At 34.2% G+C, this 72089-nt stretch overlaps 1 protein-coding gene across 1 annotated transcript; it reads right to left on the bottom strand.

The window, feature by feature from the left end:
- Positions 1 to 16669: 16669 nt before the first annotated feature.
- LOC139871910 (protein unc-13 homolog) lies at positions 16670 to 26778 on the bottom strand. The gene is made up of 26 exons (XM_071859666.1): positions 26655 to 26778; positions 26384 to 26559; positions 26030 to 26094; positions 24831 to 25167; positions 24159 to 24225; positions 23883 to 24036; positions 23379 to 23546; positions 23119 to 23229; positions 22724 to 22933; positions 22241 to 22342; positions 21857 to 22087; positions 21509 to 21583; positions 21231 to 21302; positions 20878 to 21063; positions 20645 to 20800; positions 20459 to 20551; positions 20016 to 20087; positions 19721 to 19838; positions 19283 to 19461; positions 18636 to 18717; positions 18300 to 18392; positions 18108 to 18214; positions 17950 to 18027; positions 17764 to 17859; positions 17188 to 17283; positions 16670 to 17000 (listed from the first exon to the last, which is right to left on the bottom strand). Exons 1-26 carry the CDS (start codon positions 26660 to 26662, stop codon positions 16839 to 16841), a joined length of 3294 nt encoding a protein of 1097 aa, XP_071715767.1. The 5' UTR covers positions 26663 to 26778; the 3' UTR covers positions 16670 to 16838.
- Positions 26779 to 72089: the final 45311 nt, after the last annotated feature.

Raw genomic sequence — 72089 nt, 5'->3', positions numbered from 1 at the left:
ATATCAAGAAAATATTTCTTGATGATTCGGTCTTTTCCAGAGTATTCTGGTAATTTAACAAATCAATATTTTACCATTACCATTTCCTTCTTAGAACAATTACTATGTTCATTCTGAAATCTATACCTACAAATTCCGGACCATTACAAGAGATGTTAAATCGCAAGAAGAAGAAACGAAAGGACAAAGCTCCGGAACAGAAATTGGAGTATAGATCGCAACAAATAGAAGGGAGCATTAACTATGGATGACAATGATTATAGAAGACAGAAGCAGGGACATAGAAGTATAAGGGAAGATATAAAACCCAACAACCACCCATAAATTATAAACCGTAGATGTCAATGCAAATAGCAATATAAAGACACGGGAGGACTAGAAAAACTATAAACCCAAGAGTATAGTAGAAGTAAATAGATTCTTCCGGTGGCAGATTTAAAAGAAGAATGACAGATATGAAAGTTAAGAGGATATCAAGGATCAGGATGGGATGGAGCATATTAATGAATACTTTAAAGTATGAATTGAGGAAGAAAGAATAGTAGGTGTGAGTTGTAAGGAAACGAAGGGGGTGGATTTATAGACAGAGCAATCAAAGCAGATTATCGCGTATAACCAAAGAGGATCCTAATCTCCTTAATTACCGATGAACCAAATCTTATTATGGAGATCTTCTTCTAAATTCCTTAAATTTCGGAAATCAATCTTGACTACGCCACCTGTTAGGTCAAACCTGCATTTATTCATTTTCACTCTTAGGTGATAGCTTCATTCGTGCTCTTCACAAAAACAAATCGTTTTATCTATATCACTCAATTATGATAAAACTCTAATATCGATTCATATTCGTCATGAAAACATTTTATTAGTGAGCCATGATGACCTCGATCAAATTTCGGGACGAAATTTCTTTTAACGGGTAGGTAATGTGATGACCCGGAAATTTCCGATCAAATTTAAACTTTAATCTTTATATATATCCGACACGATAAGCAAAATCTGTAATGTTGAGTCTCGAAAGTTTTGAAACTATATTCATGTAATCAAATACCCTTTGACCATGCTTGACGATTCACGAACAATTATGTGTAAATAAATATATATACATATACATATATGTGATTTTAAATTAAGAAATATTAATTGAACGGATTAGTTGATATGAAAATAAGCTATGAGATCTATTTAGTGAACTTGAAAATGATATCAAGGTATTGAATGAATAATACGTTACAGAAACGTACTTGTTCGATGTAAGTTTATCAACGAGATTAAAAGATAATATCAAATGATTGAATTATCAGATACATTGAATTATGATTACGAGTCTCTGTTATGAGGTCCACTTTGAATTAGGAAACCCTTACTTTTAACGGTATTCGGAATAAATGGTAAAGTGATTTACAAGTAAGAACAAAGTATCACTTATTGGGAGTTAGACAAAAGTTAGTGGAGAATCGAATTTCATAATACTCGATTTATCATATAGAAGGAATAATTGGGATAAGATTCGTTGACTAGATAAACCCATTTGATATGTTATATTAAGATATATTATTTAGAAAGTTAAAGAAATTAAACTAAACATTTACGCATAAAAGAATGAAATCAAATTAAGTTTTAAAGCATAAACGTTATAGGATTTTTCGATTTTGTAAAGGATCCTAAATTATATAATTAGTTTTGAAAGGATAACTAGTATGTTATTAGATAAATATTTCAAAAATATGTATAAGATTATAAATTTTAATTTAAATTAGTCATAAAACGTTTTGATATTAAACTAATATTAATAAATAGGCTTTGATAAATAACAAGATTATGAATTATAAAAGTAAATGACCAAAACACTCAAAAGATTAAGTTACACTTTGAGTGGGTTAATTTTTCATTTATTTAAGTCTATATTTTGATAAAGGTACGAGTCATAAAATGTCCTAATTTAAAATAAAATACTTTGACAAACAACGAGCCACTGATTTATAGAAGTAAATGACCACAACGCTCAATTTTATAAGTTATATTTTTATAAAGGAAATTTATTAATGAGTAAGTCTAATTTTTGTAAAAGGTACACGTCGCGTAACGTAAAAGGCTAGTTTTTCTAAACGTACGAAAGTGCGGTCGAAAAACTGAAAGTGGTACATGAGTCGTGAGACCACGACCGTGTCATTTTTGTAAAAATTATATTTTTACCATGAGCGTAAATATAATATAATATTTAATTAATTCTAAAGATTAAATATATTATATATTAAATAATATAAATAATTACAATGTGTGTCAATTACGTTACAAAGTGTTTTACAAAGTGTCGGTAAGGGAAAGTCAAGCATGGTGAGCTGGTCATAATGTTCGCATAACCGGGGTTGGTGACAACTGTTTATAAAGCTAGCTCGTTCATTCTGTGTCTGATTCATTCATATAACTCTCGATCTTTCTCTAACTCTCTCTATATAAATTTATATTAATATTATTATTATTAATAAGATCATTATTATTATTAGTCTTAATATTAATATTAGTAGTATTAGTGTTAGTATTATTGTATTATACATAAAATACTACGACGGAGTGTTGCTCGAGTGATCCAAAATGAGTTTTCAAAACTAAGTTTCGAGTGGGATAAAGCTAAGGAAATTATGGGTTATAGCTATGGAGGTTATGGGTATGGTTCGGGGATATAGATCGTGAGGTCAACCTAGTGTTTATCGTCTCCGTTGCGTCTACGTACCTTTCCTGCAATATTGAACCTCAATATTGATACGTTCGTGAATCCAAGGCCAACCTTACACCTGTTCAATGATGTTATATGTATTTTTACTACAAAATACAGTATGGTGAGTTTCATTAATCCCTTTTTAAATTCTTTTGCAATATATATTTTTGGGACTGAGAATACATGCGCTGCTTTTATAAATGCTTTACGAAATAGACACAAGTAATCGAAACTACATTCTATGGTTGGATTATCTAATCGAATATGCCCTTTTTATTAAGTCTGGTAATCTAAGAATTAGGGAACAGACACCCTAATTGACGCGAACTCTAAAGATAGATCTATCTGGCCCAACAAGCCCCATCCAAAGTACCGGATGCTTTAGTACTTCGAAATTATATCATGTCCGAAGGAGGATCCCGGAATGATGGGGATATTCTTATATACAAATTGTGAATGTCGGTTACCAGGTGTTCAATCCATATGAATGATATTTTTGTCTCTATGCATGGGACGTATGTTTATGAGAAATGGAAATATGAAATCTTGTGGTCTATTAAAATTATGAAATGATTATTTATGTTAAACTAATGAACTCACCAACCTTTTGGTTGACACTTGAAAGCATGTTTATTCTCAGGTTTGAAAGAGATCTTCCGCTGTGCATTAGCTCATTTTAAAGATATTACTTGGAGTCATTCATGACATATTTCAAAAGACGTTGCATTCGAGTCGTTGAAGTTCATTAAAGATTATTATTAAGTAAATGACAGATTAGGTCATTTATAGTTTGGATATTATGAAATGGTATGCATACATGTCAACTTTCGATGAAATGAAAGATTGTCTTTTAAAAATGAATGCAATGTTTGTAAAATGTATCATTTAGAGGTCAAGTACCTCACGATGAAATCATATGTTATTGTATTCGTCCCTATGGATTGGGTCGGGTCGTCTCATGTGGTATCAGAGCGGTGGTCTTAGCGAACCAGATCTTGCATTAGTGTGTCTTACTGTTAGTTGTTAAGATGCATTAGTGAGTCTGGACTTCGACCGTGTCTGCATGTCAAAAGTTTTGCTTATCATTTTGTGTCGGAAATCATCTACTTATCATCCTTAGGAAATTATCTGCTTATCATCTTAAGTCTAGACGCGTTTTCCTGCATTTATTGCATAACAACGTATAGACGAAATTCACATCTTAGCATATCTGCTAATTAATATCTTAGCGTATTTATTATTGTGAAATTTGACTGGCATTTTTCAAAGATTCTCCGAAATCTATGGGATTTTGGTATTATATATACATATGTAAATTATGTATTGAGGAATACCAAATCTAAATTCTACAATCTATTTTATACCAAAATTCTTTCTCTGATCATACGAGATGGATTCCGCATCTAGTTCGAACTCCTCAGATTTCGACAGCTATGTCGATATGGATTTCCATTCGAGTTCCGAAAATAGTGTGACCGGAATGGATCAACCAATCAGTCATCATCTATTCTGGATGAAATGGGGATGGGTTCGTAGCCTCCTCAATTATTGGAGACAAGAAGAAGGTGATCGTTTCCTTCCACCAAATTGCCCTATTGGCGATGAACCTGAAGCACTTACCGGCGAACCTGTTCGTGAAACCATTTTCTCTCTCATTTCCAAAGTATCTCGTCACGATTATATATTACATAAAATTCTAAATTTTATTTACCCGCTTGTCCCAACCGACAATCATCCCGGTATACTAGCAGAAGTTAACGAACTTCGTGCTCGCGTGACAGCTTTAGAGCTTATGGTGCAAGGATTACAAACACCATCAGCAGCACCAGCAGCATAATCAGTACCACCAGTAGCATCAACATCACAAACCCCGATACCCTAAACATCAGCAGCATCACACGCCTCAACATCATAATCTGTATCTCGGATATCAACATCACACGCACCATAGATACCAAGGAGTACTAACAACAACAAACGATGAAGTATTGATTCATAACTTCATCGGAAGAACATTCTACGGCGATTATGTAATCTCTAAAGTCTTAGAGATTATCTATTTCCACCCTAACCCTAAATCAGATGAGTGAACCAAAATGATTCAAGGAAGAATCAAAACCTTAACAAGGATGGTGCGCGATTTACAAATTAGACTTGTTATACAAGCATCGCTAGCAGTTACCGGAAGTATCATCAGCAGCAACAGTACCGTTAGCATCACCGGTATAGTCAGTAACGTCAGCATCGTCAGAATCAACAACACTTATGACATCACATATTCCGTCAGTTCAAGAATTACTGTGGAAACCATTACGAATTAATAACGAGGATATTGTATCAACGAGTCATGAAGTATTACCTCAGTTCCTCCGAAGAATTTATATGTATATCCTATAGATACATATATAAAAAAAAAAAAAAATTTTACCATAAGAAATCTTTTCGTACTAAGCTATTATGTATGGAACTTAACTATCCGGTTAATTCATATTACTAATATGCTATGATGTACATTCTTCGTTAACAATTTAATCATTGCTAACCACAATCTCTGCTTCAGCTCAATGAATTTTATTTCATAATAAATCAAGTGTATCATTCAATAACATGTTTGATTTTACACTTTCATCTTCGATGCACTCGAAACTTCCTAGAAAACATCAATCGTACATTGCAAAGTTCGCAAGAATTATCCCAGCGTCAACATCATTCACTGAGGAATATCAATAAAAAATAAATATTAAAGTATTGATTACATTAGTGAAATACTCCGCAAAGATTATGTAATCTCTAATGTTTTAGAGAAAAATTCATTTCTAATTCAATCTGAAAATCAAATGAGCTTAGTATGATATTAACTCATTGAATCTGTACTACATCTGAAGAAAATATACCCACATATATTTTCATAAAGATTGTAATGAGAATTCTTGTTCAAAATATTATTTGTGAAAATTTTTTTAACGGGTAGGTAATACCCGAGAGATATATAAAATCACAATTAATCATCAACTAAACCAATATACATTCTTCTATAGAAATCAAAACAACCATACTCATTCGAATCTAATTACATATTCTGATTTTGGGAATTTCAGAATTCAACTCGAGATACAACCAAAATCATCACTCTTAGATCTTTACATTTTTCAAAGCTATACTTTGACTTCAAAAATGTGATAGCACATCACTTTTAATCGTAACACACAAGATGGATATGAAAAATCATTCGGGATTTAGGACGATTTCATCATTTGGATATTGACTATGACAATCTGCAATTAAAACCCTTCGAAATTCTAGAAGACACTTCAAATAATAAACAATTGAGATGATGATCCAACCACACGTTACCCGAAGTTTTGTACCTGAAAAACTCTCGAAACCAAAGTTATAATCTAACATGTACATGCGTCGAATTCTTTATCATTTATTAGCAAAAACAACATTTCGATTTCTTTTCAAAGTAGCCAATTTTGTCACAGCTCCAGCAAGTCAACTACGATTTTTCAGTCGGACCAGTCTTATTATAACCCCGATAGATACGTTGCCCTTTCGTCATTATTACTGGGGAACCTTTCATATTCCACCATATTACCACCAGCGTTTAATCATCTAAAACATGATTCTTCTGAACCCACCTCGGATTGATAACTAGAGATTCAGATATTATAGCATTAAATGCAGAGGAAACATAAAAATGGTAGATGGTTTAAACGGTCAAAAGTTTGATGATAAAAGATAGTGAGTTGGTAAAGCTCAGAAAAAGAAAGGATTTGGTACTGAAAAACGGATTGAGCAAAGTATGAAGGAAGCCATGGACAAATCACAGAGACTGAATCTGCCTTCAAAGGATCCAAATGATTCAGTGCCTGCTGAACTCGTTAGCATACGCCTTACTTCTTATTCTAAACCTTCACAGACAGATATTCTTCATCATCATCATATCTTAAATATTATAAGATATCTTCGTATCTTCCATTATACATATTCTCCATATCTTTGGAGATATTTTCACAACTATTCTTATCAAGTATCATTTATCTCTCCGTAATATCTACAACATAAAAGAAACTGTGTTAGTTTCTAAATTCTTAAAAATTTGAATATGAATGTTTTTGAAGTAGTGTTGGGAACTGGTGCATGGGTTAGTATAATATAATGACACTTGATCAACGTCATTATATTACAGTAATTCATGCTGAGTTTCTAATGGACGTGATGATTCACAGGACATACCGTCATCATGTGTCATTTACACGACTCTTACATTCTATCTAACCTCTAAATATATCAAGAAAATATTTCTTGATGATTCGGTCTTTTCCAGAGTATTCTGGTAATTTAACAAATCAATATTTTACCATTACCATTTCCTTCTTAGAACAATTACTATGTTCATTCTGAAATCTATACCTACAAATTCCGGACCATTACAAGAGATGTTAAATCGCAAGAAGAAGAAACGAAAGGACAAAGCTCCGGAACAGAAATTGGAGTATAGATCGCAACAAATAGAAGGGAGCATTAACTATGGATGACAATGATTATAGAAGACAGAAGCAGGGACATAGAAGTATAAGGGAAGATATAAAACCCAACAACCACCCATAAATTATAAACCGTAGATGTCAATGCAAATAGCAATATAAAGACACGGGAGGACTAGAAAAACTATAAACCCAAGAGTATAGTAGAAGTAAATAGATTCTTCCGGTGGCAGATTTAAAAGAAGAATGACAGATATGAAAGTTAAGAGGATATCAAGGATCAGGATGGGATGGAGCATATTAATGAATACTTTAAAGTATGAATTGGGGAAGAAAGAATAGTAGGTGTGAGTTGTAAGGAAACGAAGGGGGTGGATTTATAGACAGAGCAATCAAAGCAGATTATCGCGTATAACCAAAGAGGATCCTAATCTCCTTAATTACCGATGAACCAAATCTTATTATGGAGATCTTCTTCTAAATTCCTTAAATTTCGGAAATCAATCTTGACTACGCCACCTGTTAGGTCAAACCTGCATTTATTCATTTTCACTCTTAGGTGATAGCTTCATTCGTGCTCTTCACAAAAACAAATCGTTTTATCTATATCACTCAATTATGATAAAACTCTAATATCGATTCATATTCGTCATGAAAACATTTTATTAGTGAGCCATGATGACCTCGATCAAATTTCGGGACGAAATTTCTTTTAACAGGTAGGTAATGTGATGACCCGGAAATTTCCGATCAAATTTAAACTTTAATCTTTATATATATCCGACACGATAAGCAAAATCTGTAATGTTGAGTCTCGAAAGTTTTGAAACTATATTCATGTAATCAAATACCCTTTGACCATGCTTGACGATTCACGAACAATTATGTGTAAATAAATATATATACATATACATATATGTGATTTTAAATTAAGAAATATTAATTGAACGGATTAGTTGATATGAAAATAAGCTATGAGATCTATTTAGTGAACTTGAAAATGATATCAAGGTATTGAATGAATAATACGTTACAGAAACGTACTTGTTCGATGTAAGTTTATCAACGAGATTAAAAGATAATATCAAATGATTGAATTATCAGATACATTGAATTATGATTACGAGTCTCTGTTATGAGGTCCACTTTGAATTAGGAAACCCTTACTTTTAACGGTATTCGGAATAAATGGTAAAGTGATTTACAAGTAAGAACAAAGTATCACTTATTGGGAGTTAGACAAAAGTTAGTGGAGAATCGAATTTCATAATACTCGATTTATCATATAGAAGGAATAATTGGGATAAGATTCGTTGACTAGATAAACCCATTTGATATGTTATATTAAGATATATTATTTAGAAAGTTAAAGAAATTAAACTAAACATTTACGCATAAAAGAATGAAATCAAATTAAGTTTTAAAGCATAAACGTTATAGGATTTTTCGATTTTGTAAAGGATCCTAAATTATATAATTAGTTTTGAAAGGATAACTAGTATGTTATTAGATAAATATTTCAAAAATATGTATAAGATTATAAATTTTAATTTAAATTAGTCATAAAACGTTTTGATATTAAACTAATATTAATAAATAGGCTTTGATAAATAACAAGATTATGAATTATAAAAGTAAATGACCAAAACACTCAAAAGATTAAGTTACACTTTGAGTGGGTTAATTTTTCATTTATTTAAGTCTATATTTTGATAAAGGTACGAGTCATAAAATGTCCTAATTTAAAATAAAATACTTTGACAAACAACGAGCCACTGATTTATAGAAGTAAATGACCACAACGCTCAATTTTATAAGTTATATTTTTATAAAGGAAATTTATTAATGAGTAAGTCTAATTTTTGTAAAAGGTACACGTCGCGTAACGTAAAAGGCTAGTTTTTCTAAACGTACGAAAGTGCGGTCGAAAAACTGAAAGTGGTACATGAGTCGTGAGACCACGACCGTGTCATTTTTGTAAAAATTATATTTTTACCATGAGCGTAAATATAATATAATATTTAATTAATTCTAAAGATTAAATATATTATATATTAAATAATATAAATAATTACAATGTGTGTCAATTACGTTACAAAGTGTTTTACAAAGTGTCGGTAAGGGAAAGTCAAGCATGGTGAGCTGGTCATAATGTTCGCATAACCGGGGTTGGTGACAACTGTTTATAAAGCTAGCTCGTTCATTCTGTGTCTGATTCATTCATATAACTCTCGATCTTTCTCTAACTCTCTCTATATAAATTTATATTAATATTATTATTATTAATAAGATCATTATTATTATTAGTCTTAATATTAATATTAGTAGTATTAGTGTTAGTATTATTGTATTATACATAAAATACTACGACGGAGTGTTGCTCGAGTGATCCAAAATGAGTTTTCAAAACTAAGTTTCGAGTGGGATAAAGCTAAGGAAATTATGGGTTATAGCTATGGAGGTTATGGGTATGGTTCGGGGATATAGATCGTGAGGTCAACCTAGTGTTTATCGTCTCCGTTGCGTCTACGTACCTTTCCTGCAATATTGAACCTCAATATTGATACGTTCGTGAATCCAAGGCCAACCTTACACCTGTTCAATGATGTTATATGTATTTTTACTACAAAATACAGTATGGTGAGTTTCATTAATCTCTTTTTAAATTCTTTTGCAATATATATTTTTGGGACTGAGAATACATGCGCTGCTTTTATAAATGCTTTACGAAATAGACACAAGTAATCGAAACTACATTCTATGGTTGGATTATCTAATCGAATATGCCCTTTTTATTAAGTCTGGTAATCTAAGAATTAGGGAACAGACACCCTAATTGACGCGAACTCTAAAGATAGATCTATCGGGCCCAACAAGCCCCATCCAAAGTACCGGATGCTTTAGTACTTCGAAATTATATCATGTCCGAAGGAGGATCCCAGAATGATGGGGATATTCTTATATACAAATTGTGAATGTCGGTTACCAGGTGTTCAATCCATATGAATGATATTTTTGTCTCTATGCATGGGACGTATGTTTATGAGAAATGGAAATATGAAATCTTGTGGTCTATTAAAATTATGAAATGATTATTTATGTTAAACTAATGAACTCACCAACCTTTTGGTTGACACTTGAAAGCATGTTTATTCTCAGGTTTGAAAGAGATCTTCCGCTGTGCATTAGCTCATTTTAAAGATATTACTTGGAGTCATTCATGACATATTTCAAAAGACGTTGCATTCGAGTCGTTGAAGTTCATTAAAGATTATTATTAAGTAAATGACAGATTAGGTCATTTATAGTTTGGATATTATGAAATGGTATGCATACATGTCAACTTTCGATGAAATGAAAGACTGTCTTTTAAAAATGAATGCAATGTTTGTAAAATGTATCATTTAGAGGTCAAGTACCTCGCGATGAAATCATATGTTATTGTATTCGTCCCTATGGATTGGGTCGGGTCGTCTCATTGCGAGTCACGCAAGGACGCAAGGTTGACCTTGCGACGGGCGCAAGAATGCAAGGTATACCTTGCGAGTGGACGCAGGGACGCAAGTTTGACTTTGTGTCCATTGTGAAGACCCAAGGTTAATCTTGCGCGGGGCGCAAGGACGCAAGATAGTGTTTGCGAATAGCAGCAAGGGCGCAAGAAATGTCTTGCGCCTATTACAGTTTACTCAAAATGGACTAACCTTATCACATTCAGCCCATGATGGATAAAGGTCATCACTACCATCCCCAAGACCAATCAAATACATATAATCTGGGGGATTGGATTTAATGATCCCCTCTGCTTCAGGATTAGATGTATCCCCCTTCTCCTCCTCCTGAGTGTCATCATCATAAAAGGACTTGAATTTCTCTATTTGATTGAGGAAACCCAATGGCATAATCGTCCATCGAGAACTACATGTATAATCTGCAATCGGAAACTGAGGACTCGAGGACATCTGGCTAGCTCGGGGCAGAAACCTCTGCCGAAATCTCAACAGGAAGGTAGCCCATCCATCAATATGCTATAATCAGATCAAGTTGATTATGAATGTTATAAAGCAAAAACAAAACATGCCATAAGTTTATAATTATTAACAAACTTACTATGTTTTCCAAATAACCAGAAAATGCAATTCCCAGTAAACGTTTCCAAAACTCGACATCAAGGAAGAGGAAAGTTTCATTTTGGAAAATGAACATGCAACGCGTATCTTGCTTATTCAGGATCAGTGATTTCAAATCTTTTGCTGGCCCCACATGCTTCCTTTGATCTCTCCATGCATTTGGTGGTGGTGGTTGCAAAGTTCCTTGATCGTTTATAAATTTATCAACCATGGACCAAATTTCCTCCTCACCAACCCAATCCTTTTCCTTCCTTTTTCTCTTCCTTTCCTTTTTCTGAAAAAAAAAATTAGTAATAAAGACGCAAAGACGCAAGAATTGTCTTGCGTCCGTGTAATGCAGACGCAAATACACAAGGTAGGTCTTGCGTCCATCAGTGAAGTATACGCAACTACGCAAGGAAACTGTGTAATGCAGACGCAAATACGCAAGGTAGGTCTTGCGTCCAACATTGAAGTATACGTAAAGACGCAAGGAGATCCTTGCGTCATACACTCACCTCATTCTGGTCTGGTTGTTTTTCTGCTTCACTAACCAATGGCAAATCACCAGTTTCCTCAATTTCCTCAGACACCAGAGCCACATTCTCATCTTGTTTATCAAAAGCTTTCTCAGTAGGCTTTTCAGTATCCATTGGCAACACATTCTCAGCTTCTTTAGTCACTTGATGAGAAACTTTCAGCCTTTTTACTCTCGATGCTACTTCGTCAGACAACTGTATAATATCTAAAAGTCAACAAACAAACGCAAGGACGCAAGAATAGTCTTGCGTCTGTGTAATGCAGACGCAAACACGCAAGATATATCTTGCGTAACACAAAACGCAAAACGCAAGGACGCAAGAATAGTCTTGCGTCTGTGTAATGCAGACGCAAACACGCAAGATATATCTTGCGTAACCCAAAACGCAAAACGCAAGGTCATTTAAACATGACACGCAAGGACGCAAATAAAACCTTGCGCTTGGTGAATGTTAAAGACATACCTTCTCCAATGGTTTTCTGTAGCCCGGTGTTGTGAAAGGGGAGTTTAAAACATGAGTGGGCCTTCTTTCTCTTTTCCCACGTCTAACAACCCTCGGAGATGTATCATTGTCAGAGAAAGATCGAGGATCCACACATGCATCCTCGTTATCAACATACTATAATTAACAAAACGCAAAAAATAAGTCGAGAAGCAAGACGCAAGGTCGCAAAAATATCCTTGCGTCTGAGATAGCGTTAGGCGCAAGGACGCAAGGAAAACCTTGCGCCAATATTTCAAGCAAGACGCAAGGTCGCAAAATAACCTTGTGCCTATTTACCTGATGGTGTTCCTGGTGTTCCTGTTCTATTAAACGTTTTTCATGATCATCAAGCTTCTTTTTACAATCAGCCAACTCCTTTTCTTGATCATCCACCCGCTTAGTCAACACATTAACCATACGCAATAATTCCTGCAAATTGTTGGCTTTTGTGTTGGATGAGGGTCCGAGGTCTGCTCTGACTCCTCCTGCAATAATTCCTTCAAACTTCCACCCAACTCCTCATCAACTAGATAATCATTTTGCGTATTTTCCTCGTCTTCAACAACCTCTCCTTGAAAGTAAGAGGAACTCTGGATCCACCATTGACAAGCTCTCTCTATCTCAGATGGCTGCAGAGAACGAAAAGGTCTTTTTTTCTTCGGACAATCATCCTGAAATGAACTTATATTAGTAAATATAAAAGAACGCAAGCACGCAAAAATAATTTTGCGTCTACACGCAAGCACGCAAAGTTTATTTTGCGTCCGGACGCAAGAACGGAAGTGTAAACTTGCGATACACGCAAGGACGCAAGAATGATTCTTGCGCCTGAAACAAATTAAACCTAGGGACCACACGCAAGGAAGCAAGCACATTCTTGCTTCCGACGCAAGGACGCAAGGTGTATCTTGCGATACACAAAACTGATCAGATCAAACATAAACTGCTGTATATACACTATATAAAAAGCTCTTGGTTTCATTAACTAACCATTATATGTAAAAGCTTTAGGTAGTCAGACACTGTAAAGGTTTCAGCAGATGAACGCTTCCAAAATAAAGCTCTTGGTACTCCATCCTTGTCAGTTTTGGTTGCAAAACTCTTAATGGTACGACGGTATGCCTCGAGAATCCAAATCTTAAATGCCCACATAAAACCAGCCAAAGTGTACGCCTTTCCACCCCCACTCTCTAATTGGCTTTCTCGAACCTCAAAACCTTCGCTAACCGTTGAGTAAGTAGCATCCCAAATACGAGACCCCCATGGGTACGCGTTCACCTTATTGAAATCTTCAACCAACCATAGAAACTGTTTACTAACAACATGTTGCCCCTGCTTCCCCATAAACGCTATCTCTACGATCAAAATTATAGCTAGTCGAACGATATCATCGTCACTAACCTTGGGAACCTTTACATCACCTTGTTTTTTGATAAGGATGTTTTGTATATCACTAATCAAAATGTTGCTGGCATCGGCACGCTCTGAAAAACAACGCCGTCTAATGGGTGCGGTCTTAGATTCATAATTTCGAGGGATGTAATGTGCCATGTCCGTCCGGCTACCAAACAAAAATCCGGTGACTAAACAAAATTCACGCCAACCAAATCTAATCATAAAATTAGGAGAAAAATGAAACCATATATCTTGTTGCTCTTCCGGGTACTTACTAGCATCCAATTTTGATGAACGCTCACATTTCCGTTGGAGCATGGCATGTACTAGTCCAGGATCATTACCCGTGTATGAAAGATCTAACCAGGGACCAAAGTATGTACTTCTAAATAGTTTTTCTTGTTGTACACTCAACATTTTCTTGACCTGAGGAATCACGGTCAACATATTCTTCATGGTCAATTTACCTTGCACATAGCCCTATAAAAGTCAGAAGAACATCAGAAGAAAATCACACAGACGCAAGGACGCAAGGATTAACTTGCGTATGGGTTTTTTGAGACGCAAGGACGCAAGGTTTACCTTGCGTAACCTATACACGAGCCGCAAGGACGCAAGGTCTACCTTGCGTGCATATGCAAAGTTAAACTTATTCCATACGCAAAGACGCAAATATCACCTTGCGTACAATGTGAGGCATACGCAAAGACGCAAGGATTGTCTTGCGTCTATATATCAACAGAGTTACACAACTTAAATCTAGCAAAAATACCTGGGTATCGTAAGCAATATCAATAATATACAAACAAAAACACAAAATACAAACACATTTCGTTGACACATTTTATCGAACAGTTGGCGTGCTAAAACTTTGTTTTAGCACATAAATCTAAGAACTCTAAAGTAGATCGATGAATAATATAACATAGATCTAAGAAATCTAACCTGTTCTTGAGACATAGTGAGCGATGATGGTGATTCGATGATGTTGGTGGCGTAGAAGCTCGCTTGTACTCGGGAAGATCGAAGATGGAAGGATGAAGATGGTCTAGTAAGGATGAAGATGTGAGGAGGATGACGTGAGGATGATGATGATGATGATGATGATGATGATGATGATGATGATTTTGCGAGTGATTTGCGAGTGTTTGGGAGAACGTAAACAAGCTTGATGACGATCTTGCGAGTGACGAGCGATAGGGCACCAGAGAGCAGTTTGCGTATGATTGTGGTTGTAAGGGAACAGTGAACGCAAAAGTTTCATTTAACTAGTTCTTTTAAGGAAACACGTAAGGTCGCAAGGTCGCAAAGACGCAAGGTCGCAAGGACGCAAGGAGTCTTGCGCCTTGCGAGGGCAAATTGTCAACTTTTTTTTTAAGGGCTTTCAGTCAACATGCTTAAAAAAAGGGGCATTTTGGTGATAATCCCCCAATGTTCGTTGAAAATATGCATATATGAAGTTTCGACCCCTAAATTTTACATTCAAGTTCCGCCACTGCCTCTGAGCTCGAATCCACAACATCTTAGTTAGAGGGTTACCTCAATGCCGCTAGACCAATGATTATTTGATCCTTTTATATATTTGGTAGCTTTACCTCAATGAACCACGACCCTAAAACCAACCCAAATTTAATACTTGAAACGGAACACATAACCTATGCCCCATAAAGAAAAAGAAAATGAAAAGGATAAACCTTGGCCAAATCAAGCGAAAGGCCTAAAGGAGTTCGGGTGTTGTGGATCATTCACGAAGAAGTAATTATGGCCGAACATTGGGTTAATGCTACACAAAATGAGATAATTATTGTTCACAATCAAAACAATCTTTCTGGAAACACGTTCAAGATAGTTTCAACCATTTGGTCGATAAAAAAACATGGCTCCAATCAAATAAGTTGTAAGTGGAGTAAATGGAAAATGAAGTAAAGACATTTCGCACGATGATTCAAAAAAATGGGTGAAACAATCAATCGGATGTCGACATTATGGTAGTTGCGGGACAAAGATACAAAGACCAAACACGCCGGAAATTTGCACGCAAAGTTGTCCCACATATTGTTAAAAATGTTTCAAAATTCTTCGCTCTCGAAGATGTTATGGGTTATATCCGCAGATGCCCCCAAACCGAGGAGCCGATTGATTTAGACGACAATGAACGACTGAATGTTAATACAAATCCAAACTTAGAGTATTTATTTGTGGATGACCCGATCCGTCGTCCACCCGGTAGGGCTCTAACTCGGAAGAGCAAACGAAGTTCGGGTTCGTCTGAAGCTTACTTCCTCACGGTGTTCGGGCCGAGGAAGTTTGATTTTTAATCAAACAGCCACAACTCAAATGGAAACTTTGAAAAGCATCATGGACACGATACGTAATAAAACAATGTTTAGGGCGTTCGAGATACTTCAATCCAAACAGTCAATGTCGAGACCTTCAAACTATTATCCAACTTTCCAGAAGAAAGTAAGAGTTACTTGAGCCTTTATTACTACCCAAAACCACACCCTAACTTTCCAAATAACCCCCAGCTAAACTACCACAAAATTCAAACGAAAGACAAGAGAAGTACGAGAGAAACGCAGATGAATACGAGAGAAACACGGATGAATACAATAGAAACACGAATTAATACGAAAACCAGAATCGACTAATAAGAACCTGAAGTACATTTTAATTGTTAATAGCTTAATAAAAGTAATGGTCGTTAAAAAAAATTCAGTTAATTGGGTTTCCTCCTAATGCGTGTGTGGGTGACAAATGAGAGCATGCCGTTTAAAAAAAAAAAAAAAAAAAAAAAAAAAAAGCATAGCTAAAGATTTAAAATGCCATAGGACTAGTGATTAGGTCACACAAACTTAATAATATGAACATATTTATAAATTATAATCCACTCACTCACATGATCGAATTCATCCAAAATCTACAACTAGGAAATCATATTAACTGAAATTTTGAACAAATTAATAAATATTTTACAACATGGAAAGTAACATTGGTTCAAAGTCAACTTACAATTTCTCCAGCAGCTATTTGTTTTCCTCTAACCAAAACTCATACAAAACAACATATGCAAATGATGAAGCCCCCCAAATGTATTATAAATCTAGGCAGCAGATTTAGGGATTTTGTATTGTTTCTTGAGGAATTGAGAAGCCTCAGAATCACACCTGTGACACAATATTCTTAAAAGTGTTTTGCTATCAGCACCCAACTTACTTTTGTCTGAAACACTTGCGGATTTTAAGTCGTCAATGAGCTCCCTTGTCTGCATTCGGTTAAGCACAAGTGAATAACGTAAGAGGTAAAGAAATACTCTGTAAACTAAATGAAAAATTGATTATGGTAGCATTTTGTTAATACCAGATATATACAAGTATTAAATAGCGACTGACAATAAGTCGAATAAGTAAAACCCCGTCTAAGGTGTATTCAAACGTTGTTGAAGAACTAACCTCATAGCCCTGAAGCTTTATCACCTGTCGAACACGCGCTACTTGATTCTCAACAACTCCACGAGGAAGTCCATCACCACCAGATATAAAGAATTCCTAACACAAGTAGGTTAAAAGAATGTCAATATGAGAACTATAAACATTATATAAAAATGAACAATAAACCTATAAAACTAGAGATAATATAACTATTAGGATACAAACACTAAAATTAATTCCAAATAAATAAATAAACTATAAACTATTTGAATTAAAGAAAAAGACCTAAACTAAAAGAACTCATAATGACTCCAACTCTAATTCCTCCTTATTGGCCAAGTAATCATCAAGTTCATTGTGGGTCAAGCTTCCTATTATTTGGCCAATAGTGTTCAACATTATAATTATAATGATATGTAATCGTAAAGAACAACACACTTATGCATCAATCTCATCCTTAATGCTGCCTAAGGGCTGTCATTACCAGGCCCCTTTTATTTCAATTAATTTTAATTATTATTAAATTATAATTAATTATCTTTTGCAAAAGAATCTCATAATTATGGATCATAAGAGATGATAACTTTATGTTAATACCTTTAGAACCTCCAAATCTTCTTCCATTAACTTAGCATCAGATGGAATGAACAACCGTGACGGACCTCCATCTAACAGCACTCTAATTAGACCATCCTGCAAAACCATTAACAATTTTAAGTAAAAAAATAAACAAAAAAGCAAGAATGCATGAAACATTTGAATAAGTGGATTTAAGAGCCAGACCAGTGATGCTTGAAGTAGGCTTGTAACGATTCGATCTCTAAGAGGCTCCACAATGATATCACATAGTTGATTTAATTCCTGATGCAGTTTATCAGAATGCAACACATATTAAATAATATTTTCCTAGCATCATTAAAAGCAAATCATAAAGAACATACCACATCGAGTAGCTCAACGAGTGTTTCCAGTCTGGATTCAGATACACTGGGTCGATATAGGTTTTCAATAAACGGTTCCCTTAAATCCCAGAATATTATCTTAGTTCCTGTAGAATATAAAGAAATTTTAAATCAGATCTTTAATTTTTAATATATTCTCACAGAATGGAGAAGTTATAAAACATGTCTCACCCGTGAACTCACAAATCCGGTCAATGGCTGCATTGATGTCTTTCCTGCTCCCATCGAAGTTTTCTTTTTTCAAGTTATCGTCAGCAGATCTTTCTGCAGAACATGATCATAAATATGAAAATATCATTTACAACTGATAAACATCAGTGTCAAAATCTTATCCAGCATACAACACGATATAATTTTAACATGTCAATATTCTAACGTGAAAGTATATTTGATTAATACACACATCGTAACGTTAAGCCGTCAAAACTGAGTAAATTGAGGTTAATCATATAATCATTAAATATTGATATCTAGATTCCAGAATAATTTAACCATCCAAATACGTACTGTTTGATTTTCCATTCCTCATCTTCCTTGACCAACGTTCCCAAATGCTGTCTTCCAGCTTGTTAAGATGACTAATGCCATACTATAAAGCAAAGCGGTAAAGATAAAGTTAGTTACTTGCTAAAGCATCTGCCATTGTTGCAAAAGTGCAATCCTTTCAATATATTATTAGTCACAAAATAAACAAATTTTTATTTAGTCATTAAATACTTATAGCAATAGCAATAACAACTGGATCTTCATTGGCCTTCTATTCCACTAAAGCAATATATATAAATGCGCACATTTGAAAAAATCTAAGGAAACTCAATGTTGCAGAACTCGGAAATACTCGGCGAGTACTCGTTATTATAATTCGGGAGTAGTCGGCGAGTATTCGGTCAAACTTGGTCAACTCGATCAAACTCGGCCAAAACTCGGGGTTACTCGAAAAATTGGCCAAAACTCGAGATTACTAGGAATATCAGTCATTCAGTCAAAATCGGTCAAAGTCAAACTAGGTCAACATCCGAGTACTCCCAGAGTTAGGCCGTGTACAATCGAGTAAAAATATCCGCCCTCCTTGGGTAGCCATAACAAGGAAAACCTTATCCATTTATCGAAGAAGTTTAAGTTTAGTATAGCAGAGCAATTGAAGTTCAACTCACATAAAGAGTGTTTAACTGCACACATAGTGTTGCTGTTGTCAATACGTTGATGTCTCTTGATTTTCTCATATCCGGCAGTCTCGGATCATTCAATTCTTTCTTAACAAAAGCTTTAATTCCACTTTCTCTCCTGTATCTTGTCAAAATTGGCACCGGAGGAATAATATCTTCTTTGCTAGCTGCATGGATTATTCAAGTTTAATTATATGATTAAAAGAATCATCAAAACCTGACAGCTACATAATAATAAATTAAAATGGGAAAAATGTAATAATATTCCAGAACTAAGCTGGCCATATATACGGATAAATTTGTATATACAAACTGTTTATTTCATCAATTAGCAGCATCTATTTTTTTTCTAACAGTTGGCTACAAAACCATGAAAACAAACTAGGTTGGGTAAATCATCACAAGAATGTAGAGAAATTTACGTACCTAAGTTGTCAACAACATGTTTTGCATATACTTGAAATGCATTGTCAACTCCTCGAAACAGGCTATTCATTTCTCCGGACCTCATTGGAATCTTTAGACCGAAAAATTGATCGATAGTCTGAAAGAGAGCAGAAAAAAAAGTCTGTTATAAATGTATTGTATTAAAGTTTTTGAATGAAACGATCCTAGAAGTAGACTTGAGATACACAATAAATGGCAGAACTATTTCAGAGAAAACTAGTTCTTTCATGAAAAAAAAAATTTGTGAGCTACGAAATATAATTTAATTGGGAACCTCTTCCACGATACGATAAACTTCAACGATCGAACTCCCATGTCGTTGCTGCATTGAGACAGGTTCCCATCGCTGAAATATTAAGGAATCGTTAACAAACTAACCAAATATAATTGTAGTTTGATAGACGTATATGACATAAAATAATTCAATGCAAAGACAACTGGATCAAATTTCACGATTATAATTCTCTCTTCCAACACATTCTAAGGCTACTTTATTCAGTCAGACTAATACGGATCCTGTATCAATCCTTCTTTGGGTCTAAAAGAATCGTATTGCAAATTTTGAATATTAAAATAAAATTACAATCAATCAACACCTAATTTTTTAGTTTATCCAAAACCACTAAAATTCCTTATCATACTCAAAGCAACAGAAACCAAAAAATAACCCTAATGTAGAGTAAGGAAAAAAAAAAGAGCAATCATTAAATAGGTTACCTCCTGTTGAATGGCACGTTCGACCCAACCCATAATTCTGCTTAGTTGTGAATTGACCCAACGCAACACCAGTGTTCCGGATATTGTTTCAATCTGGTTCAAGAAAAAGAACATTTAAAGTAAAACAAAAGCGAATCTATTAAATAAATAAAAAAAGAAAATAAAATAAAAAAAAGGCAACTGTACCTTGTAAGGAACAAGCTTTTTCATGGAGGCCTCTGTTTCGCCACCTCCACCTGAAGATTCAATAACGTCCATAACATACTCTTCAAAACTATCAGCAGCTGGGAATACCATAACTACATCCTCTGTAAGTTGCTCAACACCATTAAGAAACGGTTTCTGCAAATTTAACAGATTCATAACAGATTTAACTGACAAGACTGTGAGACGATTCACTAAGCAGTTGATGAGCTTACCAATTTGTTTCCATAAAGCTTGTGAAGAAGAGATGCAGAAACTACAACAACTTGCGGATGCCATTGAGATAATACCGGCATGAATACGGTTGCATCCTTCTTCAAAAGTTTCTTAGTCTCTTCTCCTAATAGTGCCACTGGATGTTCATCTGTAGCGTTGGACATTGTCTCAACATCCTGCAATATCTGTGAAAAAAGAAAAAGAAAGAAAAAAAAGGATTTAGGTCATTATAAAATTTAATAAGACATTTTATTGATGGCAGGCTCTATATGATTACATGTAAAAAAAACAGTTCAAATCATTGATATCTTTAACTGAGAGTAAGCAGCCCGTTCAAATGAAAACGACTTACTCTTACAAACGCACTTTTAATGGATGATGATACATAGGACTCGATCTTGTCTCCATCTGTCACAGATACATGCTGCATTGGCAAAAAATTCGATAACTGACAATCAGCTTTTTGTAGCTATAAGCAGGATTACTGTGTCTTTATATGGACTCAAAATCATGAGCAACTTACTGCACATGATACATACATATATATATATATATATATATATATATATATATATATATATATAGAGAGAGAGAGAGAGAGAGAGTTCAGACAATTGGACTGTTACATACCGATCCATGTTCTTCCTGAAGAAGCCTCCTTGCAACCATCGAAATTGATACTACATTCTCCATCATTGCCAATGTCTGTAAGTATGGGAGAAAAATCAGAATCAACATCAAAGATTCAAAGATAAATATTAAATAAAAAAGTAAATAGGAAAAGTATAAAAGTAGAGCATTCCTATTCCTATTCCTATGCCTACGGATATCAAATCAAAGTAGAAATTATATAAAGAAGGAATTGTACCAACAATGAACACATGACACATCTAAACCGAAATCTAATTGGTGGTATCAATTATACAGCATGTATTCAAAAACTATATTAAAAAGCTTTACACATCATTGGTTACGAACCTCAGAGAAGTGCAAATGATAATCTGCAAGTTGCTTATCAGCCCACTTCTGAATAGGCATTAAATATGACTGTATAAAAGTAAGCTCTTCAGATCCATCTTCATTTTCAACTTTGCAATACAAGCTTTTTAAGTGCATTCTCTCTTGTGGGCCGCGTTCTTCCTTCATGGGTACTTTATTTAACTGTTCAATTGCATGGCGTAAAAGTGCATGCTCTCTAGTCATGACAAACTGCAAAACAACAGCTTAGTTTATGGCAAGTCCTTAATCAAATCCTAAATATATGAATTTTAGGACATCATATATTATATTATTATCTAAATATAAAAACAAAACATGCCCTCCAACAAGCAAATGTTCTTACAATTAAAAATCTCTTAATACCTGACGAAATAGCACCCAGGCATAGACGGTGTGATGAATGGTCTCTGTTATTCCTAAAATACGCCACGTTGACTTTAGAAGTTCAAGTATTTCTTCCACTTCCTACATACAAAGCCAACGTTGAAGTTACATATATGAAAGAGAATAGCTCCTTACTAAGGATTATCATTGTAAACAATAAATTATTTAAAACAAAATGTTAGAAGAGTTAATAACTGTAACCCTTTCATATAGAAGGTTTCTAAAGATCTTACGTTTCATATTATATTATTAAATTAAGGATTTTTCTAACGACAGTCCTTAGGGCTTAGGGCTGTCCTTAAGGTGCATAAAAGACTTGTACATAGCGGTTGCCTTTGACTTTAAAATGGCGATTATTAAATTTTACAAGCTTTTTAGGCACCTTAACAACAACCAGACCGTTCGTTAGAAAATTATTTAGATTAAATACACCAATTATCTTTTACAATTCAATATACTAACCTCTGTTAGTTTTCCTTCGTCTAGAACATCAAAAATGCTGAGGAGTAGTTTCTCATAAAGTCTGACGTTCAAATGATACCCATCTGCCCAATGACATACTTCGCCCGTTAAGTCACCACGAGCTGGTCTCTCTGCAAGTGGGATCGCAATCTCTCTCAAAGATCTTAAACATTCTATGCGTTGAAGTTCACCCACAGATGGTGCAAATGACTGCAATAAAAAAAAAATTACAAAAACGGTGAACAGCATAGAATAGTTTGCTGCCATATAAACCCTAACTTTGACCTAAACTATGTTGCTAAGATTTATGTTGCATTTAAGACTAATTGTTACAAGAAAATCAACAGTATAGATAGGTTAAAAAGGTCTAAATAGTCAAACAGTAGAATGCTAACCTCGGATTCTTCAATTCTTGCCAAAAGAACCCTCATTTCACTTGCTTTTCGTCCAGATTCTCCAAATCCCACAACGGGGTGATTAACAAGTCCTTCCTCCAACATATTCAACTGAACTAACACAACATCAGAAACATCTTACATAAATAATAAATACAGACATACATTTATTTATATATCCACCCATGAACAGTATAACGCAATTAAACATAATGGGGTATAACGGAAAGAGAAAATAAAGAAAGAGAAATGGAACTGACTTGTCTCTTTTGCCACCTTATATAAGCTTTCTTGTCTGAAAATTCGGTTCGAGAAACACAAGATAACAACTCAAGAGGAATCAATAGAGCATCCATTCTTTTCCCAACTTTTCCTGCCATCGCATTAAGTAGCCCTTGTCTTGTTCTAATGTCCATTGCCTCAGATATCTGTAGTTATGGCAAACATTATAACACAACTGTAGTCTGCTATTTAATTTAGTAAAAAAATCCAACCGCATTTGGTTTAATAATTACGTATATTATACTAATTACTAAGTATGTATACTCCAAAATAGCCTAGTTATAAGGTTTTTGCTAATGACCTTTACATTATCTACGTCAACCTTCTACGAATAGCCCTTGCTTATATTTTGAAACATAGCATAGTCCATCTCAACAAAATAAAAAAATGGCAATAGATCTGTAAGTTTACTACAAAGCAATTATCTTTTGACTTATAAGTTATACCACTCATGATAAAAACAGAACATGTCTGATATTTACCTCCATCTGTATGCGCATTGTCTCCAATAGACCAGTCAAACCAGTTGATTGTTGAGACTGGGCTGTAACATGTTCACTCTTACTCCGCCCAAGCTTCTTCAATAATCTAGATTTCTTTTCTTTCTTTTTTTCCTTTGATGGCACTATGAGGCCCCTGTTGATACAATTATTATGTATGAGTTATAACATAGTTTGATAGAAATGAATTATGAGAAAACCAATCGTAAAGGAGACAGAGAGAGAGGGATTAAGTTCAAGTCATAACAAGAAAAATACCCTGAAGCACCAGCAGCAGCTAAGAGAATTTCGTAAGCTGTTTCACGAAGATCATCGTCAGTTATACCTGGCCACATGATCAAAAGTTAATGTTTTTCTAGTCAGTAACTTCAGACCATAGATTAAATCTCTTGATGTAACTTAAATCATCCCCAGAAGTTCATCTATTAACAACATTATGAAAAAAATCTATCAAGTGTGATGGTAATTTATCTTCCTAAAAACTCAGAAAATAAGTTTTTAAGATCTCTAACTGCCCTTAGTGTTTCCGAAAGAGATTATAAATGTTGTCCTACTTTTTTATAAACAGTAACACAATTTTCAAATCAAACTTATAGGAAGAAAAAAAAAGGGACCAATAGAAACCACCATTTAATGAAAAGTATTTGCCAATTTGGCTCGCTGCCAATAGAGTAGTTTCCTAGTTCTCCTTAACACTAACAGGCAACAATCACCAATAGAACGTTGAAATGGGACAGCTGTAAGCATATAGGCTAGTAGACAGACATACTCATACAAAGCTTAATCTGTTTGGACCTTTACTAAACAGTTTATAGAGTAATCTTTGGAACTCGGCACATTTAATTTCCTACAACCTCCTTCAGAACCAAATTAAACATATTCTGTCCCAACAAATGTATATAAAAAAGTTTATTGCGTTAAGTTATTTACCTGTTGCAAATGAAGGCAAACCCACAATAAGATCAGTAGTGTCATTCAACGATCTCCTCGAATACCTATGACTATTAAGTTCCTCTAAATCATCATCATCCTCAAAATCATCGATATCATCAACAGTTAAATTCCGATCTTTCACTGAGTTAACAGAGTGCATATTAGATGTCATATCCGGTTCATCCTCTTCTTCCGCCTCATACGGCATTGATGTTATGTCTGGTGTAATGCGTGATGGTACCTCAAAAGGAACCACAGGTGGGGCCCGCCTTGGAGGTGAACCTGATGATTCAGGATTTGTAGCCAAAAAGAACTCACCTTCAGACCCTGCATTCTTCATTACGCAAGAAGAAAAAACATAAATAAATGAATGAAAAACCAAAAATGAAGATGTTACGATGTTCAAGGATTCCTGCTAATAAGTACACCAACACTACATTACTTCCATTCCAATATATTTCACCAATTACAAACTTAAAATGTCCTTAATAAAGGTAAAAGGGTTTTCCCTGTTCGGGCTACCGGGAGGGCGAGTAATCCGACCCCATACCCCATACTCTGATATACGTTGATTACTCCCTCGCTGATTACTCCCTGGCTGTTTCCAACCCTTCCCTGGCCACCACAAAATATTCGTCCTAGACGGGATTCGAACCTGAGAACTCTTGCAAGAACTCAAGGCCCAACCATAGAGCTATTGAGAAGTTAGGAGGTATTAAACTAGAATGTAAGTAGAACAAACATCTCTGCTACCATTACGCATATCCATCGAAAGATTACGCACAATGACATTGATCGATACATATATGTTATTACATAAAAAAAAACATGTAACCGTGGAAATTTCACTTACAAGAAGTTTTAAATACGCACTTAATAGAAATAGATACAGTTCGATATTTGTCAATTTGCCAGAAAGAGACATATCGATACCATTCATTATGTGCACATGAATTACTCAATTACCACATTTCCATTATTACTCCTCCCAACACTACACAATCGTCACATACTTGTAAACTTATCTACTTAAGTCTTAACAATCATCATTAGGAAAACTATCTACATGAAACGAGTGACGTGTCACTCGATTTCATCCATTAAAAAGACAAATGTAGAAACTTCATATCAATTTCATGTCAAGTAGAAGTCAATCTAAAGCTCAAAAGTAGTAGGGACATAAACATTCATCTTACCATATTTGGTAATCCGGTACTATCATGATAATCTCTAATAGCTTCTGAAAGCTCAAGCATATCACCTGCATTGCATCACAATTTACATTACAATTCAACAACATAAACAAATAACCATCTCCCTTCTATATAATAATCTATTCTACATAACAATAAAAAATAATAATAATTATATAAATATTAAAACTTTTTACTAATCCACATAAGTTCAAAGAGCTGCACATTTCATTTACCTCAATAATTATTTTTCAAAATTGAAGGTCAAAATTCAGCTCATATTTTTCAAATATGAAACAAAATAACTATATATAACCAATCAAAATTGAAATGAAATGAAATGGAGAAAGTAAAAACCTTTTTTAACTGAATTAAGAACAAAATCAACACTAACTTGATCTAGATCAACATCATCCAGTGAAACAGCACCAGGTGGCATTACAACTTTCTTAATTAAAGTACCAGATAACAAGTAATTCAATAGTATCCTTCTATCTCTTCTATATCTCTGTAATAACTCCACTTCATTTTCCCTGTTTCACAAATACACATTCATTCATTCATATGAATATAATTAATTAATAATTAAGTAATTAAGTGTAAAAATTGAAAGGAGATGTGGACATACTCATCCATGGTGGACTCCGAATTAGATTTGGTGAAGATGAATCGAAATGTATGAAGACTTTTTTAAGATCTCGGTGTTCGATTTCTTGTGTCAAGTGTTAGATTGGACCGACTGTGTGTGTGTGGGCGCTTTTTTATTTATTTATTTATTTTTTTAATTTTGTTTCAGGGTATTTTTCGGTGAACACCGAATAAATCAAGTCGCCGCCCTTTTTAATTTTAATTATTATATTAATTATATTAATATTAATATTATTATTAAATTATTATTAATTATTATTATTATTATTATTATTATTATATTATTATTATTATTATTATATTATTAATTATTAATATATATACTAATTCACGTAAAACTAATTCACGTAAATGACGAACCAATACGGATCCGTCAAGTACCCCTTTTTCACTGCTACACTGTAGCAGCACTGTAGCAGGTACTGTAGCACTGTAGCAATTTTTTTTTCTTTTTTTTTTTGCAAATACATTTTTTTTTTTTGCAAATACATAAAAATCTAATTCCAATTTACTAATACAATCATATCGTAATGGAAGCCTAAAAAAATATAGGTAAAAAGGGTTATATTTTTATTTTTCATCACCGTTTTCAATGTATTGTATATTATTTGATTTTTTATCTTTTAAAAAACCTACTAAAATTATATGGACCATAAGGTTTTGCCGAATAAATAATTTGTTTATAAGCCTCAAAACTTAATTTGTTTTGATTCGTTTTGTTGTTAAATTGAGCATTGCAACCCAGACTGTAACATATATCCAGTTGTTTACGTATTTTTCATTTATATAGTAGAATATTACCATAACAGTTGTCGGTCATTGCGTAAATAGTCTAGAAAGAGTGGACAACATTTTGATGACTTTCAGGCCGAAAACTGTCTACTGATATAGTAGCGTTAAAATGACACTTGAAAGGACCCGTTCATATACATTATAAATGATTCACAATAGTTGATTACATCGCGAGGTATTTGACCTCTATATGATACGTTTTACAAACATTGCATTCGTTTTTAAAAGACAAACTTTCTTTACATCAAAAATTGATGGCATGCATACCATTTCATATTACATCCAACTATAATTGACTTAATATTAATCTTGATGAACTCAACGACTCGAATGCAACGTCTTTCAAAGTATTTCATGAATGACTCCATGTAATATCCTTAAAATGAGCTAATGCACAGCGGAAGATTTCTTTAATACCTGAGAATAAACATGCTTTAAAGTGTCAACCAAAAGGTTGGTGAGTTCATTAGTTTATCATAATCAATCATTTCCGTAATAGTAATAGACCACAAGATTTCAGTTTCCATAAATATCCGTACACTCGCAAGTGTTTAAAAGTATTCTATAAGTTGTAGGCACCCGGTAACAAGCCTTAACGTTCATGTTTTACCCTCTGAAGTACACCAGATCAGGTGTGTTTAAAATAACCTCGAAGTACTAAAGCATCCCATAGTCAGGATGGGGTTTGTCAGGCCCAATAGATCTATCTTTAGGATTCGCGCCTACCGTACATAGACAAGTAGTTTAATGTTACCAAGCTAAGGGTATATTTCTGGTTTAAACCCACATAGAATTAGTTTTAGTACTTGTGCCTATTTCGTAAAACATTTATAAAACAGCGCATGTATTCTCAGCCCAAAAAAATATATATAAAGGGAGTAATGAAACTCACAATACTGTATTTCGTAGCAATTATGTATATGACGGCACTGAACAAGTGCAGGGTTTGTCTCGGATTCACGAACGTATCAATATTGTGATTCAATATTGCAGGAAAGTACGTAGACGCAACGAAAATGATAAACGTTAGGTTGACCTCACGAGCAATACCATCGATCAATACCCATAACCTCCATAGCTATAACCCATAATTTCCTTAGCTCTATCCCGTTTGAAAACTTATTTTGAAATCGTCTGAGTATAACTCCGTCGTAGTATTTTATGTATACTAATAATATCTTGAAATAATACAAAAAAAATATATATATATATATATATATATATATATATATATATATATATATATATGTAATTCGATTGAGAGAGTTTAGAGAAATATATTTTCAAGTTTCTATGAAATAATGAAACCTATTGAATTCTATTTATAATAGATTTTTGAATTATTAAAGTGAATTATTAAAGTATGAATTATTAAAGTGAATTATTAAAGTATGAATTATTAAAGTGAATTATTAAAGTATGAATTATTAAAGTGAATTATTAAAGTTAAAGTAAAGTAAAGTAAAAGTAAAGTAAAGGTAAAGTTAAAGTATAGTAAAAGTGTAAAAACTATGTATGTATAATACGCGTATAAATATATATAATATTAATTTAAATCGTTATATATATTTAATGAAATAAAATATAAATATCGTTATATTTATTATACTGGTTAAGTAATGAGTTGCCAAAAGTGATTCTAGATATTTATAAAAGTTATATACATTTTAATAATAAAGTTCTTTTTAACTGAAAACGTCTTTTTACGTTTGAAAATAGATTAATAGAATATTATGGAAACCAATTCTCCACTAACTTTTGTCTAACTTTCGTAAATGACACTTTTTATTTTTATTTATAAATAGCTTTACAAATTATTCTGAATATCGTTAAGAGGAATAGATTTTCTCAAATCATAGTGGACCTCTCAACAGAGACTTGTAATCATAATTCAATGTTTCTGATAATTCAATCATTTAATATATTTCTTTTTAATTTCGTCGAAAATCATATTGAAACAAATACGTTCGTGTAAAGTATTATACGTTTAATACTTTATTAATATTCTCAAGTTATAATATATATATACATATACATATCTATTTATATATAACGGTTCGTGACTCGTCGGAATTTGGTCGAGGTTATACTGAATGTATGAACACAGTTTAAAATTCTTGAGATTTAACTTAACAAACTTTTCTTATCGTGTCGGAATAATATAAAGATTAAAGTTTAAATTTGGTCGGAAATTTCCGGGTCGTCACAGTACCTACCCGTTAAAGAAATTTCGTCCCCGAAATTTGATAGAGGTCGTCATGACTAACAATGAGAATGTTATTATAACGATTATAGAGTTTTATCATGTTCAAGAAGAATAGATAAAATAATTCGATTACTCGAAGCGTGTGAGTGAAGTTATCGTAAATAAATGAAATAAGATAATAGTGATTCGTCGTATCTTTTGACGTCATCACGATTGTTCTCCGAAAAGAAAATCTTTGTAATCTATATTGGATTTGATTATTCGGCGATTAAGGAAATTATGATCCTCTTCGAATTAATGCGATAATCCATTTTGATTTCTCTGTCGGATATTTCACTATAAATCCACCTCATTTGTTTTCTTACAACTCACACATTCTCAACTCATATTTTAAAGTATTTGTCAATATGCTTCATCCAGTGCTGTTTCTTGATATACTCCTCACTTTCATATCTGTCGCTCTTCTTTTTCATCTGCCTCCGAAAGAATCTATTTACTTCTACTATACTCTTGGTTTTATAGTGTTTTTAGTTCTCCCGTGTCTTTATATTGTTATATGCATTGATATATACGGTTTGTGATTTCTGGGTTGTTGTTGGGTTTTATATCTTCCCTTATATTTCAAAGTCCTTGCTTCTTCTATAATCATTGTCATCCACAGTTATTGCTCTCTTCTATTTGCTATGATTTATACTCTCATTTCTAGTTCGGAGCTTTGTCCTTTCGTTTCTTCTTCTTGCGATTAAACACCGCTTATAATGGTCCAGAATTCGCAGATATAAATTTCGGATGAACATTGTTAATGTTCTAGGAAGGAAATTGTAATGGCACGATCTTGACTTGTCAAATTACCAGAATACCTCGGAAAAGGCCGAATCATCAAGAAATATTTTCTTGATATTTAGAGATCAAAGAGAATACAAGAGTCGTGTAACATAGCACATGATGACGTTATGATCTGTGAAACATCATGTTCCATTTAGAAACTCAGCATGAATTACTGTAATATAATCACGTTGATCAAGTGTCATTGTATTATACTAACTCATGCTTCAGCTCCCAACACTTCTTCAAGAACATTCCTATTTTAAACTCGAATGTTTCAGAATTTAGAAACTAAAATAGTTTCTTTTATGATATAATACAGATAGCGCGAAGAGGTAAATGATTTTAGATAAGAATAATTATAAAAATATCTTCAGAAGTATGGATGATATTTATAATGAAAGATACGATGATATCTTAGAATGTCTAATATCAGAGGATGATGAAGGATATTGTCCGCAGGGGTTTAGAGTCAGGAGCAAGGTATTCGTTATTGACTTCAGCAAGTACTGAATCATTTGGATTCTTTGAAGGCAGGTTCAGCCTTTGTGATTTGTCCACAGCCTCCTTCATACTTTACTCAATCCGTTTTCAAGTTCCAAAGCTTCTCTTTTTCTGAGCTTTGCCAATATACTATCCTTTATCATCCAACCTTTTACTGTTAAGGTCGTTTACAGTTTTTGCTGCTTCATCAGCATTTTTCAAAATTTCGAGAACTGGTTCGCAGTTTAGGGTATTTTTCAGAAATTTCTCATTCAAAGAATGTACGTCTTGGAGGTAGACGTTGTGTGTATATGTAATTGTTGATGTAGACATGCTGCGAGGTTTCAAAATACTGATTGCTGATTCTCAATAATTGGTATGGCAATTCTTGTTATAAGGTACGAATGAGTATATGATAGGGTTTCGATAATTATAATGATTTTTTTTTTTTGGAAAGTCAAAGATCAGTGAAGTTGTTGGTAAGTTTATTGCTAATGTGGTGAATATAAAAGATTCCCCGGTAACGTTGGCGAAAGGGCAACGTATCTATCGAGGTTATAATAAGACTGTTTTGATTGAGAAGTCGAAGTTGACTTGCTGGAGCTGTGACAAAACTGTCTATTTTGAAACGGAATTGAAAAGTTATTTTAGCTAGTAAATGCCAAAGGGTCTAACACGGATACGTGTCGAACTATGGCTTAGGTTTTGAGAGTTTTTCAGGTGTATAACTGTGGGTAACATGTGGTTGGATCATCATCTCGATTGTTCCTTAGTTGAAGTGTCTTCAGGAATTTCGAAGGGTTTGAGCACATATTGTAATCGTTAATACATATGATGTTCTAACACAGTTTTGAAGTCAAAGTATAGCTTTGAAAGATATAGGAATCTAAGAGTGATGATACTGGTTATATTTCGAATTGAATTATGCGATTTCAAAATCAGAATATGTAATTGAATTTGAATGAGTATGATTCTTTTGATTTATTTGAAAGAATGGATATTGTTGTGAAAGTAGGGAGTATAGTTGATGATTGCTAAATCAGTTTCGATAAATGTAATATATTAATTGTGAATTTATATATCTCTCGGGTATTACCTACCCGTTAAAAAAAAATTTCACAGTTAATATTTTGTACAAAAGAAGTTTATTACAGTCTTTATGAAAATATATGTGTATATTTTCTTTAGATGTAATATAGATTTAATGAGTTAATATTAAATTAAACTCGTTTGTTTTATGGTTGGAACTAGAATTGAGTAATCCCTAAAACTTTATAAATTGCATAAGTATTTCTTCAATAATATTGAAATTATGAATCATTACTTTGTTATTTGTTGGTTTTCGTGAAATTCTTGTGAACTTCGCAAGGTACGAATGATGTTATTTGAAAAGTTTCGAGTACATCGATGATGAAAGTGTAAAATCAAACATATATTCGAATAATACACTTGATTTATTATGAATTGGATTTTTATTGAATTAAGACAGAGATTGTAATTAACGATGGTTAAGTTGCGGACGAAGGACGTACATCATTGCATATTTGTAATATGAATTAACTGAGTAGTTAAGATTCACACATAATAGCTTAGTACGGGAAGATTTATTATGGTTTAAAAATTTATACATATAAAATATACATATAAATCTTTCGATTGAAAATGAGTTAACACTTCATAACTCGTTGATACAATATATTTGTTGTTGATTCGTAATGATGTCCACAATGATTCTTGAACTGACAGAGTTTGTGATGTTACAGGTGCTGTTGATTCTGACGATACTGACGGCACTGACTGTGTTGATGATGCTACGGTCCTATTGATGCTGTTGGTAAAACAATTCTAGCTTGTAAATCGTACACCATTTTCGATCAAAGTTTCTACTCTACCATCTCCGTTCACTCATCCGATTTACAGTCAGAATTAAATAATCTCTAAGATTTTGGAGATTACATAACTGCCGCAGAGATATCTCTTCAATGAAGTTTATGAATTAATACTTCATCGTTTGTTGTTGTTGATATTCGTGGATATTTACAGGGCGTATGACATTGATGTTTGAGATACAGATTGTGATGTTGCGGTGTGGGATGTGGATGTTGTTGTTGGTGGTGGTGATGGTACTGTTGGTGTTGCTGATGGTGGTACTGTTTATGCTGCTGGTGTTTGTAACCTTTTCACCATATTCTCCAAAGCCACTACCCGAGCGCGAAGATCGTTGACTTCTTCAATTACACCGGGGTGATTGTCGGTTCGGACGAGCGGATAAATAAAATCTAGAATTTGGTGTAGTATGTAATCGTGACGAGATACTCTAGAAATAAGAGAGAAAATGGTGTTTCGAATAGGTTCGCCGGTAAGTGCTTCATGTTCTTCGCCAAGAGGGCAATGTGGTGGATGGAAGGGATCACCTTCTTCTTGTCTCTAATGATTAAGGAGGCTACGAACCCATCCCCAATTCATCCAGAATAGATGATGACTAATTGGTTGATCCATTCCGGTCACACTGCTTTCGGAACTTGAGTGGGATTCCATTTAGGAATCCGAGGGACTTGAACTAATGACGAATTCCATTTCGTACAATTGAATAAAGAATTTTTCGATATGAAATGATTTTCCGGCTATCGGGTGGTATTCTAATTATATAGAGCAAAAGGTTTCGTAGATTACGGAGGAATTTACGGAATATGTCAGGCAAAGTTTACAGTAACAGATACGCTAAGATATGAATTAGCAGATACGCTAAGATATGAATTTTGTCTATACACTATTCATGCAATCAATGCAATAAGATGTGTCTAGACTAAGAATGATAAGCAGGTAATTTTCGACAAAAATGATGAGCAAAACTTTTCACATGCAGACACGGTCGAAGTCCAGACTCACTAATGCATCCTAACGACTATCAGTTAGACACACTAATGCAGACCTGGTTCGCTAAGACCACCACTCTGATACCAACTGAAAGGACCCGTTCATATACATTATAAACGATTCACAATAGTTGATTACATCGCGAGGTATTTGACCTCTATATGATACGTTTTACAAACATTGCATTCGTTTTTAAAAGACAAACTTTCTTTACATCAAAAATTGATGGCATGCATACCATTTCATATTACATCCAACTATAATTGACTTAATATTAATCTTGATGAACTCAACGACTCGAATGCAACGTCTTTCAAAGTATGTCATGAATGACTCCAGGTAATATCCTTAAAATGAGCTAATGCATAGCGGAAGATTTCTTTAATACCTGAGAATAAACATGCTTTAAAGTGTCAACCAAAAGGTTGGTGAGTTCATTAGTTTATCATAATCAATCATTTTCGTAATAGTAATAGACCACAAGATTTCAGTTTCCATAAATATCCGTACACTCGCAAGTGTTTAAAAGTATTCTATAAGTTGTAGGCACCCGGTACCAAGCCTTAACGTTCATGTTTTACCCTCTGAAGTACACCAGATCAGGTGTATTTAAAATAACCTCGAAGTACTAAAGCATCCCATAGTCAGGATGGGGTTTGTCAGGCCCAATAGATCTATCTTTAGGATTCGCGCCTACCGTATATAGACAAGTAGTTTAATGTTACCAAGCTAAGGGTATATTTCTGGTTTAAACCCACATAGAATTAGTTTTAGTACTTGTGCCTATTTCGTAAAACATTTATAAAACAGCGCATGTATTCTCAGCCCAAAAATATATATATAAAGGGAGTAATGAAACTCACAATACTGTATTTTGTAGCAATTATGTATATGACGGCACTGAACAAGTGCAGGGTTTGTCTCGGATTCACGAACGTATCAATATTGTGATTCAATATTGCAGGAAAGTACGTAGACACAACGAAAATGATAAACGTTAGGTTGACCTCACGAGCAATACCCTCGATCAATACCCATAACCTCCATAGCTATAACCCATAATTTCCTTAGCTCTATCCCGTTTGAAAACTTATTTTGAAATCATCTGAGTATAACTTCGTCGTAGTATTTTATGTATACTAATAATATCTTGAAATAATACAAATATATATATATATATATATATATATATATATATATATATATATATATGTAATTCGATTGAGAGATTTTTGAGAAATATATTTTCAAGTTTCTATGAAATAATGAAACCTATTGAATTCTATTTATAATAGATTTTTGAATTATTAAAGTGAATTATTAAAGTATGAATTATTAAAGTGAATTATTAAAGTATGAATTATTAAAGTGAATTATTAAAGTATGAATTATTAAAGTGAATTATTAAAGTATGAATTATTAAAGTGAATTATTAAAGTTAAAGTAAAGTAAAAGTAAAGTAAAGGTAAAGTTAAAGTATAGTAAAAGTATAAAAACTATGTATGTATAATACGCGTATAAATATATATAATATTAATTTAAATCGTTATATATATTTAATGAAATAAAATATAAATATCGTTATATTTATTATACTGGTTAAGTAATGAGTTGCCAAAAGTGATTCTAGATATTTATAAAAGTTATATACATTTTAATAATAAAGTTCTTTTTAACTGAAAACGTCTTTGTACGTTTGAAAATAGATTAATAGAATATTATAGAAACCAATTCTCCACTAACTTTTATCTAACTTTCGTAAATGATACTTTTTATTTTTATTTATAAATAGCTTTACAAATTATTCTGAATATCGTTAATAGGAATATATTTTCTCAAATCATAGTGGACCTCTCAACAGAGACTTGTAATCATAATTCAATGTTTCTGATAATTCAATCATTTAATATATTTCTTTTTAATTTCGTCGAAAATCATATTGAAACAAATACGTTCGTGTAAAGTATTATACGTTTAATACTTTATTAATATTCTCAAGTTATAATATATATATACATATACATATCTATTTATATATAATGGTTCGTGACTCGTCGGAATTTGGTCGAGGTTATACTGAATGTATGAACACAGTTTAAAATTCTTGAGATTTAACTTAACAAACTTTTCTTATCGTGTTGGAATAATATAAAGATTAAAGTTTAAATTTGGTCAGAAATTTCCGGGTCGTCACAACACTAATCCGCCGCGAAGCGCGGACCACAAATCTAGTTATTACAGTATTAAATACGGAGTATTAATTATTATTACGAATTACTTTTATTAGGATTTATTATTAATTATTATAAAATAATAATTATTATTATTAATTATTGTTATTGTTATTATTATTATTATTATTATTGTAATGTATAATGTATGATGTATGTATTATTAACATTATTATTTATGTTTATCTAAAACTAAATCTAAACTAGGGATGATAATACATTGAATATAGATATGATAATGCGATATCCACATTCATATTCTTTTAATTATTGTTCATTCATATTCGTCTTTATATCCGTTTTAATTTATTTCATTCATCCGTATACATATTTGTATTGAATAAATTAAGCGAGTCATAGGTATTCATTGAATATTCAATAAAATATTATTCTAGTGGCGATTTTTGAAATGAATATGGGTTATAACAAATATAAGTGTATAATTCATATGTTGTCTTAAAATAAGTGTATAATTCATATGGGTTATAACAAATGAATATGGGTTATAACCAAGACTGTTTTATATTGTCTTAAAATAATCTAGACCCATGGTATACATGTTGTCTTTAATCGACCAGGACTCATTGTAGACATATTGTTTTAGAGTCAATCACGACCCATTGTATACATATTGTCTTAGAATTAACTAAGACGTATTATATACATGTTATCTTATGATTTATCCGAATGTATTGTATACATGTTGTCTTATGATTTATCCGAATGTATTGAATACGTGTTGTCTTAACTAATCATGACTATATTATATTGTCTCAGAATTAACGAAGACTAGTATATTCTATATACCTACGAGGAATAAGTCATGACATGTATAACTACATGTAGGATATATGAAAAGTTAGCTAGGATATGGTTAGTATAGTTTTTATGTAGTTAAAACTGTAGCTAAAAGTCATCATTCCTAACCAATATTGTTTTTCCCATAAATTCTTCATTACAAATCGGTTTTAAGTGATTCAAGTTGCTATAATTTTCTAATGAACTCTATATTTCAATAATAAACTGAAAAAGTATAGGTTTATAGTCGGGATTAAAGGTTATATATGACTATAGGTGATGGTGATCATTTTCGTCGTAAGCTCGACATCTTGATGACCAAATTGAAAAACATACTTCCACTTTGAGTTAAACAATAAATTTTGGATATATTATCATGTCAATATAAAATAACATTTTTACAGAATATATATCTCTAATTCAAAGTTTAATATTGGTTTTTAAAATCAAACCCAAAACAGCCCTCGGTTTAACAATAACGGCGTACGTTAAGTTTTAAGGTGTATTTCATATTTACAAGTTATATATTCTTATGTTAGCTTAACCTACTATCATAATACATATATGTAAGTGTTTTTAAAGTCAAGTTAGAAGGATTAGTTTAGTTGACAAACAAGTTTAGAACTAACCAAACTATGTTCTAGTTATTACAAGTTATATAAACATAATAAGGTAGCAACTATATACGGAATTGAACAAAGATTATACGAAGATTTATACCTTGATTTTAAGAAAGAAAGTTGTTGAGATGATGAAGAACACTTAGAGTTCTTGAAATTGTGTTTTTACTTGAGAGTAAAATGAGAAAATGGAAATGATATGAATGAGTGATGATATGAATGTCCATATATAATGGAATGGTGCCAAAAACTTAGTTTCTCATGTGATATATTGTCTAAAGTTGTCTAATGACTCATTAATAAGATAATTGAGTCATTATCCATGAAAAATGATAAGAATAAATGGATCCCATGCAGATTTCTAAGGTATAGTAAATACGTCTAGACACTTGCATATAATACGTGTATAAATATCTTATAAATACTAGTAGAATTTATGAGGAAATCGAATGCGAATACGAGTATAGCTATCTTGAGTATAAGTATGTTAATGCATGTATTTAAAGTCTTTTAGGTACGTATTAATACTCATAATATAATACATATAAACACATTTTAACTTATGGGTTATTACGTCGTTAAATGTTACATATAAGTAATGTTTCAAAACCCTTAAGTTAATAGTCTCAAAATATGTATATAATCCTTGGTTAATATACTTAATGAGATACTTAATTAACATATTATCAAGTCAGATATATATATCAATATATAATTATTACAAGTTATGATGTTCGTGAATCGTCGGACAAACTGGCTGGTCAAATGTTTGTATAAAACCCTTTTCAATTACTCAAGATATAACAAGTTTGATTGCTTAACATGTTGAAAACATTTATTTATGTAAATATTAATCTCATATATATCTACGAAAAAATCCGGGTCGTCACAGTACCTACCCGTTAAAATAAATTTTGTCCCGAAATTTGGAGTGTTACCTATTCAACGTGCGATAACAGAAAACATATGTGGATACTTCTGCTTCATTTGGTCTTCTCGTTCCCAAGTGAACTTGGGTCCTCTAAGAGCATTCCACCGAACTTTAATGATTTGTATTTTGCTTTGCTTGAGTTGTTTAACCTCACGATTCATAATTTCGACGGGTTCTTCAACGAAATGTAGTTTCTCGTCAATCTTAATTTCATCTAAAGGGATAATGAGGTCTTCTTTATCTAAAAATTTCTTTAAATTCAAGACGTAGAACGTGTTATGTACGCCGGCTAGTTGTTGAGGTAGCTCAAGTCGATAAGCAACCTGTCCAAAACGATCAATAATTTTGAATGGTCCAACGTATCTCGGGTTCAGTTTTCCCCATTTACCGAAACGAATGACACCTTTCCAAGGCGATACTTTAAGCATAACCATATCACCAATCTCAAACTCCAAATGTTTTCTTCTAATATCCGCATAGCTCTTTTGCCGACTCCTGGCTGTTTTCAATCGTTGTTAAATCCGGATGATTTTCTCGGTAGTTTTCTGGATAATTTCTGAACCCGTAAGTTTTTTATCCCCCACATCGCTCCAACAAATTGGAGACCTGCACTTACTACCATAAAGTTCCTCGAACGGTGCCGCATCAATACTCGAGTGGTAGCTGTTTTTGTAGGAAAATTCAGCTAATGGTAGATGTCGATCCCAACTGGTTCCAAAATCAATAACACATGCTCGTAGCGTGTCTTCAAGCATCTGAATCGTTCTCTTACTTTGCCCATCAGTTTGCGGATGATAGGCAGTACTCAAATCTAATTGAGTTCCCAATGCTTTCTGTAACGGTTGCCAAAATCTTGAAGTAAACCTGCCATCACGATCAGATATAATAGAGAGTGGTACACCATGTCTGGAGACGACTACTTTCAAGTATAACCGTGCCAATCTCTCCATCTTATCCTCTTCTTTCATCGGCAGGAAGTGTGCTAATTTGGTAAGACGATCGACTATTACCCAAATCGTATCATAACCTCGTGTAGTCCTCGGTAACTTAGTAATGAAATCCATGGTAATATTTTCCCATTTCCATTCTAGGATTTCAGGTTGTTGAAGTAGACCCGATGGTTTTTGATGCTTGACTTTGACTTTAGAACAAGTCAAACATTCTCCTACATATGTTGCAATATCTGTTTTCATACTCGGCCACCAAAAGTGTTTCTTAAGGTCTTGGTACATTTCCCCCGCTCCGGGATGTATTGAGTACCTGGTTTTATGTGTTTCACTAAGTATCACTTTTCTCGAGTCCCCAAACTTTGGTACCCAAATTCTTTCAGCCAAATACCGGGTTCTGTCTTCCCGAATATTAATGTGTTTTTCTAATCCTTTGGGTATTTCATTTCCCAAGCTTCCTCCTTTCAAAACCCCCTGTTGCGCCTCTTTTATTCGAGTAGTAAGGTTAGTGTGAATCATTATATTCATTGTATGTATACGAATAGGTTCCCTCTCCTTCCTACTCAAGGCGTCGGCTACCACGTTTGCCTTCCCCGGGTGGTAACGAATCTCACACTCATAATCATTTAGTAGCTCAACCCACCTGCGCTGCCTCATATTTAGTTACTTTTGGTTATAGATATGTTGGAGACTTTTATGATCGGTGTATATGTTGCATTTGACCCAATATAAGTAGTGCCTCCACATCTTCAATGCAAAAACAACTGCGCCTAATTCCAAGTCGTGTGTTGTATAGTTCCGTTCATGAGTCTTGAGTTGTCGAGAAGCATATGCAATCACTTTGTTCTATTACATAAGAACACACCGAAAACCCAATCTTGATGTGTCACAGTAAATAACAAAATCATCAACTCCCTCGGGTAGTGATAAGATCGGTGTCGTGGTTAACTTCTTTTTCAACAGTTGGAATGCACTTTCTTGTTCAGAAGTCCATTCATATTTCTTCCCCTTGTGTGTCAATGCGCTTAAAGGTTATGCTACTCGGGAGAAATCTTGAATAAATCTCCTATAGTAACCGGCTAAACCCAAAAATTGACATATTTGCGTTGGAGTTTTCGGGGTTTTCCAATTTTTGATGGCTTCAATCTTTGCAGGATCAACTTTGATTCCTTAACTGCTGACTATATGACCAAGAAATTGTACTTCCTTTAACCAAAAAGCACACTTAGAGAATTTTGCATAAAGTTGTTCCTTTCTTAACAACTCTAACACTAGTCTCAAGTGTTGTTCATGCTGTTGGTTATTCTTCGAATACAAAAGGATGTCATCAATAAAAATAAGAACAAACTTATCTAGATATGGACTACATACTCGGTGCATGATGTCATAACCCGTCCTTAACCGTAAGAACGTGTTAGATAACGTATGATTTCATTGCGAGGTATTGACCTCTATATGCGACATTTTTAAAAGAAAAACTGCATATATTATACATTACAAACCATGATTCTTATTTTTGATACAAGCTTTGGACAAAATAAAGATGATTATCGTTTAGCGATAATCTTCGACTTACAAACTTTACAAATGATGATAACAACACGATTTCTAGCATATTTTACAACACAAGTTCTTGGATATGCAGTCTTATTTTTGACACAAATATGCGTACGCAAGATCCTGCTCAAATTCAACATAATGCAGCGGAAACTTCTAATTATCACCTGAGAATAAACATGTTTAAAACGTCAACATAAAGTTGGTGAGATATAGGTTTAGTGCCGGCAGCAATATATATATAGACCACAAGATTTCATATATAAACAGTTTAATAAAAATATTCTAAGTGGTTGAGCACTTGGTAACCATACTTAACATTTAATCACGTCGCATATTCCCTTTATTATGAAATCTTACTACACCGTACCAAGTGTAGTCACGAAACGAAGTACTGTGCAACCGTTGAATACTGGTCGTCCAGTCCGGTTGGGGTTGTCAGGCCCGATAGATCTATCAACAGGATTCGCGTTTACAATACCGCTGTAAATATTAGTTACCAAGCTACAGGGAAGTATGCCAGTGGTACAACTCAACGTAGAATATATTTTTCAGTTACTTGTGTCCATAACGTAAAACATAAAATACATGTATTCTCATCCCGAAATATTTAGAGTTTAAAAGTGGGACTATATACTCACTTTTGTCTTGAAGATATGTAATTTCGACTTGGTCTCCGATTGATATCACGAACCTATCCATATATAGTTTATCAATATATTTCTATTTTAAACAATCGTCACATATATATACTTTTTATACTTTTAATAGTTTTAATAATTTCTTAGTCCGTAGTTAGCAGTCCGATGTTAGTAATTCAATTTTAATGGTTCATTTTTAGGTGTTTAATAAACCCCCAATGAAATAAATAAAAACCCCCATCGTATATGTATTGGTCGAGATTAATCTTGACCCATGGTACCGGTGTTGTCAAATGACGTGTTGCGTACATAAAGTACCGGTGTTGTCAAATGACGTGTTGCGCACAATCATGGGATCTTATGATTAATCTTCTCGTATTGTTTACGGGTGATCCTGAACCATATAAAATTAAATTATGAGTACATATATATAAAATATCATGTTATTTTAAAAAGATGTGATTTATTTAATTTTCTCCAATTATTTTCGTAGCTAAACTAGTCTTAGATATCCGATCTCGTTTTGGTCATAGTTTCTTCGTTACAACTCTGTTTTCGTTGATTCAACTTGCCACTTCCTTGGATCGAGTCCCTCTTTAAGACTATGAACTGTAAATACCTTAGTTTGTATTCGAAATCACAGGTCATAGGTCAAACTTTAGTGAAACTTATGAAGTTAATCATTTTCCATCATGTAAACAACCTTAAATGATTATTTTTCTAAAAATACTTATACTTTGAGTTAAATCATGAAATTTTTATGTGTTATCATATTCATAGTAAAAATCATTTTTCCAGAAAATAAACCTCCAATTCAAAGTTTAAGATGGTTTTTAATTATCCAACCCAAAACAGCCCCCGGTTACACTCCGACACCGTAGATTCAGTTTTAAGGTGTTCTTCGAAAAACCAAGTTATACCTTGTTAAATTAGCATATATTTAAGTTATATTACAGGTCTTGAAGTATTTTAAAAGTTAAGTTATAAGAATCTATTTAGTTTGCAAACAAGTTTGAAAACATTCAAACTATGTTCTTGTTGTTAAAATTTTATACCACAAAATAAGATAGCTATATATATATGAATCGAATAAGGTTATGAACATAGTTACTACCTCAAGTTCCTTGGACAAGGTTGCTGTAAAAGAGGAGTAAAAAGCTAGAACCAAAAGGGTGATGAAATTGAATGAAAGATTGGAAGTAAGTTTGTGTTCTTGGAAGGATTTCTTGAAGTGTTTTTGTAAGGTTTTCTTATGAGGTTTAAGTGTTGTTTTTGAAGCTAAATGATGGGGAAAATGCTTGGAGATGATCAAGTATGAAGTTAAGAGTATTTTGAGAGAGAAATGGGAGTGTAAGTATGAGAAAATGGGGTGAAGAAATGGTGTGCATGCATAAAAACGTTTTTAGGTTATAAAGGAAAAAAAAGATACCTAACTTTGTTTTCTTGCTAAATAATTCATGCTACTTGACAAATGGTTGGTTCCACATGTTTCTTAATCATTTAAGGCTGCTAAGGAGAAGATTTTTATTGGTATATACCAATAGTAAATACATCTAGAAGCTGCGTATGATACGGGTACATATACCCTAGATATACGTGTAGAAATCTTTGAGAAAACGGAACGAGGATTCAAATATAGCTATCTTTTGTAAATATACTTATATTGTTTTATGTATGTAAGCCCTTTAAAAGTGATAAAATACATATCTATACGATGCATGTATAAGTATTATAGGTTATAAGTATTTATGTCGAAGAACGTTACGTATAGTTATCGTTTTGAAAACTTAAGTTAGTAGTTTCAAAATATACTTATAACTCATTGTTATTAGTACCCAATGAGATGTTAAACATCCTTAGATCATGTTAAATATATATAAATACATATATGTACATAAACGTATAATTATCGTATGTTATATAGTTCGTGATATCATCGGTCAAATTGGACGGTCAAACGTTGTGTAAAACTCTTTTCGAAAACATAAGTCTCAACAATTTGGATTGCTTATCATGTTGGTAAGGTTTAATTTATATAAATATTAATCTTATAAGTATAGAACGATCGAAAAAGTGCGGGTCATTACAGTACCTACCCGTTAAATAAATTTCGTCCCGAAATTTTAAAATTGTACCTATTTTGCGTCATCGGAAAACAAGTGTGGATATTTTTGTTTCATTTGATCCTCTCGTTCCCAAGTAAACTCGGGACCCCTTCGAGCATTCCAACGAACCTTAACGATCGGTATGTTGCTCTGCTTGAGCCGTTTAACTTCACGATCCATGATTTCGATTGGTTCTTCGATGAATTGTAGTTTCTCGTCGACATGGATTTCTTCAAGAGGAATGGTGAGGTCTTCCTTTGCAAGACACTTCTTAAGGTTTGAGACGTGAAAGGTATTATGTACTCCGGCGAGTTGTTGTGGTAACTCGAGTCGATAAGCTACCGGTCCAATGCGTTCGATAATCTTGAATGGGCCTACATATCTTGGGTTCAGTTTACCCCTTTTTCCGAAGCGTATTACACCTTTCCACGGTGACACCTTTAACATAACCATGTCACCGATCTGAAACTCTAATGGTTTCCTTCGAACATCGGCGTAGCTCTTTTGGCGACTACGGGCTGTTTTCAATCTCTCCTTGATTTGTACTATCTTCTCAGTCTTTTCGTGTATGATCTCGGGACCAGTTAATTGTCGATCTCCTACTTCATTCCAACAAATAGGAGATCTACACTTCCTTCCGTACAATGCTTCGAATGGCGCAGCTTTAATGCTCGCATGATAACTATTATTATACGAGAATTCTGCTAATGGTAGATATTTATCCCATCCGTTTCCAAAATCGATCACACATGCCCTGAGCATGTCTTCAAGAATCTGAATCGTTCTTTCACTCTGCCCGTCGGTTTGCGGATGATACGCGGTACTCATATCCAAACGAGTTCCTAGGGCCTCCTGTAGTGATTGCCAGAACTTTGATGTAAATTTACTATCACGATCGGATATAATGGAAATAGGTATTCCATGCCTTGAAACAACTTCCTTTATATACAATCGTAATAGTTTCTCCATTCTATCTGTTTCCTTTATAGGCAAGAAGTGTGCAGACTTGGTGAGACGATCAACAATCACCCAAATGGTGTCGTATCCCCAGGCAGTCTTTGGTAACTTCATGATGAAATCCATGGTAATACCATCCCATTTCCATTCTGGGATTTCTGGTTGTTGAAGTAACCCTGACGGCTTCTGGTGTTCAGCTTTGACTTTGGAACAAGTTAAACATTCCCCAACATATGTTGCAACGTCTGTCTTTAAATTAGGCCACCAATAATGTGTCTTAAGATCTTGGTACATCTTTCCAACTCCAGGATGTATCGAGTATCTTGTCTTATGTGCCTCATTTAATATCAACTTCCTTAATCCACCCAACTTCGGTACCCAAATACGATTTGCAAAATATCGAATTCCATCTTCCCGCATAACGAGTTGCTTCTCATACTTCTTCATTATTTCATTTCCTATATTTTCTTTAGTAAGTGCTTCTCGTTGAACTTCTTTGATTTGTGAGTTGAGATTCATGCGAATTTTTATGTTCATCGCTCGTACTCGAATTGGTTCTCGTTCCTTTCTGCTTAGAGCGTCGGCCACCACGTTCGCTTTCCCGGGATGATAACGAATTTCAAAATCATAGTCGTTTATTAACTCGACCCACCTACGTTGTCTCATGTTCAGCTGTTTCTGATCAAAAATATGTTGAAGGCTTTTATGATCAGTAAACACAGTGCATTTAACCCCATACAAGTAGTGTCTCCATATCTTCAATGCAAACACGACTGCTCCCAGTTCTAGATCATGCGTCGTATAATTCCGCTCGTGAATCTTCAATTGTCGGGATGCGTATGCAATAACTTTCTTTCGTTGCATAAGAACGCAACCAAAACCTTGTCGCGAAGCGTCACAATATATTTCAAAATCATCGTTCCTTTCTGGTAACGATAAAATAGGCGCCGTAGTTAACTTCTTATTTAGTAATTGAAATGCACTCTCCTGCTCAGAAGTCCATTCATATTTCTTCCCTTTTTGCGTTAACGCTGTCAACGGCTTAGCTATTCGGGAAAAATCTTGAATAAACCTTCTATAATAACCGGCTAAACCCAAAAATTGACGTATCTGCGTTGGTGTCTTAGGAGTCTCCCATTTTTCAATGGCTTCAATTTTTGCTGGATCAACCTGAATTCCTTTGCTACTAACAACGTGGCCAAGAAATTGCACTTCTTTCAACCAGAAAGCACATTTAGAAAATTTAGCATATAGCTGTTCTTTTCTCAACAACTCTAATATCAACATTAAATGCTGCTCATGCTCTTGCTCACTCTTGGAATAGATAAGAATATCATCAATGAAAACGATAACAAACTTATCTAAATATGGACTACAAACTCGATTCATGAGGTCCATGAATACAGCTGGCGCATTTGTCAACCCAAACGGCATGACCAAAAATTCGTAATGACCATAACGTGTCCGAAAAGCAGTTTTCGGAATGTCCTCTTCTTTGACACGTAATTGATGTTAGCCCGACCTTAAGTCAATTTTTGAGTACACACATGATCCTTGGAGTTGATCAAATAAGTCGTCAATTCTCGGTAGTGGATACCGATTCTTGATAGTTAACTTATTTAATTCACGATAATCTATACACATCCTAAAAGATCCATCTTTCTTTTTAACAAATAGAATCGGAGCTCCCCACGGTGAAGTACTTGGTCGTATGAATCCATGATCCAGTAATTCTTTTAACTGACTCTGAAGTTCTTTTAACTCGGACGGTGCAAGTCTATATGGAGCACGAGCCACTGGTGCGGCTCCTGGTACTAAATCTATTTGAAATTCTACAGATCTAAATGGAGGTAATCCCGGCAACTCTTCCGGAAAAACTTCAGGAAAATCTCTTGCCACAGGCACGTCGTTGATGCACTTCTCTTTTTCTTTCTTTTCAACTTTATTAACATGTGCTAAGATAGCATAGCACCCTTTCTTCAAGCACTTTTGAGCTTTCAAATAACTAATGAGTTTTAGCTTTGAGTTAGCCTTCTCTCCATAAATCATCACCGGCATTCTATCCTTACAAGGAATGCGAATTGCCTTCTTGGCACACACAACTTCAGCTCCTACTTTGGACATCCAGTCCATGCCGACTATTACATCAAAACTTCCTAATTCTACGGGTATTAAGTCAATTTTAAATGTTTCTCCGGCTAAATTTATTTTACAATCACGGCAAATTTTATCGGCTTTAATTAGTTTACCATTAGCTAACTCAATCATGTACTTAGCATCGAGAGGTAATGATGAACAATTCAATTTAGCGTGAAAGTCTCTACACACGTAACTTCTATCAGCACCAGTATCAAATATAATAGATGCGGATAAGTTATTAATGGTAAACGTACCCGTAACAAGCTCCGGGTCTTCACATGCCTCTCTAGCATTAATAACAAATACTCTCCCACGTGCAGGTCCGATATTCTTCTCTGGATTCGGGCACTGGCTCTTATAGTGACCTTGTTTTCCACACCCAAAACAAGTAATGGTAGCCAAAGCAGTTCTATTTGCATTGGTGGCAGGAGTCTTGGTACCATTTGTATTTGTAACGAGAGCCCTACAATCTTCAGCAAGATGACCCTTTCGATTACATTTGTTGCATACCACATTACAGTAACCGGAGTGATGTTTGTGGCATCGGTTGCATAAAGGATTTTGTCCTTTATAACCAAAGCTTAAACCACTACCCGTACCTTGCGTGTTTTCTTGTTTCTTAAAAGATTGTTGTTGGTTACCTCGATCATAATTTCCATTCCACTTTCTTTTGTTACCTGATACCTTCACATCAGTATTGGATACTTTCTTATCCATGATGACCTGATCCATTAGCTCGTTTGCCATGGTTATAGCTTCATGAATTGTCTTAGGTTTCGATGCTGTAACATTTGCCTTGACCTTTTTGGGCAAACCATCTTTGTACATTTCAATCTTCCGTTCTTTGGTTGGAACCAATTCAGGACATAGCAAAACTAATTCCATGAATAGCTGATTGTAGTTGGTGATTTCAGTACCAATAACCTTCAGACTTCGTAACTCATCTTCCAACTTCCTAACCTCGTTCCTTGGACAATATTCGTTGATTAACATTGTTTTGAATTCTTCCCACGGAGTATCATAAGCTACATCTCCTCCTACAGCCTTCACATAATTTTTCCACCACGTGAGTGCACTATCTTGTAAAGTGCACGATGCGTATTTGGTCATGTCCTTTTCAACACAACCACTGATTTTGAACACAGTTTCCATCTTTTCTATCCACCGGGTTAAACCGATCGGTCCTTCTGTTCCACTGAATGATGAGGGCTTGCAAGCTTGAAAAGTTTTATAAGTGCACCCCACACGAGGATTTGGGTTAACTGCAGCACCTCTTGCAGCCTCGACCCATAACATTCTGTCGTTCACTCGCTGATTGATGAGTTCCTGGATTTCTTGTTCCGTCATTCGGTTCAATCGCGCCATATTCTTCTATAAGAATGAAAAGAAAATAATTATTCACATGGAATATTATAGATGTAGTGTATATTTACAGTACATTATAGCTTATTAATAATATGAACCAGGTATTATTATAAAAGCCTTTTCTTCTTATTAGCGTTTTATAATTATGTCTAGGGTAGTACCTACCCGTTAATGTCCATACTTAATAGCTTAGTACAGAATCAATTACTACCATCTAAATAATACTTAACCATGGAAAATTATTGCATTTCACACTTCACTATTTTTACATATGCTTATCTTACATCGAACATTAAGCAAACCACACTGATAATATTATACAAAACATTATATGATCCCATGGTTTAATACGGCAGCGCATCGTTTGGTCTATTTTCTAGGACGTTTAGGTTCAGAGAATCGCTTAACGCTTATCCTGGCTGTCTGCCTATATTTTGGCTGTGGGACTGAGGAACTGGATGCCGGGATAGAATGAATAGAAATAGCGGGAATAGGGGTGGTAGTGTCTAGTGGAGTTGGTGCCACATCATCCTTATTAAACTCAGGATTTGAATTTTCTAATTCATTAGCCTTTCGTTTCTTTCCTAGTTCGAACTCTTCTTTTGTAATTTCCTGTATTTCTTCCTCGGGTTCACTTTCCTCCTCGGGTTCACTTTCCGGGTTCTCTATAGTCGGTTCATCCGGAATTTGTGAGTCTTCCCCAAAGATATTATTTTCGTCATCGGATAGGTTAATGACTGGAACACCATCTGAAGATTCTGGTTCGGAGTCGCTGAATGTGATAACAAGTTTTGAGCCCGACATCTATCACACAACAACTAACCCATTAGTACTACATAATATTTACATATAAATTTTAACCAACAATGATAAGCAATGGTTTTTAAATCAGACCCGGTCAAAGTCCAGACTTACTAATGTATCCTAGCGACTTATCAGTTAGACACACTAATGCAAACCTGGTTCGCTAAGACCACCGCTCTGATACCACATGTCATAACCCGTCCTTAACCGTAAGAACGTGTTAGATAACGTATGATTTCATTGCGAGGTATTGACCTCTATATGCGACATTTTTAAAAGAAAAACTGCATATATTATACATTACAAACCATGATTCTTATTTTTGATACAAGCTTTGGACAAAATAAAGATGATTATCGTTTAGCGATAATCTTCGACTTACAAACTTTACAAATGATGATAACAACACGATTTCTAGCATATTTTACAACACAAGTTCTTGGATATGCAGTCTTATTTTTGACACAAATATGCGTACGCAAGATCCTGCTCAAATTCAACATAATGCAGCGGAAACTTCTAATTATCACCTGAGAATAAACATGTTTAAAACGTCAACATAAAGTTGGTGAGATATAGGTTTAGTGCCGGCAGCAATATATATATAGACCACAAGATTTCATATATAAACAGTTTAATAAAAATATTCTAAGTGGTTGAGCACTTGGTAACCATACTTAACATTTAATCACGTCGCATATTCCCTTTATTATGAAATCTTACTACACCGTACCAAGTGTAGTCACGAAACGAAGTACTGTGCAACCGTTGAATACTGGTCGTCCAGTCCGGTTGGGGTTGTCAGGCCCGATAGATCTATCAACAGGATTCGCGTTTACAATACCGCTGTAAATATTAGTTACCAAGCTACAGGGAAGTATGCCAGTGGTACAACTCAACGTAGAATATATTTTTCAGTTACTTGTGTCCATAACGTAAAACATAAAATACATGTATTCTCATCCCGAAATATTTAGAGTTTAAAAGTGGGACTATATACTCACTTTTGTCTTGAAGATATGTAATTTCGACTTGGTCTCCGATTGATATCACGAACCTATCCATATATAGTTTATCAATATATTTCTATTTTAAACAATCGTCACATATATATACTTTTTATACTTTTAATAGTTTTAATAATTTCTTAGTCCGTAGTTAGCAGTCCGATGTTAGTAATTCAATTTTAATGGTTCATTTTTAGGTGTTTAATAAACCCCCAATGAAATAAATAAAAACCCCCATCGTATATGTATTGGTCGAGATTAATCTTGACCCATGGTACCGGTGTTGTCAAATGACGTGTTGCGTACATAAAGTACCGGTGTTGTCAAATGACGTGTTGCGTACAATCATGGGATCTTATGATTAATCTTCTCGTATTGTTTACGGGTGATCCTGAACCATATAAAATTAAATTATGAGTACATATATATAAAATATCATGTTATTTTAAAAAGATGTGATTTATTTAATTTTCTCCAATTATTTTCGTAGCTAAACTAGTCTTAGATATCCGATCTCGTTTTGGTCATAGTTTCTTCGTTACAACTCCGTTTTCGTTGATTCAACTTGCCACTTCCTTGGATCGAGTCCCTCTTTAAGACTATGAACTGTAAATACCTTAGTTTGTATTCGAAATCACAGGTCATAGGTCAAACTTTAGTGAAACTTATGAAGTTAATCATTTTCCATCATGTAAACAACCTTAAATGATTATTTTTCTAAAAATACTTATACTTTGAGTTAAATCATGAAATTTTTATGTGTTATCATATTCATAGTAAAAATCATTTTTCCAGAAAATAAACCTCCAATTCAAAGTTTAAGATGGTTTTTAATTATCCAACCCAAAACAGCCCCCGGTTACACTCCGACACCGTAGATTCAGTTTTAAGGTGTTCTTTGAAAAACCAAGTTATACCTTGTTAAATTAGCATATATTTAAGTTATATTACAGGTCTTGAAGTATTTTAAAAGTTAAGTTATAAGAATCTATTTAGTTTGCAAACAAGTTTGAAAACATTCAAACTATGTTCTTGTTGTTAAAATTTTATACCACAAAATAAGATAGCTATATATATATGAATCGAATAAGGTTATGAACATAGTTACTACCTCAAGTTCCTTGGACAAGGTTGCTGTAAAAGAGGAGTAAAAAGCTAGAACCAAAAGGGTGATGGAATTGAATGAAAGATTGGAAGTAAGTTTGTGTTCTTGGAAGGATTTCTTGAAGTGTTTTTGTAAGGTTTTCTTATGAGGTTTAAGTGTTGTTTTTGAAGCTAAATGATGGGGAAAATGCTTGGAGATGATCAAGTATGAAGTTAAGAGTATTTTGAGAGAGAAATGGGAGTGTAAGTATGAGAAAATGGGGTGAAGAAATGGTGTGCATGCATAAAAACGTTTTTAGGTTATAAAGGAAAAAAAAGATACCTAACTTTGTTTTCTTGCTAAATAATTCATGCTACTTGACAAATGGTTGGTTCCACATGTTTCTTAATCATTTAAGGCTGCTATGGAGCAGATTTTTATTGGTATATACCAATAGTAAATACATCTAGAAGCTGCGTATGATACGGGTACATATACCCTAGATATACGTGTAGAAATATTTGAGAAAACGGAACGAGGATTCAAATATAGCTATCTTTTGTAAATATACTTATATTGTTTTATGTATGTAAGCCCTTTAAAAGTGATAAAATACATATCTATACGATGCATGTATAAGTATTATAGGTTATAAGTATTTATGTCGAAGAACGTTACGTATAGTTATCGTTTTGAAAACTTAAGTTAGTAGTTTCAAAATATACTTATAACTCATTGTTATTAGTACCCAATGATATGTTAAACATCCTTAGATCATGTTAAATATATATAAATACATATATATACATAAACGTATAATTATCGTATGTTATATAGTTCGTGATATCATCGGTCAAATTGGACGGTCAAACGTTGTGTAAAACTCTTTTCGAAAACATAAGTCTCAACAATTTGGATTGCTTATCATGTTGGTAAGGTTTAATTTATATAAATATTAATCTTATAAGTATAGAACGATCGAAAAAGTGCGGGTCATTACACATGAGGTCCAAGAATACCGCGGGTGCATTGGTTAAACCAAATGGCATAACCATGAATTCGTAATGGTCGTAACTGTAACATCCCGTTTTTCAGTTACGCGTTATTTTGAACGTCATTTGAAATACGAGGCATGTAAGCGTATATTTGGATCCCAAATAAATTTGAGTTGATGTTTCAAAACCTTGCCATTATAAAGGAAATCTCATTACGTTTCCAACGATATTTGATTCATCAAAAACGGAGTTATGGTTTGAAAGTTACGACCAAAACAAGTTCAGAAAACTGATCCAGTTGATTTGGACGTTGTCCAACCTTTTTGGACGCCATCCAAAAGGCCTGACGAGCCAGCAGCTGTATTTTACTTAAATTAAAAGGGGAACTTTGGTCTTTTTACATGTGGACGGGTTTGTAGCATTAATATCAGTTCTAGATCCACTTTTGGATCAATTTCACATCCACAACTCTCTCATCTTCAAACCCTAGAGAGAGGAAGAGTTTTAGAGAGGGAAAGCTCCATTGGAGAAGAAGGAGGTTGATTCGGGTTAATTCGCAAGGGTTAAGATTGTTCACCTCATTAACGGCGACGTTTTGATAGTGTTGGTATGCTCTAACTCCGAATTTAATTGTTGTGATTCTTGTTCATGTTTAGGGTTTGAGCTAGTTGTGTTACAAACCCCATTTCTCATGAAATTGGGGGTTTCGTTATATTTATTGTGTAAGTAAACCCGATTATTGTGAGCTTAGGGTTTGAGGACGAACTTGGTCATGGTTTGGGTGTAAATCACTAGGTTGGAAGTTGTGTGTAAATTTGATGTTCTTAAGAACTTGTGTACTAGTCAAAATGGGTATTGACTTTGAATTGTGTCAAATTATTTTTTTGGGTCAAGATTGGAGGAATCAAGTATATAAGTGTTTGATTCAAGTATCAAATGATGATTTGTTAAGTTAATCACTAGCCGTTAGTGATTTTGGTCGTTTGTGGGGACTTATGTCATAATGGGTGAATTGAATTGGGTCGAATTTAGTAATGACACTAATTTGGATTAAATGGATGTTAAACGCTTTTGTTAGTGTTAAATGACGTTTTTGAATGGGTCAGAATTACCACCCGTAGTGGTAATTGGTGAAGTCCACTTTAGGTGTCTAAATGGGCGGATTGCGGAGGTAGGTATAAACCCTTGGTTAAGGGCTTTGGCATCGAATTCTCTTGTAGAGAATTGATTGTTTGTATATCTATATGCGTATTATAGGTAAAAGGTTTGCTCGGTTGCGTTTGGAGGCGAATTACATACATGGTTTGTGCGAACGTTTCGAGGTGAGTGGAATAATTATGCATGTATGTATATAGTGTATTGATTTGTGAATGTTATGGTATTAACCATCGAGCCGGTAGTGCCATAGCATGTATGTGACGAGTTTCAAAGTGTGAACCACGAGCCGGTAGCACTATAAACATGATGTGAACCACGAACCGGTAGCATCAAGTGTGAACCACGAGGCGGTAGCACTATAAAATGAAGTGTGAACCACGAGCCGGTAGCACTATAAAATGAGATGTGAACTACGAGCTGGTAGCATCAAGTGTGAACCATGAGCCGGTAGCACTATAAAATGAGGCGTGAACCACGAGCCGGTAGCGTCAAAGTGTGAACCACGAGCCGGTAGCACTATAAAAGAGTATGACTCAAATGCGTATGGTGTGAACCACGAGCCGGTAGCACCATAGCGTCTATGGTTAACCATATTGTGTTTGTTGATTGTTTGGCATATTATATTATATTGTTTGAGTATATGCTATTTGTTATGCTAGCTTGCGGTATTGGAGGTTATTAGCTTTATACTTGAGATGGTTTGCTAATTATATTGCTAGCATGTATGCGGTATGTGAGTAAGTGTATGCAAGTAGGTACATTATATATGTATATGTATAATTATTGCATTCACTAAGCTTTATGCTTACCCCTCTCGTTGTTTACCTTTTTACAGGTATTGTGTTACGAAGCTAACTAGTTGTTAGGCTAGGTGCTTAGGAGCGCTTGGGCTCGATGGGGTAGCTTTTGGATATATGAATGCGGATAGGGGGATTGGTAGTCCCCGGGATTATGCTCTTGGTATCGGGTTGGGTTGTAGAGTCCTAATCCGTCTAAAGATATAAATGGGTCGAAATCGCTATATTATTGTAAGACGGGTCGTTGTGGGCCTGGTGTAGTAAAACTTGTTTTTATTGTGGAAATATCTTAGTTTCACTTAATATGTCATGTTGTGAAAAGGTTTTCGTTTAAAAGGGTCGGGAAGCGGGTTTTTCGCTCATGTAAGTTGGACCCCGGAGACAGCAAACTTTAGTTCATTTGGGCGCCGTCCAGATCTTCTGGACGCCGTCCAGGTCTTCTTTGCTGGACGCCGTCTAGATAACTGGACGCCGTCCAGATGTACTGCATCAAAAAAAAAAATTTAGTGTGTTTTTGAGATAACGAAGTCGGGTCGTTATAGTAACAAGTTCTGAAGGCCGTTTTCAAAATATCGACTTCCTTAACCCTTAATTGATGATAACCCGATCTTAAGTCGATTTTGGAATATACGCTCGAACCTTGAAGTTGGTCGAATAGGTCGTCGATTCTCGGTAAAGGGTATCGATTTTTGATTGTCCACTTGTTCATTTCACGGTAGTCGATACATATACGGAAAGACCCGTTTTTCTTTTTAACAAAAAGAATCAGAGCTCCCCATGGTGACGTGCTTGGTCGAATAAAACCACATTCTAATAGCTCTTGTAACTGACTTTGTAATTCTTTCATCTCGGTAGGTGCAAGTCTATATGGAGCGCGAGCTATGGGTGCGGCTCCCGGTACAAGGTCTATTTGGAATTCAATGCATCAGTGTGGAGGTAATCCCGGTAATTCTTTCGGAAATACTTCGGGAAATTCTCTTGTGACGGGAACATCATTAATGTTCTTTTCTTCGGGTTTGACTTTCTCGACGTGTGCTAGAATGGCATAACAACCTTTTCTTATTAGCTTTTGTGCCTTTAAACTGCTAATAAGATTTAACTTTGCATTACCCTTTTCTCTGTACACCATTAAGGGTATTCCATTTTCGCGCGTAATGCGAATCGCCTTCTTGTAACAAACGACCTCCGCTCTTACTTTGGTCATCCAGTACATGCCAATTATTACATCAAAACTCCCCAATTCTACCGGTATCAAATTAATTTCAAACGTTTCGCTAGCCAATTTAATTTTTCGGTTACGACATATTTTATCAGCTTTAACTAGTTTACCGTTTGCTAATTTGAGTAAATACTTATTATCCAAAGGGGTTAACAGCAACTTAGTTTGGCATAAAAATTTCTACTCATATAGCTTATATCCGCACCCGGATCAAATAAAACATAAGCAGGTTTATCGTCAATAAGAAACGTACTCGTAAGAAGCTCCGGGTCTTCCTGCGCTTCTATCGTGTTAATGTTGAAGGCTCTTCCATGACCCTGTCCATTATTATTCCCTTGGTTCGGACACGTGCTTCTGTAATGGCCCGGCTTCCCACATCCATAACAAACAATGACAGTCGATCCGTAAACCTCACATTTTGCTGTACTATGCCCATTTCTATTACACCTGGTACATAACACCGTACAGAAAGTACCTTGATGATATTCTTCGCACCTTGGGCATGGAGTCTTCTGCCTCTTGTTGTTGTTATTATTGTTGGGGTTGTTGTAGTTATTGTGGTTGTTGTTGTTGTTGTTATGGTTGTTGTTGTTATTATTGCGATTGGGGTTGTTGTTGTTGTTGTGGTTATTGTTGTAATTGGGGTTGTTGTTGTGGTTGTGATTGTTGTTGCGATTGTGGTTGTGATTTTTGTTGTTGTTGTATTTGTGACCCTTGTCTCTATTTTCTTCCCACTTTCTCTTACTTTCATTTATTTTAGCCTCAGCGGCCGCTTTCTCCTTATTTCTCCCTTCAATCTGGCCTATAAGTTTATGAGCCATCCTACTTGTTTTTTGCATTGAGGTAGGTGCATTTGAACTCACATCCTCCTGGATTCTCTCTGGTAATCCCTTCACAAATGCTTCTATCTTGATTTCCTCATCCTCAAATACTCCAGGACATATTAGAGCCAACTTTGTGAATCGTCGCTCGTATGTGGTGACGTCATATCCTTGGGTTTTTAGTTCCCTAAGCTCTGTCTTGAGCTTGTTGATCTCATTCCGGGGATAGTATTCTTCATTCATCATATGTTTGAATGCTGTCCACGATAAAGAGTAGGCGGTATTCTGTCCCATGTGATCAATATAAGTATTCCACCATGTTACCACAATACCTTTGAAAGTATGTGAGGTGTATTTCACCTTGTCTTCCTCATCTCAGTTGCTTATTACAAAAATGGCTTCAACTTTTTCTGTCCACCATTTTAACCCAATTGGCCCTTCAGTCCCTTTGAACTCATGTGGTTTACAGGCCGTGAAAGCTTTGTAGGAACATCCTACACGGTTGTCTGTAGTGTTAGTTCCACTGATAGACCCTGACTGATTGTTGTTCATTGCCTCCATTACTGCGGCTACACTTGCAGCAAAGGCTTGGAGATCTTCAGTATTCAAACCTTGTCTGGTAGCTGGGGCCATTTCCTTCAAAAATTGCCAAATGATATAAATTAATCATATATAGAATATTATGAGTAGTCAATAGTACTTTGTAGCGTACTAATAATATGAACTAATTGTTATAAAAGCATTTCTTCTTATTAGAGTTTTATAATTGTAGTTCGGGTAGTACCTACCCGTTAAAGTTCATACTTAATAGCTAGTACACAAATTAACTACTACAATCAAATAATATTCTATCATGAGAAACCTAATGCATTAATACTTCACGCTTATTCTTTTAGTACAATATTTTACAATAATGAAATATAGTACACGATATATTATTATACAAGGCGTGAAGTTGGATAGCTGCAAAAACATATTAGAAACGTCGAGGCTTCTTGTCGTTTGCTGAGTCATAGTGTCTAGCAATTTCCCATATAGGTTTACAAGTCATGAGAGCGGTTCGTATGTTTCTGGTACTAGGTCCTGAAGTAGTAGGTGCGGTTAAATCAATATAATAAGGATGGTTTTGGCTGGAAGAATCATGATTATTCCTGATAACCAAGGGTCGGTTATTTTTAGGATAGGGTAGAGATAGGTCAAGTTCGGATTTAATAGTTAGAGATTTCCCCCAAGACTTTTTTTTTGAGTTCTATTGCTTCATCAAATTTTTCTTTAGAGATCTCTAACACCTCTTCTTTTGGATCCTCTTATGGATCCCATTTAGGTTCTTCTGGCAATTGAGAATCTTCCCAAAATGCATCCAAGTCAATATCATCATTAGTTATATAGATGATTGATACATCATTTTTCGTGTCATCGTTGTCATCAACAAAGTTGATGATTGGTTCTGTTGCTGGTGATTCGACTTCGGAGTCACTGAATGTGATAATGATATTGGTACTAGAAGTAGACATCTGTAACGACCCGAATTTTTTGACTTGCTTTTGTGCCGTGTGTTTTTGCGAAACTGCGTATTTGTGCGTACTGTGCTATTTTATACTCTGGAATCTTACTACATATGGATTACTTTCAATTATATGTTAAAATGTGCCTTTGAGTACGTAGGATACTTAACTTGACCACCGGATGCCTTTACGACCGTTAGTGTCACTTGACGTTTCGAACAAACTGCGTACTGCGTACACGTTTTACTTTTGTCGTATTCGGAATATTATGACTACGAAATATTAATTGTTATTTTATAATAACAATTACTTGGGTTTTTGGATGCTTAATTACGCTTAGTAATTTACTTATGCTTACTAGTTAGTCTTGTTGGACTTTCTACCTTGTTGGACTTTAGCCCACCCTACACTAGTTAGTGGACTATTTAATTAGCATAATTTAAATAAGTTAGTGACCCATATTAATGAAAGACAAATGCCCATTTATTAGAGGGAACATACTAGCATTTTTGTCAAGTATTATCCTTAATGTTGCATGGGATCCTAACATAAGCACCAACTTTAGACAACCATTAACCAAAAAGCAAAAGTTTGTCCCCCTTGTCCCCCATATGTTCCTACGGTTTTGATACCTCATGTATCACCTCATTCACCTATAAATACAAGCCTTATTCCATCCATTTTACACTTGCTCTCATTTGTATTTCACACACACTTACTCTCTTATTTTCTCTATAGTCTCTCTCACTCTAAAACTTGTAAGTATTTGATTTTTCTTCTTCTTCTTCTCTTCTCTTTCACGAATTCATCATCATCATCATGGGTCTAGCTTTTTAGCTTTTGATCTTGATTACATCTTGTAGATTCAAACATGGATTTGAATCCTTCAAGAACATGGAAGATTCAAGCTTTCTAGCTTTGAATCTTCACCTACTTTGTAGATCTAAATCTTTTAACTTTAATCTTATTATTTTGTTATAAAGATTCAAACTTGTGTTTGTAATCTTCATGTAACTTAAAGATCCAAGCTTTATGCTTCAAGATCTTCAAGAACAACCAAGATGCAAGCTTTCTAGCTTGAATCTTCATATCTTTTGTTGGATCTAAGTTTTCTAACTTATGATCTCATTACTTTGTTATAAAGATCAAAACTTGTGTTTATGGTCTTCATGTAACTTAAAGATCTAAGCTTTATGCTTCAAGTTCTTCAAGAACACCAAAGGTTCAAGCTTTCTAGCTTTGTAATCTTATAACTTGTGTGAAAAGGATCCAAGCTCTCTAGCTTAGGGTTCCATCACCTTATTTGATTTAGATTATGTTCATACTTGTTTGATTGAAGTAAAGTTTGTAGCTTTAATTGCAAATGGAACTTGTAATTGTGTTAAGACTAAGGATATGATGTAACCTTGGTTCATCATCCATCTAAGACTCTTAAATGAGTTGTGTTCTTACTTGGTCTTAACATATTATGTGTTGATGGTAGAATCTTGGTCAAGGTGATGCTAATCCATCAACGAGTTGTACACTTGAAGCTACAAGCATCAAGGATGAGAACCGTGATGAGCATCAAGCACTAAAAACCCCACCGGAGCACCTTGCTTACTATTTTCAGGATCTGATCAGACCACCTGGGCTACTTCAAAGTTGATTTTCAGTTAGATCAGTTCGAGTAGATGATTTTCCGTTTAGACCTCGTCTTAATCCGAGTTACGGTTTAGGATTTATGGCCTTCCGAAAGTCACTACGCCTTTGTAACGTTGTGCTGAAATTTCTGACCTACTCGCACTTAAACCGTCGCCACGGTCAAACGAATACGAGTTAGGTTCTGAAAATTGGTCAGCAGTTAGAGGACTCATATACGGAGCCATATCCAGTGACTACGCGTCTTTTCGTTTTGTATAGAGGCCGTAGCAGCTGACCGAAGTTAGCCTATTGTTTCGATCTCCATTCTTGTCAAACTTACTTAGCTTTTATGATGATGAATAATGATGATGATGATGATGATGACACTTAAACTTAATTTTTTCACTTTTAAACTTATTGGGACAACATACTGACCTAGTAACCTTTGACTTAGGTTGACGACCTTTCGGACCGACTTACTACTTGCATACTTTCATTATCGACTTTACCGCTCTTATCACTATGAGTTACAGCATCCCTTTTTACTTTAACTATTTTGGGACTGTGAATACATGCACTTTTTACGTTTTACATACTAGGCACGAGTACTTAAACTTTATATATGTGTGGGTTATACAACGGCATAAACTTTTCCCTTAGCTCGGTAACGTTTAGTCATTGGTTTTTGAACCGGTGAACGCGAATCTTAGATATGGATCCATAGCATTTGACATCCCCACTCGGGCTAGTCGCGCTAGCATTTAACGGGTGTTTAATACTTCGTAAACTTACGCACTCGCCAAGTGTACTTTTAGGGGGTAATATTACGTTAAGTTAGTTACCGGGTGCCCACGGATAAGCATATACTTTATCATACTGATTTAAATTACTGATTTAAACTGCTGGTTGAATCACTGAAATCTCGTGGCCTACATTACATTACTGATTACAAACAAACTATAGCTCACCAATATTCGTGTTAACTTTTAAACATGTATTTCTCAGGTGCTTAGACGTTGTTGTTTCCGCTGTTTAGACTTGCTGTCTTGGTGTTTAAACTTGCTGTTAAGGACCTGCTGTGCTAGAATTCCGCTGCATTACTTAGAGATATCTCAATCATGGAACTTTTCTTTTGCATTCGTAATTTATGTTATTTTCAAATAATGACTTTGTAACGACCTTTGTGTCACGTTATCTTTTGTAAACGCTATCTTTTATAAATGTAAAACTGGTTTTCAAACAGCATATAGTGTTTGACCTTGTAATGATCCTGTTGTTGATGATCCGTACACGATGGTTTTGTACAGGGCGCCACATTTGGTATCAGAGCATTGGTTGTAGGGAATTAGGTTGCATTAGTGAGTCTTGACCGAGTCGAGTAGGATTCGCTAATAGGACTTATCTACAACTTGCTCGTTTACTTATTTCTGCGAAACCTGCTGCATGCTACTGTGTTATATTACTGCATGTTACTGCTTACTACTACTGCATGCCACTGCTTACTTCTACTGCTGTATGAACTTACTGCATGCTACCGTTTCCTTTTACTGATATGTAAACTCGCTGTATGCTTTTACTTATTCTCGCTACTGCATGCTACTATATGCTTTTAGCATGTTAATTCGGTATGATACTGTTACTATTGCCATGCTACATACTGCTGTAGACAATCTAGGCTGCTGTAGTTGTTATGCCTGATTACGCTCTTGCTACATGTCTGCTATTCGCTGTACCGACTTGGAGAACTTATCTTTCCTAGTTCAGATGTTTTTCTGAACCCTTTTCCCACTCGTCTAACCCAAAGGACTAGTATTGTAATCCACGTGTTACTACTGTTCCACAATTCCGGAGATCGAAACATTACTTTATGCAATCTACGAAGAGTACCCCTCGGATTACACGCCCACTAAGGATGATCCTCGGAGGAGGAGACATGCGAGGACTTGTCGGAGTAACCATACCCCGAGCTCACTCTAATTAGCCACATAAAATGTATGAACATTAGAAGGTTGTTCAGTTTCCGCAAGTTGACCCGTATCCCGTACGCTTTCATGACCGTCACTTATCTCTTTCATTCTTCCCCACTACTCGACGATCTAACGACACTTCTGGACTTAGGTCCCCAACACTCTTAGGGATTGGAGAAGTCGGGAGGACATCTCCTTTCACAAGGTTGTAGTGTCTTCCACTGATGCTCAGCCATACCCAAAGACTTGGGAGTCGCCTCAAAACATATCGTATTACTACTTGCTACATGTACAACTCGACGCGAGACCCAAATTGAATTTCTAGAAAGGAACCTAACGACGTTACCTGAACCCGAACATTTTGAAGAAAATTCCGGGACATTTAGGCAATGATGCATGATCTACGGAACCTACGCACCCACACCGAGAAACCGTGAGATTGATTATGTAGATTTTGTTTTGAGATAGCATAGATAAAGTGCCGTTAGATGAAATTGAATAGAACTTGAAGTGATCATGTTACATTGACCGTATGGGTTGATATTGGAATGAACGTACGATTTAGTACAATATAATGACGCCAGGCCAGCGTGATTATATTGAAGTAAATCATGCAGAAGTCCCAATGTTACTATATAAGGAACATGAAGTGATTCAGAGAAAATTTTGGTAGGAACAACTTGAGTATACGCATTATGGTCTATTAGAGGTAGGGAAAGAATAACCGCGTAGCCCAGATACTGTACAAGAAGGGCCTTGATTGCAGAATTGATAACCCAAAAATTTGTTTTAAATATAGACACCCTGGACACTTAAGGGAAAAGTTCTCGAATAGGGAAAACTTTGGGCTCACTTACGGTAGAGCAATCGTTATCTCAGCTATGGAGACTCGCATGGATCCTGATTTTAGTTAGGGTACGTTTCTTCACAACGATTTATCGTATCAGAATTGTTTAATACTAGAGCGATAGAAACCTTATATCTAAGAACCTTAGTGTGATGACTAATAAGCCATTAACAACCATGAGAGTTAAGTATTCTATAGGATAAGCTAATGGTAAGCTGGCAGAGATACAGGAGTAATTTAAGGTAGTACCTTAAAATTAACAGGTGGGTCATTTGGAGATGACCTCATGTCAACAAAACTTGGAAGTTTTAAGGTAGTGGTTGGAAAGGATTAGTTACCTACGTACAAGCTGATGTTATTTGAGAAGTTTGATAAAATTTTCCATGGTGGTATAATAAGATATAGTTGGAATGGACCTTAAGATTAACCTAATACTCATCAAGTTAGGAAGCTTGATGTAATGGCTGGAATGGACTTTAGGATTAACCTAATACTCTACAAGTTAGGAAGCTTGATGTAATGGCTGGAATGGACTTTAGGATTAACCTAATACTCTACAAGTTAGGAAGCTTGATGTAATGGCTGGAATGGACTTTAGGATTAACCTAATACTCATCAAGTTAGGAAGCTTTGATGAAATAGTTGGAACGGACTGGCTTTCAAGGATGAAAGCGAAAGTTATCTATAGTAAGAAGATTTTTAGTATACCTCGCGAGAATGGTGAGCCAAAAGCCATCTAGGTTACTTCAACAACCTAAAATCCCACAATGGAAATGGGAAGGAATAACAATGGATTTCATCACGAAGCTACCAAGGACGGTAGGCGATTATGACACTATCTGGGTTAACGTTGACCGCCTCACTAAATCTGCTCACTTTCTAGACATGAAAGAAACCGATACAATGGACAAACTTGCACAACGATACATAAAGGAAATTGTATCCAGTCACTCTAGCGATTCAAATTCTATATTAAAGATTACCCAAGAATCTTATTTGATACTCATTCTTACGCGACTCTAAATCCTAACTTATTCCGAGAGATTTCTTGTTTGATGATAATCACACCATCACCCTTCTTACGTCAATATTAGTCGTACCAGTTTGAAATCTTTCCAAAATCAATGAGTGGATAATTCTCATCCTCATACTCTCCCAATCGTATCTCACTTATAAGCAACAACTTCACACTTAAGCATTTTTGGTCAAGGGACTTATGCCCTACTAATAGTCATCAACTACATTTAAATTCAATAGTTTTTATTACCTCGAATATCACCCGAAATTTTTAAAATCTTTTACTCAATCCTCATCAATCTTTTTCCAACTTGTAACCTCCTAAATATGAAAATTTTGTTCGTCAAAATTTTTCACACACTATTTTACTGTGCGATCCTCTCAAAGTTTTATAAAAGTAAATTTATTTTATTTGCCATTCGTGCAAATTTAAAAAATCGTATATGTTATATAAAATAAAGTAAACGATTACTTATTTTTGACAAATACATATGAAATTTTACTTTCACTTTTACAAATCAAATCTTTTATTCAAAAGATATTCTACTTTGAATGGTACATGTTGTGCAAAACCCTAGTTTACTAAGAACTTCATTTCTTTTCTTACATTGTCACCTTAAACAATTTCTATAAAATTTTCGTTGCTTACTATGTAAAATTTTTCGTTGCTTATTCGTATCCAAGTCTTCATGAAGACTTTACAACCGTCGAAACCGAGAGATTCATGTGTGTGTATGTGATGAAGGCACTTACTACCACGTCATGCAGAGCCTTCGAGCATCAACTAACACTTAAACCCTTCAAAATTACTGCGTTACCCCAGGGATCTTATTCGTCACACCTGTCGGAGCGATGCTTTTTCTTACATGACTCTAAGTCCTGACTTATTCTAGGGACTCTCATTTAATGATACTAACACCATCAGTATTCCGACTTTAATGTTAGTCATAACCTGGTTGGCATTTTGCAAAGTCAAGAAGCGATTAACCTCTCATTCTTATGCTCTATCCTTCATACCTCACTTTTTAGCAACGGCTTCGCACGTGAACATTTTTAGGTCCAAAGACTTATGTCCTGATAATTATCAAAACTACATTTAATTCATTAGTTTTCATTACCTAGTAACATGTCACCCGACGATTCAAAGATTTTCCACCCAATCTTTTTCAAATCATAACCTCTGAAATACGAAAAACTATGTTTATCAAAAATTTTACACGTTGCTTATTTGTGCGGTCCTCACGAGATTTATGGACAAGTGTAAGTGCTAAAAACTTCTCTGTCACTTATGCGATTTATAAAATCATATATGTATAAATTTATCCTTACTTATTTTGGTTAGTACATACTAAGTTATACCTTCAAATTATTTAAAAATCGCTCCTTTATTGAGTTGTTTAACTTGAGTCAAATAGTTTTGTACAAAACGGTACACGTTGTACATACTTCTAAATTTACTAGGAACTTCGTTCCGTTTATGTTGTCACATCAAACGTTTAAAGGTTTTTCAAAACTTCCTTGGTTGATTTTATTAAAGGTTTTCGTATTAGACTACACCATGTGTGGATCACACTTCTTCCCGCCCTCCGTTAGGGATAAAACTTACTATTAAAATCCTTGTTAAAAACTCTTGAGCCACTTTGGGTGGCAGTTTTACGACATTTGTTAAGAAGTCTTTGCGCTCATAAAATGTTCCTTTAAGGTTAAACATGGCAAAAACGCGGGCCGATAAATCAGATTTCTGAGATACACTCAGTGGTCACCCTATTGTAGGAAAGGCACTAGGTAGGTTTCTATTCTCAATATTTCACAGCTAATCGCAACACCCTCGTAAACATCATCTCTATGAATCAGTAGGTTGAGGTACAACGAATCGTTTTTGAGATTCTTTTCACTTAGAGTAAATCGTTCTTTATGACCAAGGGTCCATGTATCTTCTCATCCGCGCACCCCCTTAAGTATAAGGATAAATTCAGAAAAACCCGCTCGAAGAGTTCACTCTCGTTCAAAGATCACACCTTACGTGCAATTTTCTTTCGGAAATGTAATATGGATTACTTTAGAAATCTAAGAATCACGTTATCCTCTTGGAAGGGACTGCTTAAAATGTCTATAACACTGATGTGGTTACTCTATATGTATCTTCCTTCGTTGGTGGCAACTATGTGTTGCTCTGGTCGATGTTAACCATAACTTCAACATGTAACTGAAAGGATAAAGTTACATTATGGAGCTGTGCTTTCATTCCATCCAAGAATAAGTATGCAGTATATTGTGATCGCCATATTTTCCATTCTATCTGTCAGCTTGTATTGTGACATAAGCGCTCAATGTTTTAGATGAGTTTAGTAACATTCATGATGTAATTCATGCATCCAGCTTACTGAAGATGCCTGTAGGGCTAAAAACATCAACTTTCCTTTTGTGGATATATTTAGATGCCATATTCATGTTAGCAAGAAACGAAATAAATTTGTTGATCTCTTTGGACAAGAGACTTAATCAATGGCGTATACATATTCTTACTTTTATACGCTCAAGTACCTTTCCAAGGTAAATAGCTCACTTCTGAGCCCACGAGTCTCACGGAACTTTGATACGCTCCTTCTTATTCAAATACGGTACCATTGTTGGTCACTCCTCAAAATTTCGGGACGAAATTTTCATTAACAGGTGGGTAATGTAACGACTCGACTTTTTCGACTTGCTTTTGTGCCGTGTGTTTTTGCGAAACTGCGTATTTGTGCGTACTGTGCTATTTTATACTCTGTAATCTTACTACATATGGATTACTTTCAATTATATGTTAAAATGTGCCTTTGAGTACGTAGGATACTTAACTTGACCACCGGATGCCTTTACGACCGTTAGTGTCACTTGACGTTTCAAACAAACTGCGTACTGCGTACACGTTTTACTTTTGTCGTATTCGGAATATTATGACTACGAAATATTAATTGTTATTTTATAATAACAATTACTTGGGTTTTTGGATGCTTAATTACGCTTAGTAATTTACTTATGCTTACTAGTTAGTCTTGTTGGACTTTCTACCTTGTTGGACTTTAGCCCACCCTACACTAGTTAGTGGACTATTTAATTAGCATAATTTAAATAAGTTAGTGACCCATATTAATGAAAGACAAATGCCCATTTATTAGAGGGAACATACTAGCATTTTTGTCAAGTATTATTCTTAATGTTGCATGGGATCCTAACATAAGCACCAACTTTAGACAACCATTAACCAAAAAGCAAAAGTTTGTCCCCCTTGTCCCCCATATGTTCCTACGGTTTTGATACCCCATGTATCACCTCATTTACCTATAAATACAAGCCTTATTCCATCCATTTTACACTTGCTCTCATTTGTATTTCACACACACTTACTCTCTTATTTTCTCTATAGTCTTTCTCACTCTAAAACTTGTAAGTATTTGATTTTTCTTATTCTTCTTCTCTTCTCTTTCACGAATTCATCATCATCATCATGGGTCTAGCTTTTTAGCTTTTGATCTTGATTACATCTTGTAGATTCAAACATGGATTTGAATCCTTCAAGAACATGGAAGATTCAAGCTTTCTAGCTTTGAATCTTCACCTACTTTGTAGATCTAAATCTTTTAACTTTAATCTTATTATTTTGTTATAAAGATTCAAACTTGTGTTTGTAATCTTCATGTAACTTAAAGATCCAAGCTTTATGCTTCAAGATCTTCAAGAACAACCAAGATGCAAGCTTTCTAGCTTGAATCTTCATATCTTTTGTTGGATCTAAGTTTTCTAACTTATGATCTCATTACTTTGTTATAAAGATCAAAACTTGTGTTTATGGTCTTCATGTAACTTAAAGATCTAAGCTTTATGCTTCAAGTTCTTCAAGAACACCAAAGGTTCAAGCTTTCTAGCTTTGTAATCTTATAACTTGTGTGAAAAGGATCCAAGCTCTCTAGCTTAGGGTTCCATCACCTTATTTGATTTAGATTATGTTCATACTTGTTTGATTGAAGTAAAGTTTGTAGCTTTAATTGCAAATGGAACTTGTAATTGTGTTAAGACTAAGGATATGATGTAACCTTGGTTCATCATCCATCTAAGACTCTTAAATGAGTTGTGTTCTTACTTGGTCTTAACATATTATGTGTTGATGGTAGAATCTTGATCAAGGTGATGCTAATCCATCAACGAGTTGTACACTTGAAGCTACAAGCATCAAGGATGAGAACCGTGATGAGCATCAAGCACTAAAAACCCCACCGGAGCACCTTGCTTACTATTTTAAGGATCTGATCAGACCACATGGGCTACTGAAAAGTTGATTTTCAGTTATATCGGTTCGATTAGATGATTTTCCGTTTAGACCTCGTCTTAATCCGAGTTACGGTTTAGGATTTATGGCCTTCCGAAAGTCACTACGCCTTTGTAACGTTGTGCTGAAATTTCTGACCTACTCGCACTTAAACCGTCGCCACGGTTAAACGAATACGAGTTAGGTTCTGAAAATTGGTCAGCAGTTAGAGAACTCATATACGGAGCCATATCCAGTGACTACGCATCTTTTCGTTTTGTATAGAGGCCGTAGCAGCTGACCGAAGTCAGCCTATTGTTTCGATCTCCATTCTTGTCAAACTTACTTAGCTTTTATGATGATGAATGATGATGATGATGATGATGATGACACTTAAACTTAATTTATTCACTTTTAAACTTATTGGGACAACATACTGACCTAGTAACCTTTGACTTAGGTTGACGACCTTTCGGACCGTCTTACTACTTGCATACTTTCATTATCGACTTTGCCGCTCTTATCACTGTGAGTTATAGCATCCCTTTTTACTTTAACTATTTTGGGACTATGAATACATGCGCTTTTTACGTTTTACATACTAGGTATGAGTACTTAAACTTTATATGTGTGGGTTATACAACGGCATAAACTTTCCCCTTAGCTCGGTAACGTTTAGTCATTGGTTTTTGAACCGGTGAACGCGAATCTTAGATATGGATCCATAGGGTTTGACATCCCCACTCGGGATAGTCGCGCTAGCATTTAACGGGTGTTTAATACTTCGTAAACTTACGCACTCGCCAAGTGTACTTTTAGGGGGTAATATTACGTTAAGTTAGTTACCGGGTGCCCACGGATAAGCATATACTTTATCATACTGATTTGAATTACGGATTTAAACTGCTAATTAAATCACTGAAATCTCGTGGCCTACATTACATTACTGATTACAAACAAACTATAGCTCACCAACATTCTTGTTGACTTTTAAGCATGTTTTTCTCAGGTGCTTAGACGTTGTTGCTTCCGCTGTTTAGACTTGCTGTCTTGGTGTTTAAACTTGCTGTTAAGGACCTGCTGTGCTAGAATTCCGCTGCATTACTTAGAGATGTCTCAATCATGGAACTTTTCTTTTGCATTCATAATTTATGTTATTTTCAAATAATGACTTTGTAACGACCTTTGTGTCACGTTATCTTTTATGAATGCAAAACTAGTTTTGTACGGGGTGTCACAACATCTATCACATAACAGCCAGCACGTTAAGAGATTAATATATTTTATAATATCTACACGTTAATAATCTATGTTTCCAACAAAAATGACAAGCAATCGTTTTTAAAGCAGATACGATCGAAGTCCAGACTCACTAATGTATCCTAACAACTGCAGGTTAGACACACTAATGCTAATTCTGGTTCGCTAAGACCAACACTCTATATAATACGTTTTTCAAAGCTTGCATTCATTTTTAAAATAAACCTTAACCTTTATTATACCAATAAAGGTTCAAATGACATTAAAATAGATTGTCGACCAAAGGCATATTCAAAGTACATGATTTTACACAACCATTACGTAATGGTTAAGAATATATTACAAAACATAGATTCCGAATGCAAGTTTAAACAAATATGACACAAGCATGCTGACTCCAAATCTTGACTTTAGCTAGAATGTAAATAGCAGAAGCTTTTAATATTGACCTGAGAATAAAACATGCTAAAACGTCAACAAAAATGTTGGTGAGTCATAGGTTTAACCTACATATAATAAATCATAATCATAGACCACAAGATTTCATTTTATAAACAACATACACAATTCTCGTGTATAAAAATCATTCATACGATGAGTGCATGGTAACCGACATTAACAAAGATGCATATAGAATATCCCTCAACATATATGCCGCATTCCATTTTCCAGAATGAGGGTTGTATATAAAAAAACCTGAAGTACTAAAGCATTCCATTTTCCAGAATAGGGGTGTTAGTGCCCATAGATCTATCTTTAGAATTCGCGTCAATTAGTGGCCAGATCACTAATTCTTAGGCTACCAAGCAAAAATAGGGATATTCGGTATAACAATTCGATCATAGAATGTAGTTTTCAAGTACTTTTGTCCATTCTGTAAAACATTTATAAAACGACATGTATTCTCATCCCAAAAATAATTTGGTAGTAAAATTGGGGCGATAACTCACTCGTGATTTGGAGAGGGTAAATAACAAGATTTTTCAGTAAGTTAAAAAATAAGACTTGGCCTTCGACAGGATTCACGAACCTAACAACAATATTATAAGTCAAAATATGTTATAATCAATATTTCATACTTATAATACTTTTAATTAGTCTAATGTTAGTAGTTATTTGTTAGTAGTCCAATAACCCAATATATATATATATATATATATATATATATATATATATATATATATATATATATATATATATATATATACACTACATGATCATAGAATTAACCAAGATTAAAATCTTAGAATTAACCAAGATTTATTATTATCTATATCATCTTGGAATTAACCAAAACTACTACTACTACTACTATATATATATATATATATATATATATATATATATATATATATATATATATATATATATATATATATATATATATATATATATACTACATGATCTTAGAATTAACCAAGATTAAAATCTTAGAATTAACCAAGATTTATTATTATCAATATCATCTTGTAATTAACCAAAAATACTATGTATATTGTCTTGGAATTAACCAAAAATATTTTATATTGTCTTAAAATAATCTAGACCTATGGTATACATGTTGTCTTGAATCGACCAGGACCCATTGTATATATATTGTTTTAGAGTCAATCATGACCCATTGTATACATAGTGTCTTAGAATTAACCAAGACGTATTATATACTTGTTGTCTTATGATTTATGCGAACGTATTGTGTACATGTTGTCTTATGATTTATCCAAACGTATTGTATACGTGTTGTCTTAATTAATCAAGACTATATTATATTGTCTCAGATTCAACCAAGACTAGTATATTCTATATACCTATGAGGAATAAGTCATGACATGTATAACTATATGTAGGATATAGGAAAAGTTAGCTAGGATATGGTTAGTATAGTTTTTATGTAGTTAAAACTGTAGCTAAAAGTCATCATTCCTAACCAATATTGTTTTGCCCATAAATTCTTCATTATAAATCGGTTTTAAGTGATTAAAGTTGCTATAATTTTCTAATGAACTCTAGTTTCCAATACTAAACTGAAAATTTAGTGGTTTATAGTTAGTATTAAAGGTTATATATGACTATAGGTGATGGTGATCATTTTCGTCGTAAGATCGACATCTTGATGACCAATTTGAAAAACATACTTCCACTTTGAGTTAAACCATAAATTTTGGATATGTTATCATGTCCATATAAAATAACATTTTTTCTAGAATATATATCTCTAATTCAAAGTTTAATATTGGTTTTTAAAATCAAACCCAAAACAGCCCCCGGTTTAACAATAACGGTGTACGTTAAGTTTTAAGGTGTTCTTCATATATACAAGTTATATATTATTATGTTAGCTTAACCTACTATCATAACACATATATGTAAGTGTTTTTAAAGTCAAGTTAGAAGGTTTGGTTTAGTTTGCAAACAAGTTTAGAGTTAACCAAAATATATTATAGTTATTACAAGTTATATAAACATAATAAGGTAGCAACTATATAGGGAATTGAATAAAGATTATAAGAAGGTTTATACCTTGATTTTAAGAAAGAAAGTTGCTGAGATGATGAAGAACACTTAGAGTTCTTGAAAGTGTATTTTTACTTGAGAGTAAAATGAGAAAATGGAAATGATATGAATGAGTGATGATATGAATGCCCATATATAATGGAATGGTGCCAAAAACTTAGTTTCTCATATGATATATTGTCTAAAGTTATCTAATGACTCATTAATAAGATAATTGAGTCATTATCCATGAAAAATGATAAGAATAAATGGATCCCATGCAGATTTCTAAGGTATATACCAATAGTAAATACGTCTAGACACTTGCATATAATACGTGTATAAATATCGTATAAATACGAGTAGAATTTATGAGGAAATCGAATGCGAATATGAGTATAGCTACCTTGAGTATAAGTATGTTAATGCATGTATTTAAAGTCTATTATGTACGTATTAATACTCATAATATAATACATATAAATACATTTTGACTTATGGGTTATTACATCGTTAAATGTTACATATAAGTAATGTTTCAAAACCCTTAAGTTAATAGTCTCAAAATATGTATATAATCCTTTGTTAATATACTTAATGAGATACTTAATTAACATATTATCAAGTTAGATACATATATATATATATATATATATATATATACATACATACATACATACATACATACATACATACATACATACATACATAGATATATATATATATATATATATATATATATATATATATATATATATACCAATTCATAATTATTAAAATTTATGATGTTCGTGAATCGTCGAACAAACTGGGTGGCAAACGTTTGTATAAAACCCTTTTCAATTACTCAAGACTTAACAATTTTGATTGCTTAAAATGCTGAAAACATTTATTTATGTAAATATTAATCTCACATATATCTACGGAAAATCCGGGTCGTCACACTTTATTTCGAGTAATAATTGATATATTCGTTAATGATAAACTGTTAATAATGAATTGTTAAGTCCCATATGTAGTTAAGTATTTAATTATAACAAAACATAATAATTAACA

Source organism: Rutidosis leptorrhynchoides, chromosome 1 (genome assembly GCF_046630445.1).
Source record: "Rutidosis leptorrhynchoides isolate AG116_Rl617_1_P2 chromosome 1, CSIRO_AGI_Rlap_v1, whole genome shotgun sequence".
Taxonomy (NCBI): Eukaryota; Viridiplantae; Streptophyta; class Magnoliopsida; order Asterales; family Asteraceae; genus Rutidosis; species Rutidosis leptorrhynchoides.
Note: the sequence above shows the minus strand (reverse complement) of the source record. Positions and strands in the feature narration are given on the sequence as shown.

Coding starts and splice junctions, on each gene's coding strand:
- LOC139871910 (XM_071859666.1), bottom strand. Junction 26,095..26,383: donor TCTTAATTCAGTTAAAAAAG/GTTTTTACTTTC, acceptor GATGCAATGCAG/GTGATATGCTTGAGCTTTCA. Junction 21,584..21,856: donor ATCATTTGCACTTCTCTGAG/GTTCGTAACCAA, acceptor CCATACTTACAG/ACATTGGCAATGATGGAGAA.